The sequence below is a fragment of the Sorex araneus genome, chromosome 7 (assembly GCF_027595985.1).
Source record: "Sorex araneus isolate mSorAra2 chromosome 7, mSorAra2.pri, whole genome shotgun sequence".
NCBI classification, from domain to species: Eukaryota; Metazoa; Chordata; class Mammalia; order Eulipotyphla; family Soricidae; genus Sorex; species Sorex araneus.
Window position 1 is genome coordinate 1,625,266 of NC_073308.1, and position 69,443 is coordinate 1,694,708.

Sequence of the window (69,443 nt, forward strand, 5' to 3'; positions counted from 1 at the left end):
ATTTATTGGCTCCCGCCAATCACCCCATATGAGGTCACTCTGTCAAGGCCGCCACGCATGCGCAATGCGCTCTGGCCACCACGAATGCGCAATGCGCTCTGGCCACCACGCATGCGCAGTGCGCTCTGGCTGCCACGCATGCGCGGTGCGCTCTGGCCACCACGCATGCGCAGTGTGATCTGGCCGCCACGCATGCGAGGTGCGCTCCTGCCGCCACGCATGCGCAGTGCGCTCTGGCAGCCACGGATGCGCAATGCGCTCTGGCCGCCACGCATGCGCGGTGCGCTTTAGCCCCCACGCATGCGCAGTGCGCTCTGGCCACCACGATTGCGCAATGCGCTCTCGCCGCAACACATGCGCAATGCGATCTGGCCTCCACGCATGAGAAAGAACAACAACCCGGGTAATGGCAGTCCTTATATAGCCTGGTTGCCCTGCCTCTGACGTGGTCTATTGGCTGTCGCCATTCACCCCATATGAGGTGGTGCTCATCTATTGGCTCTCGCCAATCACCCCATATGAGGTGACGCTCATCTGTTGGCTCCCGCCAATCACCCCATATGAGGTCGTGCTCATCTATTGGCTCTCGCCAATCACCCCGTATGAGGTCGCGCTCATCTATGGGCTCCCGCGAATCACCCCATATGAGGTCACTCTCTTATGGACGCCACGAATGTGCAATGCGCTCTGGTCCACCATGCATGCGCAATGTGCTCTGGCCGCCACGCATGCGCAATGGGCTCTGTGAGCCACAACGGCGCAGTGCGCTCTGGCCGCCACGCATGCGCAGTGTGCTCCAGCCACCACGCATGCACAATGCGCTCTGGCCGCCACGCTTGCGCAGAGCGCTATGGCCGCCACGCATGCGCAGTGCGCTCTGGCCGCCACGCATGCGCAGTTCGGTCTGGCCGCCACGCATGCGCAGTGCGCTCTGGCCGCCAAGCATGCGCAGTGCGCTCTGGCCGCCACGCATGCGCAATGCGCTCTGGCCGCCACGCATGAGAAAGAACAACAACCCAGGTAATGGCAGTCTTTATATAGCCTGGTTGTCCCGCCTCTGACGTGGTCTATTGGCTCTCGCCAATCACCCATATGAGGTGGCGCTCATCTATTGGCTCTCGCCAATCACCCCATATGAGGTCGTGCTCATCTATTGGCTCTCGCCAATCACCGCGCATGAGGTGACGCTCATCTATTGGCTCCCGCCAATCACCCCATATGAGGTCACTCTGTCATGGCCGCCACGCTTGCGCAATTCGCTCTGGTGCCACGAATGCGCAATGCGCTCTGGCCGCCACACATGCGCAGTGCGCTCTAGCCGCCACACCGGCGCAGTGCGCTCTGGCCGCCACGCATGCGCAGTGCGCTCTGGCCGCCACGCATGCGCAGTGCGCTTTGGCCGCCACGCATGAGAAAGAACAACAACCCGGGTAATGGCAGTCCTTATATAGCCTGGTTGCCCCGCCTCTGACGTGGTCTATTGGCTCTCGCCAATCACCCCATATGAGGTGACGCTCATCTATTGGCTCCCGCCAATCACCCCATAAGAGGTCACTCTCTCATGGCCGCCACGCATGCGCAATGCGCTTTGACCGACACGAATGCGCAATGCGCTCTGGCCGCCACGCATGCGCAGTGCGCTCTGGCCGCCACGCATGTGCAGTGCGTTCTGGCCGCCACGCATGCGCAATGCGCTCTGGCCGCCATGCATGCGCAGTGCGCTCTGGCCGCCACGCATGCGAAATGCGCTCTGGCCGCCACGCATGCGCAGTGCGCTCTGGCCGCCACGCATGTGCAGTGGGCTCTGGCCGCCATGCATGCGCAGTGCGCTCTGGCCGCCACGCATGCGAAATGCGCTCTGGCCGCCACGCATGAGAAAGAACAACAACCCGGGTAATGGCAGTCCTTATATAGCCTGGTTGCCCCGCCTTTGATGTGGTCTATTGGCTGTCGCCAATCACCCCATATGAGGTGGTGCTCATCTATTGGCTCTCGCCAATCACCCGATATGAGGTGACGCTCATCTGTTGGCTCCCGCCAATCACCCCATATGAGGTCACTCTGTCATGGCCGCCACGCATGCGCAAAGCGCTCTGGCCGCCACGCATGCGCAGTGCGCTCTGGCCGCCATGCCTGCGCAGTGCGCTCTGGCCGCCACGCATGCGCAATTCGCTCTGGCCAACACGCATGCGCAATGAGCTCTGGCCGCCACGCATGCGCAGTGCGCTCTGGCCGACACGCATGCGCAATGCGCTCTGGCTGCATCCCATGCGCAATGCGCTGTGACCGCCACGCCTACGCAGTGCGCTCTGGCCGCCACGCATGCGCAGTGCGCTCTGGCCGCCACGCCTGCGCAGTGCGCTCTGGCCGCCACGCATGCGCAGTGCGCTCTGGCCGCCACGCATGCGCAGTGCGCTCTGGGGCCATGCATGCGCAGTGCGCTGTGGCCGCCACGCATGCGCAATGCCCGCTGGCCGCCACGCATGCGCTGTGCTCTCTGGCCGCCACGATTGCGCAATGCGCTCTCGCCGCCACACATGCGCAATGTGCTCTGGCCGCCACGCATGAGAAAGTACAACCCGGGTAATGGCAGTCCTTATATAGACTGGTTGCCCCGCCTCTGACGTGTTCTATTGGCTCTCGCCAATCACCCCATATGACGTGGCGCTCATCGATTGGCTCTCGCCAATCACCCCATATGAGGTCGCGCTCATCTATTGGCTCCCGCCAAACACCCCATATGAGGTCACTCTGTCATGGCCGCCACGCATGCGCAATGCGCTCTGGTCCACCACGCATGCGCAATGCGCTCTGGCCGCCACGCATGCGCAGTGCGCTCTGGCCGCCACGCATGCGCAGTGCGCTCTGGCCGCCACGCATGCGCAATGCGCTCTGGCCGCCATGCATGAGAAAGAACAACAACCCGGGTAATGGCAGTCCTTATATAGCCTTGTAGCCCCCCCTCTGACGTGTTCTATTGGCTCTCGCCAATCACCCCATATGAGGTGGCGCTCATCTATTGGCTCTCGCCAATCACCCCATATGAGGTGACGCTCATTTATTGGCTCCCGCCAATCACCCCATATGAGGTCACTCTGTCATGGCCGCCACGCTTGCGCAATGCGCTCTGGCAGCCACGAATGCGCAATGCGCTCTGGCCGCCACGCATGCGCCGTGCGCTCTGGCCGCCACGCATGCGCAGTGCGCTCTGGCCGCCACGCATGCGCAGTGTGCTCTGGCCACCACGCATGCGCAGTGCGCTCTGGCCTCTACGCATGCGCAATGCGCTCTTGCCGCCACGCATGCGCAATGCGCTCTGGCCGCCAAGGATGCGCAATGCGCTCTGGCCGCCACGTATGCGCAGTGCGCTCTGGCCGCCACGCATGCGCCGTGCACTCTGGGGCCATGCATGCGCAGTGCGCTGTGGCCGCCACGCATGCGCAATGCCCGCTGGCCGCCACGCATGCGCAGTGTGCTCTGGCTGCCACGATTGCGCAATGCGCTCTCGCCGCCACACATGCGCAATGTGCTCTGGCCGCCACGCATGAGAAAGTACAACCCGGGTAATGGCAGTCCTTATATAGACTGGTTGCCCCACCTCTGACGTGTTCTATTGGCTCTCGCCAATCACCCCATATGACGTGGCGCTCATCGATTGGCTCTCGCCAATCACCCCATATGAGGTCGCGCTCATCTATTGGCTCCCGCCAAACACCCCATATGAGGTCACTCTGTCATGGCCGCCACGCATGCGCAATGCGCTCTGGTCCACCACGCATGCGCAGTGCGCTCTGGCCGCCACGCATGCGCAGTGCGCTCTGGCCGCCACGCATGTGCAGTGCGCACTGGCCGCCACGCATGTGCAATGCGCTCTGGCCACCACGCATGCGCAGTGCGCTCTGGCCGCCACGTATGCGCAGTGCGCTCTGGCCGCCACGCATGCGCAGTGCGCTCTTGCCGCCACGCATGAGAAAGAACAACAACCCGGGTAATGGCAGTCCTTATATAGCCTGGTTGCCCCGCCTCTGACGTGGTCTATTGGCTCTTGCCAATCACCCCATATGAGGTGGCGCTCATCTATTGGCTCTCGCCAATCACCCCATATGAGGTGACGCTCATTTATTGGCTCCCGCCAATCACCCCATATGAGGTCACTCTGTCATGGCCGCCACGCTTGCGCAATGCGCTCTGGCAGCCACGAATGCGCAATGCGCTCTGGCCGCCACGCATGCGCTGTGCGCTCTGGCCGCCACGCATGCGCAGTGCGCTCTGGCCGCCACGCATGCGCAGTGTGCTCTGGCCACTACGCATGCGCAGTGCGCTCTGTTCTCTACGCATGCGCAATGCGCTCTTGCCGCCACGCATGCGCAATGCGCTCTGGCCGCCAAGGATGCGCAATGCGCTCTGGCCGCCACACATGCGCAGTGCGCCCTGACCACCATGCAAGCGCAATGCGCTCTGGCCGCCACGCATGCTCAATGCGCTCTGGCCGCCACGCATGAGAAAGAACAACAACCCGGGTAATGGCAGTCTTTATATAGCCTGCTACCGAGCTCGGGTGGCGGGAGAGACAGCTGCTGCCCTAGGCCCTGTGCCTGGCTCGGTGCGGTGAGGCGTCCCTTCCCTCGCCCACGCCATTTCTTTTTATTTTTACATACTTGGCATCAGGACAGCCTGAGCCTGGAGACCATTATTACCATTAGTATTATGACCATAAGCTATTTGATCATTTCCTTCTCGTTAGAAATGCAGGCTGTTTCTGATTCATCTTTAAATACTTCTGGAAGAATTTTTTTTTGCACACTAGGCTTTACTTGCATTTAAGAGCGTTTCTTTAGGAGACGGCATCTCTCAATGAGGAACATGCATGTTCTATAATCAGGCCTGTTTTGCTAAATACTGACAGGGCTGGTGACTTGAAGTGGCGACAGGGCCCTAGGGGACCTCTCCAGGGACAACAGCTTGGTGGTCTCTGTCTCGGCTTTGAGATGGCGCCTGAGTGGCCCAGCACCCATAAAACACGACTTCCGGTACATATGCTTGTGTTCTTTCTTTTAAGTTTTATAGAATTATGGTGTTTGGGCCACACCCAGTAGTGCTCAGAGTTTACTCCTGGCTCTGTGCTCAGGGGTCACTTCTGGCAGGGCTCTGGGTCATATGGGGTGCAGGATGGTACCTGTGTTGGCTGAGTACTGCCCACTGCACTGTCACCTTTCTCTTCCTTCCTTCCTTCCTTCCTTCCTTCCTTCCTTCCTTCCTTCCTTCCTTCCTTCCTTCCTTCCTTCCTTCCTTCCTTCCTTCCTTCCTTCCATCCTTCCTTCCTTCCTTCCTTCCTTCCTTCCTTCCTTCCTTCCCCTTTCTTCGCTTTCTTCCTTTCTTCCTTTTTCTTTCTTTCTTCCTCTCCCTCCTCCCCTCCCAGTTAAGAACCCCTTGTCCCCTCCACTGCTTGCAGGGGTTCTGAGGCCCCCCACATACTAGTGTCTTCTGTAGCCTTCCTGCCTTTCTTCCTTGAACCTATAAATAGTTATCATTTCCTCCCGTCTCCAGAGAACCTGCTCCCACCCTCACCACCTGGCTGTCCCCCACCTTGCCCTGCCCCAGAAGGCCCACCTAGAAGCTTCTAGGCAAACGTGTACAAAGCCTTCCAGATGCTGCCTAAATGTGCCTCCTTGGGGGTGCATCCCCCAGCCCCGAGCTGCTGGGGGCTGCATTTTCCTCTCTATAAACTCCAGTACCTGGAGTACTATTGGGGGCCCAATCAACAGGGGAGCCGGGAGACCCCCCATGTGGGCACAGGGAGCATTCGGCTTCCCGCCCACTGAGGGCAGGCGTCCGTTTCCTGCTAGAACACGACGGTGTTGTCTTTGCTGGAGACGCATGTCTGTGTGCTGGGGTCACTCAGAGAGTCCACATACCTCTGCTCCTGAGTCCCCCTTCTCCCCGGGCTCTCCTTTCTCTCCCTGTGGGCACAAAACACCAGGGGTGGGTGCCCGCACTCAGGCCTGGGCACGTCTCCTCACTTCCGTGGCCAGGCTGGCCTCAGTCACCCAGAAATGTGTAGAGGCTGTTGCGGTCAGCGCAGAGAACAGAGCACCAAGGCTCCAGGTCTGGGGTTCCGGCACACAGGGCAGCTCCTGTGTGTGGAGCTGGCAGCACGGTCCTCTGTCCCCCAGGGACCCCATAACCAACATCCTGTGTCAGACAGGATGGACTCTGACACTCATGATTACGGGATAACTTGTATGACAGGATGGCAGCAGATTGATCAGCAGCATGTTGACATTATGTTTAAAATATATCACATGGGGCTGCAGGGACAATACAGCAGGTAGGGTGCTACACCCGGGTTCAACCCCCACCACCCCATATGGTCCCCGAGTACTGCCAGGAGTGATTCCTGAGTGCAGAGCCAGGAAGCCAGGAGTAACCCATGAGCATTGCTGGGTGTGACCCCCAAACAAACAAACTCCCAAACAAAAATATATTACACACAGACATACTTACAGAATACTCAGAAATATGCACACACACACACACACATGCACACACTTGCCCCATACATACATACATACATACACACACATACATACAGACATGCACATATATACACACCCATGGAGATAGACACACACCTCCACTCATACACAGACATACAATATACACACCCAAAGGCACATGCACACTCACACACATGTATACATGTGCACAGACTCAGACCCAGAGATACACTGGCATACACAAACACAACGTTGTCACCCTCATCTGCAGACACACGAACACACACTCATAGACACAGTCACACACGTACACAGGCACAAAGCGACACACGTGGCCACATTCCCACCCAGACACACAGGCACACAAACAACCGGTTGTGCTGGCCCATGTGGACACTCCCTCTGGCCCTGGCCTAGAAGGACAGGCAGGCTGCTGGCCAGGGTCAGTCATGTGGGGCTGTTGGGAGATGGGGCGGCCTCTCACACATGCAGGGGGGTAGCCCGTGTGGGAAGCAAGAGGGTCATGCTGCTCTCGGTGCTGAGGCTTCCCCAGTGCTCGGAACAGTACAGCCCATGATGCTGATGGCTCTGGCAGAGCCCCGGGTCGGGGGATGGCTGAAACCCCAGCCCCCAGCACCTGTGGGGGAATGCGTGAGGAGCAGAGGTGGCTCCGCTGAGGGGCCAGCACAGCTGGGCACTGGCAGGAGCTGCCCGGCCGTGCAGGGGGCGCTGAGGGGGCACCCTGGGTAGCCCAGAGTTGCAGAGGCAGTGTTGGTCAGCGGTGTGAGGCATGCCCACCTGCCCAGTGCCTGTCGGGGCGGCAGCCATCCAGGGACCCCCAGGTCTGTGTCGGGCTCTGGTGCTCGTTGGAGCTGCAGCCCTGGTTGACACTCAGACGCCCGCGCCCTGGGCAGGTCTGGGGGTCCCCCGCCCCTGGGCTGGGCTGAGCACAGCCCTCGCTCGGCCTTACCGTGAATCCTGGCAGCCCGATGGGGCCGGGCAGCCCTGTGGCCCCTGGTCTGCCTGGGCTGCCTGGTTCTCCTTTCTCCCCAGTTGGGCCATCCAGACCCTGCGGTGGGCAAAGGTCTCAGTGAGCAGGTGTGCGATTCACGGGGGCGTGTGCGGGGCCCGGTGGCATGGCTGGAGGGGACCCCTTGCATACCCGGGAGCCCCGAGGCAGGGGCAGTGGGTGTCCAGCAGGACTTGGTGAAGGCTTCTGTTCTGTGCATGCATTGAAGACCCCCCCGCTCCCCCCACCCTGCCCCCAGCAGCCCAGCGAGGAATCCTGGAAGCCGGGCTTGTGCCATCTCAGAGATGGGCCTGGGCACCCTCCGAGATGGCAGAAAAGGCCCAAGAGCTCCTGAGGGCTGCCTGTGGGGGGCCCTGGGGAAGCCCCCACCCAGCCCCCGGCCCTGGCTGTCCCCCCAGCACTGTGCTCAGGCAGCTTGCTGCCGTGGGGGCCCCTGCGACACTCACCGGAGAGCCCGCCTGGCCTGGCTCCCCCTTGGCCCCCTTCTCTCCTGGGCTCCCCGTCTCTCCGCCTTCTCCCTTGGTGCCTGCAGGCCCGGCCTTTCCCGGGGGGCCTTGGGGACCGGGCGGGCCCATGTCTCCGGGTTTGCCTCGAGGCCCCTTTGGAAAGCAACAACACTCGTTGGAAACGCTGATGGAGAGAGGTGAGAGAGACAGAGGGACAGACAGTGACAGAGGGACGGACAGAGACACAGAGACACAGAGAGATAGACAAAGATAAAGATAGACAGATGGACAAGAGAGACAGAGGTAGACAGAGAGAGAGGAAGAGAGAGAGATGGGGGGGAGAGAACACTGAAAGGAGGAGCACAGAGACCTGCTCTCGGGGTCGGCTGGACCAGGTGAATACGCGGGTCTCCGGCCACCATGAGGGCCATCAGCACCCTCTGGGCAGCAGGGTGGCACCCCCTTCCCTGGCCCTCCCTGCAGAGCTCACAGCAGAGCCGGGTGCTCTGCTGCCCTCCCTGGGCAGGGGCCCTCGATGCTTTGGCAAGTGTCCATCTGTCCTTACCTTTTCCCCGTCATGGCCTGGAGGCCCCGGCAGCCCGATCTCCCCCTGTGGTGGAGCAACACAGGTCACACTTGGGTCACGGGACACGCATGTCCCCTCAGTGCTCATGTCTCAGCACGCACCCAGCAGCAGCTGCACCTTGTCCCAATGGCAGGGGCCAGTGCTCGGGGCCAGACAGCCTGGCCACGGGTGGTGTGGGTGCCACAATCCTTGTTTGCACCACAGTGTCCACGGCCCCTTCGAGCTCGGCCCTCCCTCCTTGGGCTCCCCCAAACCTGCCCTCCAGGCCCCCTTCATCCTCACAGCTCAGGAGGGTGAGGAAGGAGAGAAGTCTGTCCTCAGAAGGCAAAATGATGCAAGTGCGGACAACAGAAAGAGAGTGGGTGTGTTGTCTGGACAGACTGTGTGTGTATGTGTGTGAGAGAGAGAGGAGAGAGAGAGAGAGAGAGAGAGAGAGAGAGAGAAGGTGTGCAAGTATGTGAGTGTTCGAGTGTGTTTGTCTGAATGTGAGTGTATAGTGTGTGAGTGAGAATGTGTGATTGTGTGGTTGTGTGTGGACTGTCAGTGTGTGGGGCAGGGTGTATGTTTGTGAGCATGTGGGTGAGTCTATGTAAGCATGTGTGAGAGGATGTGTGTAAGCGTGTGTGAATGTATGTGGGTGTGTGTGAGGGTGTCAGTGTGAGTATGTGTGAGAGGGTGTGAATGTGTGTTAGTGAGGATGTGAGTATATGTGAGAGGGTTGTGTGAGTGTGTGAAAGGGTGTGTGAGTGTATGTGTTTGTATGTATGTGTGAGAGGGTATGTATGAGAGAAGGTATCTATGAGGGAATGTGTGAGGGTGTGTGTGAGGTGTGAGGGTATGTGTGAGGGTGTATGTGTGTGAGAGGGTATGTGTGAGTGTGGTGTGTGTGTGTGTGAGAGAGGGTATGTGTGAGGGTGTGTGTGAGTGTGGTGTGTGTGAGAGAGTGTGTGTGAGGGCAGGTGTGAGGGTGTGTGTGTGTGTGTGAGAGAGAGAGAGAGGGTGTGAGTGTATGTGTGTGTGTGAGTTGTGAGGGTGTGTGGAGACAAGCGTTACCTGCCTGGGGTCCCTGGAGCACCAGGTGGGCCGATTTGCCCGGGAAGACCAGGTGGGCCCTAGAAAAACAGAAATGGAAGTGGAGGCGCGGTCTGGTGAGGAGGGGCCCGGGCGCATCTGAGGCTGCTCCTGGGAGCTGCCTCTGGCGTCTCCCGCTGGGCAAACACTGCAGAGGCAGCGCCAGGAGCTGCAGAAGCGAGCAGAGATGCCCCAGTGAGTCTGGGTTAGAGGGGGCAGGCGGGGGGTGCTAGACCCCTGGCTGTGCTGCTATGCCAACGTTTCTGACCTGGGGGGCTCATTGCCCTCTGGGGCCCACAGGATATATTCCCAGGGGCCACAGGTGAGAAGTGCATACGTGGGGGGCCACAGCACAAGATCAGGGGGGCAGCCGATAGGAGGGGGTCACAGGAAGGAAATAGGTGGGGCCAGGCGAGATAAAGGGCCCTGGCCCCCAGGGGCTCCAGGAAGACACAGTCATTGGAAGGGCCCCAGGAAGCAGCCTGCAGGGGCCGCAGTGGGCAGCTCCTGGGAGGAGCCAGGAGGAGGTGATGAGTGCAGGGAGAGGCAGGCAGGAGCTCAGCGGGAGACCCCAACACCCTCTGCCCCTGTTCCCCCCCTCCCCCCAGGCCTCTGCCGCCCCCAGCCGGGGAGGCTCACCATCAGGGCCAGCGTGCAGATCTCCTGGAAATGAACAGCACAGGGTCAGTCAGAGGGGGCAGAGTGGGCACGCCAGCCGAGGGACCTCCGTCCAGTCTTGGGGCACACAGACCCTCTCGGCAGGCTCAGTACCTCCCAGCCCCGCCCCACCCCACACCTGGCCCAGAGGTTTGCAGCCACATCTCACAAATGCTGCTCCGGGGTCTGTGCCCACCGGCCTCCCTGGCCCCCACACCTGCTGCTCCACTGAGGGAGGGGAGAGACCCCCTCATTCTTGTTTGCACACAGGGACCCTCCGTTTGGGAAATGGGAGGGGGGTCGGGGCCACACCTGGGGGTGTTCAGGGCTTACACCTGGCTCTGTGCTCAGGAGTCACTCCTGGCGGGGCTCAGGGACCCTACGGGTGCCGGGGATTTGCACCGGGGTCAGCCATGAGCAAGACAAGCGCCCCGCCCGCCGGCCGTTCTCTCTCCTGCTTCATGGCGGCCCGCCTTTGCTTTTTGCTCTTTCTCTGAGCTCTGGCATTTCCCAGACAAACACAATATAGCAAAATAGGAGCCCCCTCAAAAATCAACCCCCGGGACCACTGTTGGCCTCCGCCAGACCTTCTGCTCTGGAAACACAGGCACAAAGATTCCTTCGAACCCAAAACTGAGAGGCCGCAAAGTGTGGTCACTCGACCTCATACCTCTTCATCCTCAGCAATGGAAAACAAATTATCTAATGCTTCCTTTTCAGCAGGTCTGACTTTAGGGGAGAGACTCTCCAAACAGTAATAGTGAGTTTTGTTGAAATATTGTATGCAATTAAAATGAAAGTAAAGTGAAATTTATTAGTTACACAGGCGGGGGGGCTTAGGGTGGAGGGGCTAGGGGCGTGGGGAGGTTTGGGGTGTGAGGGGGCAGGGTGGAGCTATACTGGGATTCTTGGTGGTGGAATATGAGCACTGGTGAAGGGATGGGTATTCGAGCATTGTATAACTGAGATTTAAACCTGAAAACTTTGTAACTTTCCACATGGTGACTCAATAAAAAATTTAAAAAAAAAAAAGATTCCTTCGAATGAGGGGTCTCGAGCCCCAGAGTCGCTCGGGGCTCTGGGGGACACCAGGCGATATCTGGGGACACGTTTAGGTGGCTCTAAGGAGGGGTGGACACGGCTGGTCTTTGGGGCTAATGAGTCAGGCCCGCCCTCCGGACACCTGCCCCCAACAATGTCCTCACAATGGCCGGAAGACCACCAGGTCCGAATGGGAACCGTGCAGGATGAGGGACCCCTGCGAAGGTCATCCAGCTCCTGGGTGCCCTCCTGGGCAGGAGACCTGGCCAGCTGGGCTGAGAGACGGAGCCGGTGCACCCTGGGGTGCTGATCCCTCCCGCGCACCTGGAGCGCCTCGCTGATGTTGCCGTTGTAGCCCACCATCTCGCCTTTGCCCGGTTCCCCCTTGGCGCCCTGCAAGACAGAGGAGGGGGCGGGCCCGGGTCAGCGGGTGGCCCCAGCACAGGTGCAGGGGACAGAGTGGCAGGGGTAGAAACGTGCCAGCCTGTCCCGGGGTCCAGAACCCCCCGAGCAGACCCCGCATGGGCAGCTGGACCTCGGTGGGTGGACCAGCCCCCGGATTCTGCGATCCTGTGATCCTGGCCTGGTCGCAGCCTTCCCCTGGCCCCTCCCAGGCCCGGCCACGCCCCTGTGACTCCGGGGAGGCCCCTCCTGTGCAGTGCCGCTGGGTGGGACGCCACGTACCGGGGGGCCAGCGGGTCCCTGCACTCCAGCTGCTCCGGGATCCCCCTGTGGACGGAACACGGGGGTAAGGAAGGGACAAGGGGACAGGTCACTCAGGTGGCCCTGTATTTGCAGCCGGGCAGGCGGCCCGGGCACTCTGCTCCCTCCCTGGGCAGGCACAGACGCCAGGGGTCACTCATCCCTCACCCTGCATGAACCATCTCCCTTTCCAGAACCTTCCGTCCCTTCCCTGTGGGGCTCTGTGGCCCCTCTGTCCCCTCCACCCTGGACAGTCCTCTGGGGCCATGGAGGGCCTGGCCGGCTCTCCTTTTTGAGGTCCCTCTGCTTATGAAAGGCCCCATCTGTGCGGGGCGGGGGGCAGTGCGGAGCACTAGCAGGGGTCAGGCACGTGGCGCCCCCCCCCCGGCTCGGAGCTGGGGTGTCCGTCATGGAGACCCCGATAGCGGGGAGTTCCAGCCCCAGAGGGACACAGCCTTCCACCATTCCCCGCCGCCCCCCCCCCTCGCTCAGCATCGGAGAGGAGGGGAGGAGCCGGGCCCTGGTCTCTCCCCAGCCCACATCTCTACCCCTCAGCACGTCTGCTGTCTCCAGAAGGTTCTCTAAGGACGGCCCAGCGCCAACCCTGCACCCGACTCCTGTGGGGGCCTGGCTGTGGGGGGTCCGGTTCCAGGACACTGACACGGCCGTGCTCATGGCCGGGCCTCCGTACCTTGCTTCCTTGCTGTCCAGGGGCCCCGGCCTGGCCCTCAGCGCCAGCTTCTCCCTGGGGAAGGAGGGCAGGGCTGAGGCGTGGAGTGCGGCAGGTCAGGCCTCTTCCACTGCATGGGCTCCTCGCTCCCCCTCCCTTGGGCCCCGCCCAGGGCTCCCCCCATATCCCGACACCCTCCTCCTCCTGCTTCTGCCCCAGTCACTAGCACCTCCCGGCCCCCTCAGGACACCAGCCCAGGAGGGTCTCAGCCCCCCACAGAAGCACTGATCCCCGCAGAGATGCTGCCCCCAATAGAGATGCTGACCCCCACAGAAACGCTGACCCCCCCAGAGATGCTGCCCCCAGCGATTCTGACCCCCATAGAGATGTTGGCCCCCCAGAGACACTGACCCCCTCACAGAGACGCTGACCCCCCCCAGAGATGCCGACCCCTCACAGAGGTGCCGACCCCTCCTTAGAAGCCCAGCCCACACCTCCCAGGGCTGCTCAAATCCAGCGGCCCCTGCTCTGGGGGTCCCAGCCAGGTCTGCAGGCCCCTCAGTGCAGGGAAGTGGCGGGCGGTTCATTACAGGGGGGGCCCTGCTGCACCTGGCTGACTGCTCAGAGTCTGGGGCCGGGTGTGGGGGGGTCTCTCTGACTTGGTTATGTCACCGCCACTGGGATAGGGGCTACCTGGGTGCAGCCCCCCGGCCTGCTGACCCTCCTGAGCCAGCGCGGGCAGTAGCAGGGGTCTGGGACACAGAGGATGCACGTCGAGGTGCCGTTCCCCAGGAGAGACTCACCTTTGGCCCCGGGGGCCCCGGGAGTCCTGGGGGTCCCGGCTCCCCTCTGCCTCCTCCAATGGCGTTTCCTGCGTCGCCCTTCTCTCCCTGAGGGCGAGCGAGTGAGTGAGCGAGCGTCACCACCGCGGGTCCCCTGGCTGCCAACCCCAGGGCTCGGCAGTATCCCCGCACCCGACACCCTGGGGGGGCTAGTGAGGGCTGGTGGGCCCAGGGGCTCGTCAGGGCAGCCCGGAGCATGCTCAGTGATGCTCCGGGCTGCCCCCGCCCTCAGCGTGTGGGGAACCTCTGCACAGACCCTGACCGGAGACCAACTAAAACGGGGCGGAAGTGACAGTAAGTACAGCAGCGGGGGCATTTGCCTGACACACGACAGACCCGGGTTCGATCCCTGGCATCCCATATGCTCTCCCGAGCACTGCCGGAAGCAATCACTGAGCGCAGCTGGTTGTGGCCTCCAAACAAAATAAAGCGTAGCCACTTTCTGGCTACTCAGGCCCTCCCCTGTGGCCCCCATGATCTCCCCTCCCGGAGAATCTGGCTGTGTTCCAGTGCTGCTCCGTGCCCGGTCCGGAAGGGACGGGGTGGGCATGTGAGTGCAGTGGGCAGTGGGCATGGGCCCGCGGCCAGACTCACCTTCTGCCCCAGGAGTCCAAGGAGCCCGGGAGCGCCCGCAGCCCCCTTCTCGCCCTGCCGAGGAAACACACAGCACGGCGCTGGGATACCTCCGGAATGCTCTAGAAGGACCCAGAAGCCAGGCCTTCCTCTCCTTCCTCCCTGGCCCTCTGAGAGCAACCTCCAGGAGGCCTCTGCTTCCTGGGGCCACCCCTCGGTCCCTGCTCCTTCCCCAGACCCTTTCACACGGGTGACAGGGTGATGGCCTGTGTCACTGTCTCATGCCAAAGGCCAAGACTGTCCCTTCAGGGCTGTGCTGGGGCGTCCAGAGGGCCTTATCCAGGGAACCTCTGGGCCCTACTCTGCCCTTGCACTGCGGGTGGCCTGGAGGCCCTCCTAGCCACTTCCTCCCTAGGGAGAGAAAAGGCCCCAAACTTCTCAGAAAGGAGCACTGTAAGAAGCTCGCCTCCTTGTTTTCCCGGGGGCTGGAGTGATAGTCCAGCAGGGAGGGCGTTTGCCTTGCATTCAGCTGACCCGGGTTCGATCCCCGGCATCCCATAGGGTCCTCCAAACACTGCCAGGGGTAATTCCTGAGTGCAGAGTCAGGGGAGACCCTCGAGCATTGCCAGTGTGATTCAAAAAGAAAAACAAACAGAATCTCGTTTTCCCCAGAGCTGCCGCTGAAGGCCCTAACCCCCCCCGGCCCTCCAAGTGTGGCTCCTCAGACAGAGCGGGCTGGGCTAGGAGGCGGCTGGTCAGCCTGGGCCCCTGACTCAGCAGGCCCCGTGTGCTTGTCTAAGGGGGAATCAGGACACGAACAAGTCGGGTGGGCAGAGCTGGGGCTGGGGCGCTGTGGACAGGGGCCCCGGGAAAGCCGGAGAGAGGCCGGCCCGGCTTCCCGCAGCCGGTCTCATCCGCCCACTGCCTGGCGGGAAGGCATGCCGGGGCCGGCCACCCAGTCTGCGCCCTCGGTCCGGGCAGCTGGGGCACACTTGGCGTCTCTCTGCCATGCCTTCTTCCTCAACCCCAGCCACGGAGCCTTCTCGACGCGGGCCGGCATGCCCCCCCGCTAGACTAAGATGCTCCTTCACTGCACAGCTGGGCCCCATGGCTGACCCCCTTAAAGAAAAGCCAGGGAGCTCTGTGGTCAGGAGACGGCTTCTCCGGCCCCCGAAGGTCGGCACTGGCTCTCAGGGGTGGCAGCTGCTGCTCTGAATCTCGTATTTCCCAGATGTATCTGACCGAAGAAACATTTTTCTTTTTTAAAATTAGCAGGTTTTTGTTTTTGTTTTGTTTTGGGGTCACACCTGGCCATGCTCAGGGCTGACTCTTGTCTCTGCTCTCAGGAATTACTTCTGGCGGGGCTCGGGGGACCCTATTGGATGCCGGAGATCAAACTCGGGTCCAACATGTGAAAGGCAAGCGCCCTCCCCACTGTGCTATCTCTCCAGCCCCTGGAAAAGTTTTCAAGTCTCCCTCCCTCCCTCCCTCCCTCCCTCCCTCCCTCCCTCCCTCCCTCCCTCCCTCCCTCCCTCTTCCTCTCTGCCTCTCTCAGGGGCCACACCCAGCAGTACTCAGAGCTGTTCCGGTCCCAAGCTCAGGAGTAACCCTTGGCCCTGCTTGGGGCCGTACGTTTTGCTGGGCCTAGAGTGGGCGTGTCTGCACACAAAGCAAATGCCTTGACCCTTTTATTTACTTTTTTTTTCTTTTTGGGTCACACCTGGTGATGCACAGGGGTTACTCCTGACTCTGCACTCAGGAATTACTCCTGGTGGTGCTTGGGGGACCATATGAGATGCTGGGAATTGAACCCGGGTAGCTGCATGCAAGGCAAATGCCCTCCCCGCTGTGCTATCCCTCCAGCTCCGTGCCTTGACCCTTGTACTATCTCTCCGGCCCAAGTTACATCTTTTTAATGTGGCGTTCAGGTGGGTCCCCCATGTTCAGGGGCCTGAGGGCCGCTTCCATGGATTTGGTCACCTGAGTTGATGATTCAACGCCAGGATGCAGAGGTACAAGGGCCCAAGCGGGCACAGGCATCTGTGCCTGGAGGTGCCCAGGGGCCCTGTGTGTGGCTGGAGGTAGAGCCAGGCTCGGCCCTGAGGAAGGCCTGTGTCCTGACCCGTGTACCGTGTCCCTGACCCTGTCAAGTTCCATCTGTTATCATCCCGGATCAGGGTCCTTCTACCCTCCGACACCAGCCTGGCATTCAAACACGCTGTCCGAGGGCAAGAGAGAGAGGACAGGGGTTAGGGACTCGCCTGGCACGCTGCTGACTCAGGTTCCATCCCTGGCACCCAGGTGGTCTTGCCAGAGTCAGCCTTGAGCACTGCCAGGTGTGTTCCCCCAACCAAAGCAGAAACCCACCAACCCCGCAATGGTGCAGTGTCCTAGACAGGCCCGTGACGTTGTCGCTGGGGTCCACACTGCTGTCCGTGGGGACTGGCCAGGTCAGGGGCAGAGGAAGGCAGCACCATCCTGGCCACAGACAGGCCTGAGCTCAGCTCAGGAAGGCCCCACTCCCGGGCTGGCCTCAGGGGGCCCAGAGCAAAGCCCCAGGAGTCCGGCCCGCCTCCAGCCCGCCCTGCTCCATGCAGCCCAGAATGTTCCCTGGGGTTCGGTACCTTGGCTCCTGGGGTCCCAGGCTCACCCTGAAGGGGGAGAAATAAAGGAAAATGGGTGAGAAAATGGGAGCACAAGGCAGGAGGAGCTTGAGCGGCTCCAGGGGCCACGGCTCCAGCTGGGCGCTGCCCACCTGCCTTCCCTGAGGAAGATCCCCCCAACTTCGGCAGAAGGGGCGGGAGGCCTGAGGGGGCGTTTGGCTGTACGCAGACGCCCAGACGCCCAGGCGTGGCACTCAGTACAGTGGCGGGCCTGTACTGTCCCCTCAGTACAGGGGAACCTGCTGGGGCCAGCCGAGAGGCGCCCGGGATGCAGGGGCTGATGGGCTCACTGCCCAGTGCTCCTCAGGCCACACCCCAGTGTAAGCCAGAGGGCCACGTGCCAGCGTCAGGGTGTTCAAAAGTGAGAGCCTCGTCCACTCCCAAGGAGCCTCGAAGCCCGAGCTGTCCAGCTTCCCTCTGCACCCCCAGCTCTCCACCCAGCCCCTCACAAGGCGCCACTGACCTTCATCCCGGCCACCGCGATTCCTGGCGCCCCCTGGAAGAGAGAAAAGTCAGGTGTGGGGAGGAGGGGGCGCCCCCACCCCCGCCCAAACAGCGCCCCGGGTGAGGAGCGGGATGGAGACCCAGTGGGAGGTATGCCTGCGTGGGCCTGGCACCCACCCGGAGGGGGCTGCCGAGCTCGGGGGGACGTCCTAAGAGGCCCCGGGAACACCACTGGGGTCTCCTGTGGGGCCCCCCAGCTCCTGGGGGCATGACAGGCACTGTGTCCGGGGAGCTGGGCAGGGGGGTAGTGGCGTCACTGGGGGAGGGGAGGAGGGCGGGCGAGGCTAGTGGGCTGGGACGGCCCCTCTCCAGCACCCCAGGTGTGCGTGCAGGGCCCAGGGCTGGGAGAGCGCAGGGGCTGAGTGCAGTTTGCTCCTGAGCCCTCCCCGCACCTGCTCCCGGGCGGGCGAGCAGGCTGCTCACTCAGGAAACCCAGCGAGGGGCCCTGGTGGGCCTCGGGATGGCCTGACTGGGGCTGCTGAGGGCCTCGGGGTCTAGGGCAGCTGGGGGCAGGCAGGGAGGGGTCGGCTTCTCTGGCGTCCCCCGATGGGGTGCCCCGGGGCGGTGGGCACTGTGGAAGTACCTTGGCGCCGTGCTTGCCGGGCATCCCTGGCATGCCCCTTTCTCCCTGGGGGGAAGAGACGAGAAGCAGCGTGAGGGGAGCTGGGGGCGCGGGGCTGGCCCTGTTTCCAGGCTAGAGCAGGCGGCCATCTTCTGGCCACTCCCGCCAACACCCTCTCTCGCCTCAGAGAGGGCTCCCAGCCAGTCCCAGAGGGGGTCAGGGAGATGGGATGTGTGTGTGGGTCTTTAACTTTTTTTTCTTTTTGGGTCACACTCGGCGATGCACAGGGGTTACTCCTGGCTCTGCACTCAGGAATCACCTCTGGCGGTGCTCAGGGGACCCTATGGGATGCTGGGAATCGAACCCGGGTCGGCCGCGTGTAAGGCAAATGCCCTAACTGCTGTGCTATCACTCCAGCCCCGGGGGTCTTTAACTTTAACACCAGGGGCATGGCAGGGCCCTGACTGAGCGCGCAGGTCCGCACCATGGCCAGCAGAGGGCGCCACAGGACCTCCCTGACACCGGGCAACCTTGACAAGCGGTCTCACGCCATGAAGGGTCCCATCACTCTCTTCTCAGAGGCCCGGGTCCCCTGCTAATATGCCAAAGAGCACAGTCATGTTGACTCAGAAAGAGACACTTCCTGAGTTGGGGGGACAGGTGGGAGGTCAGCTCGGGCACCCTCTCCCCGCCCCCTGCTCCAGCCTCTCCGGAGGACGGCTGTTAGTCCACCCTCTTCCTCTCAGCCCCCTCCCGCGCCCCTGCCCTCCTCGGCCTGCCTCTATTTCGGGGGGCTGGGCTGAGAGTCAGGAAAGGCTGTGCGTGTGACCCCAGATAAGCCACATTCACTTGGGCAGGACCCTTGTCTGCAGAATGAGATTAGGCCGACACTTCCTACTCAGCCAGGCTCCCTGGCCCCCTCCACCCCCCACAGCCGCCTGTGCGTCCTCAGCAGGGACTGAGGGCCGGGGAGGGAGAGGGAGGGAGAGTTCCTTCAGGAGCCCCGGGCGTGCTCAGCCCTGTGGGTCTGGAGCCCATTCACAGGAATGCCCCCTGGACCGCTCTGAGGCACCGCCCTTCTTGCAGAGATGGAGACCATTGCCCCCTCCCTCCCGTGTGCCCAGGCTCCTGGCTCCTTGCACCCCCACCCGGGGGCAGCTAGCCTGCCTGCCTGACCACACACAGCCACACGCACTCATGCGCACACATATGTAGGCACATACACCACATGCACACATGGGCACACATACCCGTGCACAGACAGATGTACACACATGCATGCACACACTTGTAGGCACATACAACGCATGGACACACACACCCATGCAATGCACACCATGCTCAGACATACGCACACACAGATGCAGACCCACACACGTAGGCCCAGACATAGCACACACATGAATGTCTGTGCATGCACATAACTGCTCCCTGCAGGCAGGCGGCAGGGTGTCCCAGTGACTTTTGTCCCCTAGGCTCACCCACTCTCATTCATCTTTCTTCAGGGTGCGTCCCAGCAGGCCGCCCCACCTGACCTCAGAACCCACCGATGGGTGCATCTGTCTGTAGCAAGCACCCTTCCTGGGCGGGGCGAGTGCAAGCAGGGGAGGGCACATGGGCGTGGGGACCCAGGCTGTGTGGAGGGGTGACTTGGGCTGCTAATGGACTTGCCACACTGCAGAGCTTCCCGGGAGCCTGTCTTTGTCACAGACCTTCCTTCCTATTTCCCTGCTACAGTGATTCTGCCAGGAAGAGAGAGGGCGATTCTGCCAGGAAGAAACTGATTCTACCTGGAAGTAGAGGGAGTGATTCTGCCAGAAAAAGAGAAAGTGATTCTGTTAGGAAAAGAGAAAATGATTCTCTTGGGAAAAGAGAGATTGATTCTGGTAGGAAAAGAGAAGGTGATTTTGTCAGAAAGAGAGAAAGCGACTCTGTTTGGGGCGGGGGTGAGGCTCAGTGGCTGAGTACCCAGCATACATGTGTGAAGTCCTGGGTTCCAGCACCCCCGCCCTCTCTCCCACTGGGATGCTATTTAAGGTTTCTAGTGTGGCTGCATTTGGATCCACTCACCGGCTCTCGCTAACGCCACCCTCCTGTTTGTTCGTTCCTAGCCTCGGTCTCAGTTTATTCCTCTTTAGCCTATTTGCTTCCTCGGGACCCCCAGAAGCCCCCCTAGTGAGTGCTCAGCCTGTTTTGTCCTGCAGTGGGTAAGTGACCTGGAGCCGGAGGTGTGGACGCAGGGAAGCCAGTCTCTCCCTGTGGGAGACCATCTCTCAGCACCCCTGCTGGACAATGGCCCACAGGGGGACGGCCCCTCCCTGAGTCACGGGGAGCACAGGAGGGGGAGCGCGGCGGCCTGGAGCCCCGCACACCGGCCCGCTCTCCTGCAGGGCCCTGCAGCCCATCCCAGCATCAATAGGGTCTCTATTCTGCCCCCCACTTCCAGGTGGGGGATCCATCCGTCATGGCAGACAGGCGGGGCAGCGGGCCCTGCGGTCGGCCGGGGCCTCTTAATTTGGTGATTTATTGTTTGTTGAACCAGCGGGGCCGGCTCTTGGCTAGAAGCTGGCAGTCTGGGGGAGCCGGGGGGCTTCAAGGTCAGCTCCCAGCGAGGCAGGGTGAGGTCAGAGCAGCCGGGGTAGATGAAGGAGGACAGGCTCTGGGGGGCGGGGGGTGGGAGGCAAGGCAGACACAGACCCTTTGTTCTCTGCAGGGGGGGAGGAAGCCTGGCTGAGCAGGGGGGAGGCTGGGGGGAGCAGGAGGCTCAGGCCCCGAGCCTAGACCGGGGCCCTTTTACAGGACCAGCTCTCCCCACAGGGTTCCCAGGGCTTCTTTCCGGGAAAAGGGTGGAAACGACAGCGCCTCCTGCAGCCCAACCGGGGCAGCTGTACCTGAGCCAGGGCCTTTGGGGTCCCGCGGCCCATGGGGCTAAGGCAAGCGACAGGCTCGACCTGGGAGAGGGGGACTCTGTAATGAGCTCCCAAAAGAAAAAGTCAGTGCTCATTCATCTTTGGCCTTTGGAGGGGAGAGGGAGAGAGAGGGGGGGGGAGAGAGGGGGGGAGGGAGGGAGGGAGAGAGAGAGGGAGGGAGGGAGGAAGGGAAAGAGAGAGAGAGGGAAAGAGGGGGGGAAGAGAGAGAGCATGGGCTGGGGCCAGAGTGTCCTCAGCGGCCCCGTGACACCTCAGATAGATCTGGGGGCCAAACGGTGTCTCAGCCCCCTCCACCTGCGTTGCATGACATGCTGTGGGTGTGCCGTGGGATTTCACAGCCTGGAGAGAAAGTGTCTAGGGTGGAGGGTTCCTGCTTCTCTGTCCTGTACGGAGAGTCCAGTGCTCGAGGGACCCTGAGGGCTGGGGGCACTAGGTGGGGGCATGGACTGCTGCAGGAAGTCCTGGGGAGAGCAGAGAAAGCAGCTCTCTGGAAGCCCTGTCCCCCTCTCCAATCTGGGGGAGAGTCCCCCAGGAGCCCAGGGGCCACAGAGGAAGCGCCCACTTCTCACCTTCAGGGACTCAGCTTCCCCCTTTCCTTCTCCTGGAAAGGAGGGGCAGGCCCAGCAGGATTCCTGGGGCTTGGCGGGGTTCCCCAGACTCCAGAAGCCAGATAGTTTTGAGCCAGGTTTGGGGGTTCAGATAGACCCAACTTCACTGCCTCCAGCCTATGATCCTTTGGGGATTCACCTTTGGGAGCCCTAGTTTGCCCATCTGTAAACTGGGGCTGAAGCCCAAACTCACCTCCCAGGGAGGTGCCGAGGCTCTGAGAAGCTGATGCAGGCAGTGCCTGAGATGGGGCCTGGCACGGACCACAACCGAATCCTGCCAGAGCCCCTTCTTGGCTTGGCATCACGTGGTCCTTTTGATTGTGGGACAGAGAAGGGGGACGCAGGGCGGGATGGGGGAGGGCCACAGCCCCGAAGCTTAACTTCCAGACTCCTATGGGAGTCAGCCTCAGCCCTGCGTGAGACAGACCAGCGCTGCCCAGCTCCCCGCGCCTCCTTCTACGCTCGCCCTGGCCAGTCCCCGGGGTGGGGGGGGGGGCAGCCCGGCCTCGCATCAGGAGGCAGATAGCGTCACGCCCCTGGGTCTAATGGTGTCCACATGGGCCTGCCACGGTTCGTGCAGAGTCTGGTGTCCCCGTGAGGGGCGGGGGCAGCTCGGGGCCTGCTGGCCGTGCCGGGCTTTGATCTCCGGGAGCTGGTGGGAAAGTGGCCCGCTGGCCCCAGAGGCGGCGCATGGAACTAATCACTAGCAAATTGCACTGGCCGAGAACAGGCTCTGCCGAGGTTCCCATCCACCCCCCGCCCCCCGTCCTGCGCGCGTGTCAAGTCACAAGTGACGCAGACACGAGGGTCTCTCTGTGGCCCTCACAGCCCCCCGTGACACTCCGGACACAGGGGCCAGCCCCGTGGCCCCTCTCTGCTCATCCTGGCCCTGGCGCCTGCTCTCTCCTGAGCAGAGACCAATCGCCTTAATGTTGGTGTCCCGAGATGCCTCAGCCACAGCAGGCAGACAGAGGGAAGGGGAGGAGGGGGGGCTTGGGGAAGGAGCCAGAGGGGCAGGGCGTCAGCGACCCGGTGGCTCAGCAGGGCGTGAGACCCTCGGAGCAGACGTTTTGCACCACGGGAGAAGATAGGCTTCCGGGCTGAACTCGTGAGCTGGAGCTTCTAATGCCAGCGGCGATGGCGCACCTGCTGTGCAGCCTCAGACAGAGCCTGTGCCTCTCTGGGCTTCTCATCTGACAGCAGGGATTTGGCCCCCAGCCCTGGCCCCTGGGAGCCAGGGACTGCGCGGAATGCAGCTAACCCGAGCTAGGAAGGATTGCCGTGTTTCAGAGGCCCCGAGGGGCGCAAAGGTCTGCGGGCACAGCAGTCCTGGGGGCTAAGCCGCCCACCGAGCCCAGGGGCGGGGCCTGGGGATGCGTGCAGTCCTCGAGGAGTGGTCCCGAGAGGCCTTTGCTGAGGGTTGCCCAGTGCACCCTCTGACCTCTGTGGACGGGCAGGGGGGTTGAGATGCTGGAGGCGGGTGGGGGCAGCACAGCGACCTCCCGTGGGCCCAGAACTCGAGAATAACAAGCTGGAGCCTGGAGGCAGAGGGAATCTTCCAGAAACCAGAGGGAGGCAGTGGGACAGGCCTCCAGATTCCACGAGGAGCAGGCCAGTTGTGAAGGGGAGCGGGGGTGGGAGCTGGCGGAGGAAGAAAGGGTGGGGGAGGGGGGCCGAGAAGGACCCAGCTAACTCCCCAGAGACCTGGAAGCCACCGCTCTGACCCGACCCGGAGGTGGACGAAGTCTGACGAGGGCAAAGACTCAAGATGCCCCCAAAGCGGCAGTTCCCCCGAGTTGGAAGGAATTTTTCTTTTTCTTTTGTCTTCTGGGTTTTTCCTTCTTTTTTTTGGGCCCACACCCAGCTATGCTGAGGGCTGCCTCCTGGCTCTGCGCTCTGGCATCACTCCTGGCAGGGATCAGAGGCCATCTGGGGTGCTGGGGACGGACTCTGGGCTGGCTGTGTGCGAGGCAAGCATCCTACCCACTGAGCATGCGCCAAGCCCTGTGTTGCCTCATTCGCTGGGGAGAGGAGCAGCGTCCTGGGGGCTGGGAGTCGGACAGACACGAGCCAGAGGAAGCACAGTCTTGGCCGGCAGTAAGTGGTGGCCGCGACCGAGATGACTTGAACGGGGGCCAGAGAGATAGTACAATGTGCAGGGCACCTGCCTTGCATGCGGCTGGCCCAAGCTCGATTCCCAGCATCACATAGGGTTCCCTGAGCCCCGAGCACAGGAGTAAGCCCTGAGTGGTACAGGACTCGAACCCTTGGAACTAAAATAACTGGAATGTTATTACTGTTAAAGGTAACGCCCACCGCTGGGCCACTGGTCGGGTCATTCTCCTGAAATGCCTCTGACTGGCTGAAGGGCTGGGTGGGAGATCTCTGCCTCGCCCGGGAAGGCTCTGGGAATGACCCCCAGCATGAAGAAGACTGGGGGAGGCCTCAAAGGCTTTGCTAGTCTGAAAGGTGTGAGGAGCAGAAGTCGCAGGAGGGGCTGCTGAATGCTCCTCAAGGGGGCCCAGGGGACATGCCAAGTGACCTGGTTTTTTGTTTTGTTTTGTTTGGGGGCCAGCCCTGACCATGCTCAGGGGCTACTCCTGGCTCTGCACTCAGGAGTCACTCTGGGCGGTGCTCAGAGGGCCAGAAGGGATGCAGGGAGATCAAGCCCAGGTTGGCCGTGTGCAAGGCAAGCGCCCTACCCTTTGCACTAGCGTTCCTGCCCCTGGCCTGTTTGGAAAGGCCACGAAGAGACCCCCAGCCCCCAGCCCACGTCAACCACCAGACATGAGGCAGCTTTTCCATCCCTCACCAAATGTGGCCGTAAGTGAGAGTGTGGGGGACCCACACCCCCAGCACCTCCAGGTGCCCCCCATGTAGTGGTCTGAAGCTGGGCATTTAGGATGTTCCTTTTCTTGCAGGAGGCAGGGCTAGGCCAACGCACTGCCCAGGGCGCCCTCCCGTCTGCCTTCTCCCTGGACCCTCCAAACTGCCCCCTTGGGGCCCCCATGCAGTCAGCCCAGCGCTCACCCCCTCGACTCGCCCTCTAGGGGGACCCCGGCCTGCCTCCGCCAGACACTGACACCAGGTGGGCAGTGGACACCCTCCTGGGCCTGAGGCCCATCTGGACCCCGCGTTGCCCAGGCCACCGCCCACTTCGTGTGCCAACCGGGTGGAGACTCAAGCCTCTATTTTGGCAGCTTCACAAACACGCCACAGCGGCAGGCGGGGGCTGAGCATGTGGCAAGGTGGTGCACAGCCAAGGCCCGCCCGGCGTGCATGGGGTCACCCCTCGAGCCCCCAGGCTCCGCTTCTTACCTTCCGGCCGTGGTAGCCCTGGACTCCAGGGTCTCCCTGGGGGAACAGACAGAGACTGCTAAGGGCAGACCCAGTGCAGACCCCCTCAACCAGTGCTTGCCCCCAACCCCGGTCCCTGCCACCATCACAGACTGTCCCACTCTCCAGCGAAGGGAGGACATGGCAGGAGCACGGGAGAATGTGCACCAAGGGTTTGGGTTCCACACACCACCCGCCGAGGGGCCCATGAGACCTTCTCCCTTGGGGACTCCCCACGCATGCAATGTTTCGGCAGGATTGGTGCCTTGCAGCATCTCGTGCCCAGAGCCTGGGCGGTGGGTAGGGGGTCCCCAGCCTCTGCAGGCGAGTCCCTTTGACCTGTCCATCCCATCTGGTCTCCCCAGGGGCCAGGACCCCTCCCACTTCCAGCTCTCGTAGGGGGGAGGTGGTGGCAGGGGCCTGGCAGCCACCTTCCCTCCCCGACGAGCCCAGAACCAGACGGTTCTTAGGGAGCTCTGAACGTTTCTAAGAGGACAGAGCACTGGGAAGAGAGCCAGCAGGAAGCGTCTCACCGTCTGTCCTTTCTCAGTGAGTGGGGGGCAGCGTTCCCACACTCCCCGCCTCACCCAGAGGCACCCTCACCTTGGGTCCAGGAGGTCCAGGTAAGCCCTGTGGAAGTGAGAAGAAAGCGTGTGACCCGGGCTCCCAGGTGGGCGGCCGAGGTTGTCAGGTCCATGGTGGCGGCTGGCTGGCCCCGGGGGCCGTGAAGGAACTGTGTGTGCTGGAAAGAAGAGGCTCCCGGATTCCCACCCGGGTCTGAGGCCTGCTGAGGGCATGTGGGGACAGTCGGCCCTCTCCCTCCCTGCGGGCCTGTGGGCTCTGTGGGCACCCCTGTGCCTGCCCGCTGGAAAATAAGTCAGTGGTGGCATGTGGAAGGGACAGTGTGGCTTGGTGCACTGGGCCGCCACCACCTGCTAATTGGAGCTGTCCCTGCGGAAAGCCAGCCTTGCTCGGGGCCCGGGCGGCCGCAGCCGCTGTGGGGGCGGTGTGGGCGCCCTGGGCGGGGGGAGGAACCGCCCCAGCCGGGCTGGAGACAGGGCAAGGATGGGGTCTGTTTCTGCTAAGCCCAGGCCTTCTGGTTGCTCCCTTTATACACAAGACCCCAGAGAAAGCCACCTGGCGGAGGTCGGCACTGTGAATCTCCAGCCCTGTTTTTGGGGGATCCTTCACCATTTGCTTTGGTTCAATTTCCCTCGCCCTCTTCCTTTTGGGGTTTCTATTTTGTCGTCTAGAAATCCCCGGGAGTCGAATGCCCCTGCCGGGGGTTAGGAGAAGTCACAGACACACACGTCTGGGGGTTTAGAGAAGCTGATGTGAGCCCTCTCGGCAAGGGAGGGGGTGCCCTGCTCCGGGGACCCTCCGTCAGCCAACACCGACGTCACAAACACGGCACCTCAGCCAGGGGCAGCCAAGGGCCCCAGGCAGGAAAGCCCGGTGATGTGAGTGGGTGCTGCTTCTCGGGGCCATGGGGGACGGACGGCCCTGGCCAGGTGACGGCCCTTCTGGGACTCTCGTTACGTATTGGAATGAGCCAGAAGCACAAGCATTTCTGCCCGAGCGACTACCTGTTGTCCAAGGGAGCTCATTCGCGTCCTTGGGAGTGGGTCCAGCAGCCAGGAATAGATGTCAGGGGAAGGCCTGCCTCAGCCATGGCCGGGCGTATGCAGAGGGGCGATCTAACAGGGATCTAATGTTCCCACAGCACCAGTGTGGGAACACGGCCACGTGCAGACCCGTCTAGGGAGGGAGACCGGCTGGAGAGGGGCTTTGTCGAGACGCTGAGCTACAGGCTCACACAGCGGCTAGGATGCTTCGGCCTCAGAAGGAAGGCTGTGGTTCATTTTTGGTGGTCGGTTGGTTGGTTGAATTTCTTTGTGGGTCACAGCCGGCAGTGCTCAGGGGCCAAGGCTGGCAGTGCTCTCTATGTGGTGCCCAGATTGGACACGGGATCGCAGCCATGGCCACATGCTAGGCAAGACCCTTGACTCTCAAGAAAGGGACAGTCTTTTTGTTTGTCTGGGGGCCACACTCGGCAGTGCTCAGGGCTTGCTCCTGGCTCTGAGCTCAGGGGTGCCTCCTGGTGGTGCTCGGGAGACCATAAGCTATGCAGTGCTAGGCTGGGCTGTAGCTGTGTGCAAGCCTTAGCCCCTGTCCCACCTCCCTGGACCCCCACACCTTCTTAAATGCTTTGTCCTTTTCTGCTGCCCCCTATGACTCCTGGCCTGGGTCGTAGCTCTGGGGGGGAGAGGCGTTTTCTCTGTGGAAGACCAGGAGCCTGCAAGAGACGCCCAGCCCTTTCCACACTCATTTGGGTACATTTTTGAGTCTTAGCCAGGGCTTGATACAAGGGACTTGGCGGCCGCTGGCCTCGCCCTGTCACCTGTGTGTGACAGGAGCCTGGGTCCCTCCCTGCAGTGTTTGGTTCCCACGGTCTGCAGGCTGCATCCCCCCCACCAATGTACCAGCACAGGCACTTTATTTCGGGGTGCCTTGCTATGTCTGCTGCCTTGCCCTCTGCTTCAGAACTGGCTGGCCCTAAGTCTGGTTTCCTCGCGCCCAGAGGGAAGGGCACAGCCTCCGAGGGAAGCAGGGGCTCTGCCCCCCGCCCAGCTGGGAGGGGCTGCCAGCAATGCGTTTTCCCCTGGATGGCGATCCTGAAGTTGGGGGTCCTGCCCGGGGGGATGTATTTGCAGAACCCGGAAGCAAGCGGTGAGCGTGAGGCCCCTCCTCACATCTAGGGCCAGGTGTTCTGCTGTCTGGCGGAAACTCGGGGGGTTCTCGAGGCTCGTGGGAGGATCCCGAGATAAGCGTGAAGAGAGGAAGGGTACTTACAGGCGGTCCCATGGGGCCGGGCAGTCCTGGAGGCCCCAGAAGGCCACTTGGTCCAGGGGGCCCCGGGGGGCCTGGGGGGCCTTGGATGCCTGTCTGGCCCTGTTCGCCCTGTGATCCGAGGAGACAAGTGTCAGGGAGTGCCCAGTGCACCGGGTGCCCGCCCCGCCCCCAGCCGTGCTCTGGTGGCAGGCGGTGCACGTGGCGAGGCTCCATGCAGGGTTGGTGGCGAGGCAGTGCCCCTGGGGCGAGGCAGAGGAGAGGGAGCTGAGCCCCACCGCCCGGCCCCAGGCCTGCTCCCTGCGCCCCCCGCTGCCTCCCCCTGCCCTCTCAGGCTCCAGGTGAAGCTCGAGCTGAGATCAGAGCCCACCCAGTTCTGCCGGGGCCCCTGGCGTGGGGCTGCGGGGTCCTGTGCAAACTGGGTGGAGGCTTCTGATGGGAAAACCCCAGTGACGCTCCCACCCGGCTCCTCGCTGCCCGGAGCCCCTGCTTCTGTGGGGGTCTGGCTCTGCCACCACCACAGAGCACAGGCCAGCCCAGAGGCCCCCGGCGCAGGTCTGGGCGCTCCAAGGGCTGTGTGCCCTGGCGGTGACCTCAGCCCTCCTCAGACAGCTCTGAGGGTACAGCCTGCGCCACCCGGGGCCCCTGACAGACAGAGGGCCCAGGAGGGAGGGACGGCCTAGAGGGCCCTCGGGAGGAGGCGGGGCCTGTCCCATGGGGCTCTTCTGTGACCTTCTCCAGGGCCATCGCTCCTGAGGGGGCGCCTCAGACTGGGGTCACAGAGCACCTAGCCAGTGGGAGCTCCAGGCCGGTCTCCCCTCACAGTGCTCCAGGCTGGCCTCCCCTCACAGTGCTCCAGACTGGCCTCCCCTCACAGTGCTCTAGGCTGGCCCTCACCCCTCATGACCTCCTTCCTGAGAATGCTCCAGGCAGGCCTCCCCTCAGAGAGCTCCAAGCCGGCCTCCCCTCAGAGTGCTCTCTGACTCCCGTGCAGAAAGGGACTGGGTGGTCCCCTGACAACTGAGGGGCAGGTGTCAGGCGTGTCCAGCCCCAGGAGGCCCACTGGAGATTCTTGCAGTGCCTGCTGACGCCTTCTCCTCACAGGGGCCTCCATGGGGACAAAACCGGGGGCTTGGTCCTGTCCTGCTCTGAGAGGCAGCTGAGGGCTCAGAGGGCAGAGGCCAAGGACGTGGGAACGGGCCTCTAGTCCAGGAAAGAGGACTGAGGCTGACCAGTGGGGCTCCCTGCCCTGCCCCAGGAGGAGTGGGGGCGGGTGCCCAGCCGCCAAGTCAGGTTCAGACTCCATCCCGTTAGTTCCCATCCTGCCCCAGCCAGCACACGGAAACATCCCGGGAACACAAGGGCGGGGCTTGTAAAATCCATGTGGTGATTGACAGGGAGTGGCCGGGGGCCCTCCTGCGCTCGTGCTGGCTGAGCGGCTGGTCACTCTGTGAGGTGGCTGGGAAGGTGGCATTCCACGGGCAGGAGATGGCGTGGAGCTACATGAGATGGTCCAGAGAATCTGGAGCTCAGTGCCCGAAACCCAGAGAGGCCTGGACAAGGGCAAGCGAACGCAGTGCAGGCTGCCCCTTTTCATCTTACCTAATTTTTTTTTGGGGGGGGGAGTTGGGGTTTAAGCCACGCCTGATGGTGCTCAGGGATCACTCCTGGTGGCATCAGAGGGGCTATCTGTGGTGCTGGGATCAAACCCAAGTCAGACACCTGCAAGGCAAAAGCCCTACCCACTGTACTATCTCTCTGGCCTCCAATTCTGCCTTCTGCTGTTTTGGGACCGTTGGACATACAGTCAATTGTCCAAGCCTCCATTTAAAAATCCTGAAGGCGGAAGCCTTCCCAGCAGGGAGGTGACGTCACTTGCCTCAGGCCCCGGGCGGCTAGCGGGGAGCCCTGGCGCTCAGCAGCTGAACCAGCTGTGTGCCCTGAGCCGACCCACTCACCCAGCTTGGCCGCCTCAGCTGGGAAGTGAGGACTCACACGTCAGGCCTGTCTTGGCATACGCAGGGGCTGAAGGCGGGGGCGAGTGAGGGGGGGTCTTGGGGCACCCAGGCGCCGTGCAGACCCTGCCACTGTGTGCTCCGTCTGCTTTTGTCTGAATTCACTGGACTGGAGTGGACTGGCAGTCTGGCTCCTTCCACAGCCCCCGCCGGCCTGGCAGGGCCCAGAGCCGTGCCGACCCCCTTGGCAGAACCCTGGGGGGGGCCTGTGCAAGGGAGGGTGTCTACCTGGAAGGTGCGCCTCTTAATGACCGGGGGCGGAGCCAGGCGCACGGAGTTGAGGAGAGGCAGCAGCCGAGGAGGGAGATGGAGGTGGAAGGCCAAAGGGCAGAGGTCAAAGATCACAGGTGTGCAGCAGGATGCCGAAAGTCACCAGGAGGACAGGTGGCCGAGAGAGAGGAAGGGCAGAGGAGAGGAGAGAAGAGAGATATTAGCGAGCATGAGGAAGAGGAGGGTCGGGGGAGCTCTCGCTGCTGGGTGGAAGCGTGTCCCTGGGGAGGAGGACCGGACGCGGGGTGCTGGTCAGCAGCGTCCCCTTCACGGACCGAGTGTGATCCCCCCCCCCGCTGCCCAGGCCTTCCCCCACATGGCCCTAACGCTGCCCCACCAGCCACCCTTCCCCACCCCTACCCCCGTGGGTCGGAGCCTCAGGAGCGGCTAAATTGGTACTTGAGGCCGGCGGTGTGCAGCAACCCCTGGGTTCTCTTTTGGGGTTGGACGAGAAAGCCCATGTTAGCGAATCTGGGGAGGCCGGGCAGGGGCAGTGCCAAGCTGGGTGTGGTCGGTGTGGGCACCAGCTAAATGCTACCCAGGTCTCACCCTGGGGCCAGAGGGCCTGGAACGCAGACGGCGGGGGAAGATAGCCCAGCATGTGCAACCGCTTTTTCGGGGGGCCGTGGAGGGCGGGGCGTGGGGAAGGGAGCAATTTGCAATCTCCAAATTATCTAACGTAATTTTCTTTTCTGGAAACTCCTGCTGTTCCCAGTCCTGCCGCCCACTGGGGCCGAGCTCCCCGTGGTGGCAGGAAGTGGCCCCGTGAAGATGATGTTGGCACCCGATCAACCTCCTGTTTCTGAAAGACACCCCCAAACCTGTGGAGTGTGTTCAGGCCCCGGGATGCTCTCGAAGGCCTGGGGTGGGGGCAGCCTGCGCTGCGCTTAGGGCAGGGGCTGGGCGGGCGGCAGCTGTGGGGGCAGGAGTGCGGCTCGGGCAGTGGGGGGCAGCTGTGTGCAGGCGGCCTCTGAGCAGAGCGCAGCCTTGGGGCCTCCCGGGACCCACAAACCTTCACGGTCACTATCTGGCTGGCCCGCAGAGCTGCTAGCGAGCCACTCCAGCTCGGGGGTTCCTGGTGCGGGGGGATGAAGGAGTTGTTAAAGATGGGGTGGGGGGCGGCGAGTGGTGAGGGGGCTGTGCTGGCTCCCCGAGTCCCGGGCTTCCTGGGGGGAGGCTGCAGGCTGCAAAGACCAGCAGCTCGGGAACCCCCTGCCCGCAAGGGGCCCCCCATGAAGCCAGAGCCCGCACCAGATCCCATTGCTCCTCTCACCCCCGCCCCACAACTCATCAAATGTCTGCCCTCACCCACTGTGCTCCATCACACCTGTCCCCAAGGTGCTTCTAAAACCTTCTGTCCCCACCCTCTTCCTCTTCCTCTTCTTGTGCGGGGTGGGGGGGTGGGGGGGTGGGGGGGTGGGTGGGTGGGCGGGGATTAGTGAGCCTGCCTGCTCATCCCCTCCCCTCCCCACCACATCCTCTCAGGCTGACACACTGCTGAAGTGTGTGCAGTTGTGTTGTCTTTGGTGCGGATGACATAACAATCCTGTGAGCCCATCTTTGCGAATAAACACAGCTGACCTTCTATTATTGTGTCAGGATCAGGCTGGCCGGAACTCCGGGGCCCCTGTGTCCCCGGCGCACATGCCACTGGTGGCCGCCTCTGCTCAGGACGCCACAGCCACCCGCTGCGTCCCTGTTCCAGGCCCAGCTCAGCTTCTCTGGGGTCCAGGAACTCAGGGTTCAGCATGGACAGGGCCCAAGTTCACTTCGGACCGGGGAAGGTGGGTTTTGGGGTCAGGCCCGGTAGTGCTCAGAGCTTCCTGCTGGCAGTGCTCAGGGCCCTTAAAGTGTCAGGGATCCGGCCTGGGTCGGCTGCATACACGGCAAGAGCCTCACTCCTGAATGATCTCTCAGGCCCTGTTTTGAGTTTCTGTTTTGCTTTGTTTGTTTTATTTTCTGTTTCTTTCTCGTGTGTGTGTGTGTGTGTGTGTGTGTGTGTGTGTGTGTGTGTGTGTGTGTGTCTGTGCTCAAGGATAACTCATGTTCAGGGGACCGTTAGGTGGTGCCCATGTGCACAGGAAGTGTTTCCCCACTCTGCGTCCCTTCAGCCTAGACCCCAACCTTCTGATTGGCCTGACCCGCAGTGAGGTCCTTCATGGGTGGACTCTGTCACCAGGTCACCTCAGCCTCAACCTGACCCCCAGGACGTCCACTGCCCAAAGTCCACTGAGTGGACGTGCTCCTGGGCACACTGAGGGTGATGGTGGTCGGCGCCTGGATGTCCTTCCTCCCGCCACTGGACCTGAGAGGCGTTCCCTGGCCACAGCCTCGGGCTCGCTCTGGGGGCAGCAGGGTCACTCCACCCTGCCTGGCCTGGAAGGGACCCTGGGCTGGTCTAAGGGGCTTCCGGGCACAGCTTCCTGGGCTCCGACCAAGGCACAGGGCGGAGCTGGGGCTGTGGGCGACCGTCCAGCCCGAGTTCCTCCCCCTGCCCCAGGCCTTTCCTCTGCTGAAAGAGGCTGGTGGACTCGATGCTTCAGTGCAGCCGGTCAGAGGGCCACATCCCCCCACCCTGGGCTGGGTCCCCGGGCCCATGAATAGCCCGAGGTTCCCCCCGATGTGGCTGGGTGGGTGGCCAGACACGCACACACAGTCCCCCGCCCCTGCTGGGAGGGGTCAGGCCCCGGCTCTGCAAAGCTGCATGGCCTCACTGAAGGAGAAGGCCATGTGTGGCTGAGACTCAGGGCCACACGCCGCACAGAAGTTTCCAGGAACACGCTCTGGCTGGGCAGGCGTGGCAGCACAGCCACGTCAGGGCCCCCGCCTAGGCTCTGCTCACACCCTGGTGCCCTGGAAGGGACAGCTGGACTGCCCGATCACATACCAACCCACAACTAACCGCGGAGCAGAGGGGCTCTAGTCCTTGTCCTGAAGTCTGCATGTAGGGGCTGGGGTCCTGGAGGGGTGAGGCCGAGTTGGGGGCTGTGTGTGTGCGGGGAGCACTCAGGCTAGGGGGGTCACTTACCCGGTGCGGGTACTCTCCACACTGGCCCTCGGGATGGAGGGAGGGAGAGCAGATGGTTAGGCACTTGTGGGGGGCTGTCCCTAGGGGCCACTTCAGATGCGTAGATGAAACACACACACACACACTCACGCATACACACACATACACATGCACATACACATGCACACACAGAGACACACATATACACATAGACATGCACGCACACACACAGACACAGAAACACAGACATACAGGCACACACAGACACACATGCACACACAGACACATAGACACAGTGTGCACACATGCACGCACACACAAACACAGATACAGACACATACATGCACGCACACACAGACAAACACAGATACAGACACATACATGCACGCACACAGACAAACACACACACAGACACACACATGCACATGTACAGACAGACACATGTATACATGTAGGCGCGCACACAGACACACACATACATGCACACACAGAAACACACATGCACACAGACACACACAAGATACATGCACACACATAGACAAATAGATACATGCACACTCACACTCGCACACACACACATACACTATTCACGCACATGCACACACACACACATACACACGCACACTGCTGGGCCTTTTGTGCACACTCTGAGGCCAGAACGAAATGCCTCTCTCCAGTCCCCCAGAGCCTCAGGCCCGTCATCCCTCCCCAGAGAATGACTGTTCATTCTCTGTTCACAGGCAGCTGGCGGGGAGCAGACAGCGAGGCGGAGGCCGGTGTCTCTGAGCCGAGGGCCCTGGATGGGTGGGTAAAGCAGGTGGCCGGGCTGGGGGGCAGGCCCACTGTCTCGAGACACACCAGTCCTAGGGGCTCAGGAGGGGATCAGGAAACAGGGAGGGAGCAGGGGGGAGGCCAAGGAGGCCGCTGGGCGCCCAGCCCCAAGACAGACCCCAGGGTGGCCCTGGGGGTGGGGCGCCCCCAGGGCTCTCCCGGCTGTTCCCTGACCATCAGGGTCCCCTCAGACTTACCTTTTCTCCTTTCTGTCCCTGAGGACCCTGAGGAGAAACGGGAGAGCCGTTAGAGAGCAAGTGACCTCAGGAGGTGCTGCCCGGGGCAGGCCCTATGGGGAGGGGCAGAGGAGGGCTGAGCAGCACCTGGGGGGACTTCTGGTGACCCTCCCACCTGCCCCTTGTCAGGGCCCCACCCTGCCCTGCCCCCGAAAGGTCACACCTGGGACCCTGACCAGGTGCCAGCCCTGGCCCAGTGGGCGGGGGCACTCCCAGGGGTGCAGAGCAGGAGGAAGTACTGGGGGTGCACTCTGCTCCTGGGGGTCCTCACACCAGCTCTGCACGCAGCTCATCCGGAGGAGGGCGGAAGCTTCCAGAAGAGACTGTCTGTCCTGTCTCCTGCCCTCCGCAACCTCAGCCTGGAACCCCGTCCCAGAGCCTGCAGGACAGCTGAGGGGTCAGTGGACGGGGACCAGGCCACAGACTTGGGGGACTTTGGGGCGAGAAGCCAGCACTTGGCAGCCGACGCCATCCCGGAGCCCCCAGGAAGAATATCGGGTCTCAGGGCTCTTTCCTGCCTTGTCCTGTTCCCAGGCCCACCAAAGACGCCGGGTTCGAGGGGGACCTTTGTCCCCGGGGAACGGGCAGCACACAGCTGGCTGTCTGCAGAGCCAGAGCTGAAGAGGTGCGAAGGACACCTCTCGGCTGGCTGGACTGGCGGGGGAGGGAGGGGCTCGGCCAGCTCGGGCCAGCTCGGGGCACTCCCAGGGGTGCTGAGCTTGCAGCCGCAGCCAGGGGGAGGATGCGAGCGTCAGCCTCACCTCCCGAAGGAGGTGACAGAGACAAGACCCCTCGGCTCAGGAGTGCTGGCCCAGCTGCTCTGACGGGCCCTGCCGGCTGCTTCCCCTCGGCCGCACCCTGAGAATGGGGCCTCTGGGTGGCGGGGCTCCCGGAATGAACTAGAACCTCGGGCCAGGGGCCTTCCAGCCAGCAGCAGAGGCCTGGGACAGATTTGCGGCCTGCAGGCCTCAGGCTCTGGGTGGCTGGGGAGGGGTCTGTCTCGGCCCCCACGTGCCACCAGGACGAGCGTCCATTCCGGGAAGTCCTCTGGGTGTGTGTGGGTGCGGACAGTGGCTTTGGGACAGTAGATGTGCTCCTCACCACCCACTCAGCTCCCCCCCACCCCCCTTTCACGTGGCTGTCCAGGTGTTCAGAGCCAGGTACCATGGGATACAGTGTCCAGTGGAGGCCGGGCTGTGGGGAACAGAGGCCATGTGGGGGCATGTGGGAGATGGAGGGACGTGGGGGATGGAGGTCAGAGACCCCAGTTGTGGATCCATGAAATTCCAAGTTCCCCTGGAGTGGTTCAAGGTCCACCCAGGCAAGGTGGCGCTGGCCGTCACAGAGGCCGCTGTCCCGTTAAGAAGGTCAAGGCAGGTGTACTCTGGGTGCTGGATGCTAGCTACTATTCGGTGGGTTGGGGGACAGCCCTGTGAAGGAGTGGGGGGCAAGCTCAGTTGGGGGTCTCCTTCCTGGCACCAGGGCCCCTCACCCGCCCACACTTCCTTCCGGCTCTCGGGGTGACTGTGGGGTGCCGGGCCGAGGGAGGGGATACTTTTCTGACACCCAAGAGAGCAAGTGCCAGGGCTGACATCTGCTTCAGCTGCCCTCCTTCAGGGGGGCTCTGGCCCCCAGCTCCGGCTGAGCCCCCAGGAGGGGAGAGGGCCCCACCTTTGGAGCGGGCCTCAGACACAGGCAGGACGGAGAGCCGAGGGCTCTTGGACCCCACAGAGGCTGGGCCAGAGGGCCAGGACGCGCCCCTCCCAGAGTGGACGAGGACACAAGAATGGGGCAGTCTCAGGGCATGCCGCCCACTCCTAATACCAACCATCTGGCCGAGAACTGGCCGGCACATTGCCATGGGAGGAAGGGGGAGCCTGGGAGATGGGAGAGAGGGGGGAGGGGGGGAGGGGGAGGAGGTAAGAGGCATTCAACAGCCTTTGCAGGAAAAGGAGAGGCCGGAGGAGGGATGGGGGCACCAGGTGCTTCACGGGGTGTGCCCGGGCCAGTGGGTGCTGCTCTGGCAGATCTCCTCATGGCCTGCTGCCAGCTTCATGTCCCCTGGGTGTGTGCTGAGGGCAAGGGGTCCCGGGCAGCACGCGAGGCTTTCTCTGCCTTCTGCTGGACCACTCTGTGCCTGCCCCGCCTCCCTGCGTGGGGGTGAGGACTGAGCTGGGTCGGCCGTGGGGGCAGCGCCCACCCTCCCGGGGACAGGCGAGCCGGGTCTTACCATCTCTCCTTTGGGTCCGGAGTAACCCTGGAAAAAGGGGATGAACCAGGTCCACCTTTGGCCATCCCAATCCCACCCCCAGCCCGGCCACGTGTGGTCCCCACATCCCTGATGGCTTCACTGGCACATTTCTTTTTTTGTGTGTGGGGGGGTCACACCCAGTAGTGCTCAGGACCCACTCCTGGCTCTGTGTTCAAGTCACCAGATGGGATCGAACCCGGGTTGGCCGTGTGCAAGGCAAACACCCTCCCCGCTGTGCTATGGCTCCAGCCTCTGCTTTTGCACATTTCTTCCCTGTTCCCTCGCTCACTCCCCACCCCGCTCAGGAAAGACTGAGTGGGTGGGACAGGCCGTGGGATCTCTGCCCTCACATGTGGGGCACCCCTGAGGGCAACGGAGGGGCCCAGTCACCCCCAGCTCACTCCTTCCTAAGTGTGGAGGGGCCTCTCCTCTCCCCCTCGAGCCTGACACCAAGCCAGAGGGTTGGAGTGCACAGAGAGAGGCACCGGACTGGGGCAGGGACCCTCAGCATCCCAGCGGTGTCAGGCCAGACCCAGGAGGGCCAGACACTCCTGCAAAGACAGAGGCTGAGGGCCTTTGAGGAAGAGGGGTGCGGCGCCCCCCACCCACGGATGCACTCACCGGCCTGCCGTCCAGTCCAATGGGGCCCTGAAAGCAGAAGGAGACGGATATCAGCCCCGGGCAGCCCCTGGCCCTGCCCAGGGGGTTACAACCCAATACGTGAGGGCTCAGGCCTGCTCGCCACTTACGGGCCATGTGACCCTGGGATAGGCCAGGCCTCAGTTTCCCCTCCTAACAGGGCATGAGAACAGCAGACCTTCCCCGGGTCCTAGTGAGGGAAGGAGGTGTTGCAGATGTGCAGGTGTCGGGTTCGAGGGAGACCCCCGTGGACAGCAGAGACTCAAGCCCGCTGTGGGTCCCCAGTGGGGAGGGGGTGGTGGGTTTCCAGGCCGCCAGGGGCTGCCCAGCATTGAGGGCTGCAGAAACAGGGGCAGATCCCTCCTCCCCTCCCCTCAGAGCCTCTCTTGGGGCAGGAGCCTCCTCATGCGTGACCTGACACCAAATGGAGGGGGCGGCCCACATCCCAGTGTCCTTCGGGGCCCCTGCCCTTCCCAGCTGGCCCTGATTGCTCTGCCGGGGGCCCTGTCCTCCCGAGTGCCCGGCTCTGCTCCTCAGCGGCTCTCCGGGCAAGGCTGCGGGAGCAGGTGCAGGGGCCGGCCAGGCTGGCTCCCCCCACTCACCGGGAATCCGGGGAAGCCTCGGGTGCCCGGCTGGCCCTGGAAAGAGAGAGAGGCGAGGGTGACGAGGAGGAACAGGAGCAACCCCCGAGTCCCTGCCCGACTCCCCCGGGCCCAGAGAGGTGCCCCTCACTCAGCACCGTGAGCAGGCTGGGAGGGGAGAGAAGGGCATGGAATGTTCTAGGTCTCCAGGCACTGAGGGTGGGGCCGGGTAACAGCCAGCCAGTATCCCTGGGTCTTCTGGAATGCTCCCTCGGCCTCAGAAGCTCTACACCTGAGCTTACGTGTAAACAAGGGATGGGGCGTGTGGGGCGCGTGGAAGGTGGGGACCTCGGGGACAGCGGGGGCTCGGCCCTACCCCCCCTGTCCTCGCTAGCCACACAATCACAGCCCAGGGCCACTTATCTGGAGATGGTCTGGATGTCAGCGACTCGCGGGACTTTGACCTTCAGCAAGCATTTGCGGCCCACTTGGCTCACTTTCCCCTGCCCGGGCTAGCAGGCAGGACCCCGGCTGCCCCCCACCCCCCGGTCCTTGGGGGAGGCTCGGCAGTTCCCGCTGCTTCCCCTGATGAGTCAGGCCGTTGCACAGATGGATTTCCAGGTGGGAGATCTGGAGGAGGGTCACCGGCCACAGCTCTTGGTTTTGTGGTCATGTTTCATGACGAGAGACTCGGGGCCCCTCAGGGTTGTGCACCCAGGCGGGAAGGACTAAGAAACAGGATCGTCACCTCCTTCCCGCCAGCTGGGGTCTGTCCCTGTGGCCTGTGTCAAGGTCTACCAGAGCTATCGTGGCGGCTCCTTTGCTACCTCGATGTTTGGGTACCGTGGCTCACCCCTTCTCCTGGAGTCCCCAAGTTGGCACGTGCCTGGCAGAGTCACCGCCTTGACCGGGAGAGGTGCAGTCCCTCCCTGAGCTTCACTGGCTGAGACCACGTGACTCTATTCCCTGTGCCTCAGTTGATAGAATGGGGACACGAGGACCCCTGTAGGAGCCACAGAATCACAGGCAGGCCGTAAAGTCTCCTGAAACCTGCGGCTGTCCTTGGCCATGTGTGCTGGCTTGCGTTGAGCCCGGCACACGGAACAGAGCAGGGGAGCGTGTGACCCCACCCAGCTCAGGAGTGCTGGCTCGCCAAGCCCCGGCTGCTCTCAGAGCCAGATCCGAGCCAGAGGAACGTCTCTGCAGACATCAGCTGTGACCTGGCCACCTGGATAGAACATGTGGGTCCTCTCTGAAGCCGCGGGTGTGAGGCATGTGGGGGACACTCAGGCGAGCTGCTGGGAGAGCAGGCGGGCATACTGGAGGGGCAGGGACTCAGCTGGACTGAGCCGAAGGTTCAGGAGGGCCCGTGGCTGGCACCCGAACGCTCAGGAAGGAGGAGATGCCACAGAGATCAGAAGCGCCCCGGCCGTGCTCCTCTCGAGGGAGAGTTATGCTAAGAATAGGGCCAAGGAGAAAACCCGGAAACTGTGCAGGGTAACCCCTGAGACCTCTGAGTGTAAACTTTCAACTTGGGCCCGACACGAGAGGCCCGAGGGAAAGGTCAGCAGGACGGGGTTCCAAGGAACAGCTCCCAGCCCCATCCCAAGAATGTTTACATGGGAGGGATAATCACGGTTTGCTAATGACAGAGCCGACCCTGGTCAGGGGCACGCATCCCTGTGGCCAGAACCACATGCAGGGGCTAACCAAGGCTTTTTTGGGGATGTTGGGAAGAATGCTGTCATAGACCAAGTGGAAACTGGTACTTCACTTCCTGGAGAGGAGGGGCCGGGGTGGTCCTAGCCCACATCTGCAGGGCGAGATGCTGCGGTCGGACATCCCTTCCCGTGTTTACTGGCCTGTCTGATTTATTTGTGAATGGCCTGTTTGTATTCTTTACTGATCTCTTCCACTGGGCTGTTTGTCTTTTTCTGATTGATTTGAGCAAAGCGATTAGTCAAGCATAGGAACCCGTTGGGACTGCTCTGTGCTGCAAATGCGGCGTTTATCTTTGCTCTTGTTTACAGTACAGTTTCGGCCATATGGAAGCCTGACATGTATATCCACAGCTTATCAAGTTTTCCTTCTGGCTCTGGGTTTGGGGTCATGTTCCAAAGGGCCTTTTCTGAAGAATAATGCCTGCCATAGAGGGGGTGCGGTGGGGGTAGGGCAGAGGGAAACTGGGGACATTGGTGATGGGAAATGTGTGCGGGTGAAGGGATGGGTGTTGGAACATTGTATGACTGAAACCCAATCAAGAACAAATTTGTAACTTTATCTCACTGTGATTCACTGTCATAACTGTCATCACTGTCATCCTGTTGCTCATCAATTTGCTTCAGCTGGCACCAGTAACATCTCCATTGTGAGACTTGTTACTGCTTTTGGCATATCGAATACGCCATGGGTAGCTTGCCAGGCTCTTCCAGGCGGGCGGGATACTCTCGGTAGTTTGCCGGGCTCTCCAAGAGGGGCGGAGGAATCAAACCCGGGTCGGCTGCATGCAAAGCAAACGCCCTACCCACTGTGCTATCGCTCCAGCCCCTCACTGTGATTAAATTTAAAAATAAGTAATTTTAAAAAGCATACTCTATCAATAAAAAGTTTTAATAGTACTTACTATTCTATGTGAAGCACATTTTGGGCCTATAGGCCCTCATCTAAAATCTTTCAAAGAAAAAGGGCCTTCCTATTCTGAATTATAAAACATGCATGTATGCCTTTATTCTGGTTTATTTCAACTTCATGGTTTATATCAAAGTTTTACTTCATTGGAATGGAGCCTCATAGGTGCTAAACAAGTAGAGACTCACATATATTTTTTTAAATGTTTGCTTTTGTTTTATCTTTTTTATTTTTTTAATGGCAGTAGTCCGAGTTTGATTTCCTGAACAATTTATTTTTCTCTTCCTATTGTGAAATAAAGCCTTTGTCACGGACCAAATTCCCAGATGTCAAGTTCCCCGGGTGCCTTCGCTTCATTTCTGGCCTCTCCATTTCTTCTCTAGTTGTTTTTCTTTTTTTTTTTTTTTTTGTTTGCTTTTTGGCTCACACCCAGCGATGCACAGGGGTTACTCCTGGCTCATGCACTCAGGAATTACTCCTGGCAGTGCTCAGGGGACCATATGGGATGCTGGGAATCGAACCCGGGTCGGCCTCGTGCAAGGCAAACGCCCTACCCGCTGTGCTATCATCACTCCAGCTCCCCCCCCGCCCGCTTACTCTATTTTTTTTTAGAACTTCTCTGACTTCCATGCAAGCTCATTTTCCCCACAAATAAAATGGAACGTTATTTTGATGGACTCCAAGGCCAAAAATATAATCACTAGGATTAGACCATTTTATGTTTATAGGTTGATCAGGAGACAGTTCACTGACTGATAGTAACCAGGAAATCTGAGAACCAGGGAAATAAGCTTTACTGATGCCCTGAAATTACCTCCCTTGGTCCCGTGGCAAGGTGAAGAGAGTCCTGTGGCTCCTGGTTTTATCTGCTCCTGCCTCCCACCTGCCCCTGGTGTGGTGTAAAGCCACACATCCAGGCTGACGATTCTAGCTGGGAAGGTTGACCAATGTCCCCCTTCTCTCTGTCTGCCCCTGGAGGTCCCCTCCAGATCTGCCCGGACCTAGCCTAGTCTTCTCCCCACTTCTGGTCAGTGCTGTCTTCCCCAGGGAGCTGCCTCTGGAAATGAACCTCTGTGGCTGGGGAAGGGGAGCATGCAGCAGAGGGCATGGGCCTGGGCAACAGCCACCATTCTCTGTGGCTCCAACACTGCCACCAGGGCGGATGCCCAGATTTCCAACACAACGGCACCTGTTCCCGGCTGTCAGACACCTCCGTGGAGGCTCCAAACATTCTGAACATTCCACATTCAACGTGCCACACTTTCTACTGCCCGAACCTGCCACCCCACAGATACACACCCACTCAGCCCGCAGTCAGGAGTACTGCAATTCCTCTTTCTCTCTTCAGCACCACCCTTGACAGCTCCCCAATATCTCTCCAGGGCCAGAGAGATAGTGCAGCACCGAGGGCTCTCTTGCTTGGCACTTGGTCTACCTAAGTTTGATCCCTGGCACTCCATATGGTCCCCTGAGCACTTCTAGGAGTGATTCCTGTGTGCAGGGTTGGGAGAGAGCCTTGAGCATCATTGGGTCTGGCTCCAAAACCAAACAAAAGCCCATCATCTCACCCGTCTCGTCTACATGTAGCCAGGGCCAGAGTCTGTGCAGGGCCAGAGTCTGCCCTCCGGGAGCCCACGCATACTCCACACACACGCATGCACACACTTTCACGCACACCCCACACACATGCCACACACGCTCCTTGACACAACAGCAGCACTGGCTGCTCCTTCTGGCTTCCCGTGCCCCCGTGGCTGTGTTCCCCACACTCTCAGGAGGGAGGGCCGACTCACAACCTCCCGTCGTGGGCCTTTGTGCATAGACCTTCCTCACAGCTCACCGCCTCGCCCTCGCTTTCTTCCAGAAGGAACGGCCCATTTCTCCCACAGCATGGCCTGGGATCCTCCTTGTCGCCAGCTCGGGAGGGCTGGGCAGTAGCAGCCACATGAAGATTTCAAAGTCCTCACAGACGAGGAGACCCGACTCGGACCGCCTCCACGTGCAGGGGGTCTGGAGGGCCAGACAGCTCCTCCTGGCCCCTGCGGCGACTATGGAGGTGTTCAGGGAGTGGACACAGTCCCCTTGAGGTGGGGGACGCGCCTGAGGCCCTACTTGTGCCTGCCGAGCCAGCCTCTGCAGCCCCGGGCACCCCTGACTTAACCGGGCACAGCACTCTAGACTCCCCTCTGTAACGGGAGCCACCCTCTGGGTGGCTTCTCCTCTGCACAGACCCTTAGCCAGCTCCAGAGTGGGGGCAGGTGCGTCCTGAGAGTGGCATGGCGGGTTCTGCCAGTGGCATTTATTCTGGGATCTTCCTGGAAAGGTGCGTAACTCCTGGCCAACACTAGCCACCGAGAATTTGCCCGCGAGAGCCAAAGGCCCTATGTCCAGGGGCTCCGCGAGGAAAGCACAGTGGCCCCAGTCCTCTAGGTGGTGGGCACAGACACGGGCCCCGGCAGAGGACACTGGGCTTTGGGAAGCTCCCGGTGCCATAAACAGTCTCTGAGCACCCGCAGGGAAGACGGGCCTTTCCTTCGGGTGAACGGCCTTGGCAGGGTAGAGCTTAGCAGGGACGGAAGGAGAAGGCAGCAGGAACACTGGTTTTGTGATGACTGCCAGCCGGGCCCAAAGACTCCAGCCCTGTCTATGGGGTGACCACATGCCCAGTGTTCCTCTGCAAAACAGGCCGGTGGGTGGGTCAGAGAGAACAAGGCCCAAGTGGGCAAGGTGCCTGTCTCCTTGGTCTAGGCCATGACAGCTGCCCAGCCTGGGATGCCGCTAGTGCTCAGTGAGTCACCCCAGGCAGGAGGTGGGTCCTGGTTAGGTTTCTATGTGTCCAGCTGTGGGGCCATGCCACATTTAGGGGTACTGGCAGGCTTCTGCTGGCAATGCGTCCAGCAGGGGCTGAGCCCTGGGGTGCCCAGCATGGCGAGAGCTGATGGTCAGAGATGGCGCCCAGGGCCGCCTGCATTGGGCATCACTCTCCCGTCCCACCTCCCAGTGGCACCCTGGGACTCTCTCCTTCCTCTGTGGCCTTGCGTGACACCCCTGGCCCCCTGCTAAACCTCACTTTTATCAAAAGCAAGTGACCTCGGGACACTCATGCCACGGTGCCCCCATCCAGCTCACAGGGGCGGTGGCCAGGGGCAAGGGGGTCAGCTATGGCAATGGGGTTAAGCCTGCATGAGCCGTCAAGCCACTGGCTCGCACTTTCTGGGTATCTGAACCGCCCAGAGGACCTTAGCCTCTGCCCAGCACAGCCGCCTGGGGTGCAAGCCTGGGGGCTGGCCTGGGTGACGTGCCAGGGTGGGGCCAGTAAGCCAGACTCAGGGCTACCGTGTCTATGCTGGGCCCAAACCCCATCTCTGATGCTAAGTGGGGCTCCGCCCGCACCACTGCTCCTCTGGCCCTTGGCTTCCCCTTCTCAGGGGGCCTGGGGTGCTCCCACTCGGTTTGCTAGGAGTGGCTGGTGCTGTGTCTTTGAGAAAAGCTGCCCGTCCACTCAGTCACTCACGTTGGGTCCCCTCCAGCTGTCCTGGCCAAAGAGAGGGTCTCTGTTTCCCAAACCCCTAGCCACGGGCCAGGCCCAGGGCGTCCCCAAGATGGGGGCTGGGGGCTGCCGAGACCGGGAGGAGGTGCCAGGCCAGTGACTCTGGGTTCTGGGTACCTGCTCCCGGGGCTTCCCGAAACAAGACTCATTCCCGGGACAGCTGGAGTGCCCACCCCGCACCCCTGCACCCCCAGGAGGAGCCGGCTCCTTCCTCCACGTGTAAACAGCGGGGCCGCCTCGCAGCTGCTGCTGTGTCAGGGCTGGCTCGGGGGGGGGGGGGGGGGGCGGAGAGGCTGTAATTTAGGGACATCTCGGCAGGCCACTTTCTGTAACATCAACAGAAGCCCGGCCCAGGGATCACATCACATGGGGGCGGCCGGCCCTCCCCGTCCCCCCTCCTCCCCACCCCCAGACCCTTTACATTAACTCACCACCTCCAAGAAGAGCAAAACCACTTACAGGGGGGCCGCGAGGGCCGATGATGGACATCCCAGCGTCGCCTGGGGCCCCCTGTGGGAGAGAGGGGTGCAGAGAAGGGGGGCAGGGCAGTAAGGAGAGGAGGAGTGGGGGAGGCGGTAGGTAGGGAAATGGACCAGGAGGACGCGGGGAGGCCAGGGAAGGAGGAAGTGTTTGCAGGGGTGAGGAGGGGGCCCAGGAGAAGTGGCTGGGGAGAGGAGAGGAACTGTGCGGGACGGGAAGGGAGAGGGCAGGGGGCCGAAGGAGGAGGGCACGGAACCCAGGGAGGGGGCAGGCGCATGGCAAGGGGACTGGGGGACACTCAGCTCAGCGGTGGCCTGCCCCCGTGGCCGCCCACCTGCTCCCACTCATCACGTCCATCCCAAAGCCCCCAAGGTTCGTTCGTCCCAGGACAGCCCTGTAGGTGGAGGCCGAGGGACACACCATGGTGCTAGCAGCCCATCCCGCACAGCGTCGGCCCGAGGGACCCTCTGTGCCCAGTCGTGGGGCCGGGAGGGACCCACAGCCTCCGGGGCGGGGGGTTCTGGGAGCAACAAGTGCAGGTGGAAGTGGAGCAGGAGCTAAATGCGCGTGTGCAGGGGGGGCAGGGCTGGGGTGACGGGAGAAGGACAAATGGGCTGTGCTGAGAGTGGGTGAGACTATGGACTGTGCCCAGCCCGGGGAGTCAGGGTCCCCTCCCCCACCCCAGCGGGGGCGCCAGGGCAGCCCTCTGACCAAGGGTCCCAGGGCATGAAAATGTCCAGGACCCTGATTCTGCTGTGCCAGGCGCTGCCTGTGGTCCTCAGGGCACCCAGGGGCCAGGGCTGACTTACGGGCCTTTGCACATACTCTGTCACTTTCCCACAAGCTACTGGGTATGGGCTCCAGAGCACCCTGCAGGGAGAGGTGCTGTGCTTCCTCTCCTTCTCCCTCTCTCTCCCTCTCCCTCTCTCACTCCTTCTCTTTCCCCCCCTCCCTCTTTCCCTCCTCTCCCTCTTTCCCTCCCTCTCTCTCCCTCCCCCTCCCAACAAGGCACCTGCCTCACAGGAACATGGGGAACATCCGAAAGAGCCTGGGGGTGCTTTCAGGGTCACCCGGCCCAAGCAGACCTGGACTCTGGTCCTCACACAGCTGTGGGGTCTTGGGCCTCAGCAGAGGGGCCTGGCCAGTCATTCGTTTGGGGGGCCCCAGTCTGGAGTTGGGTCCACGAGGGCTTGTCTCTGCCTCTGCCTCTTTCTGCTGTGTGATTCTGGGTATGTGAATCTGCCTCTCTGTGCCTCAGTTTCCTTATAGGACAGGGAGCAGCCGGGCGTTCCTGGGCGGCCAGTGTCAGGCATGGGTCACGGGGAGAAAGGGGCAATGCTCTGGAGATGTGGAGTGACAAGCTGGGGGCAGCTGAGGTGACCGTGGGGCTACTCGTATTTCAGATCTGGGGGTCTCTGTGGGGTCCTCAGCGCAGGGCACATACGGGGGCCCTGAGCGGGCACAGGAGGCCTCCAGGCCTTGCTCAGCCCCTCTGGAGAACCCAGAAGAACCCTGGAGAACCCAGAACCAACGTCCCAGCCCTGCGACCTGGGGCTCCGGCTTCCCAACAGGCTCCAGCCCTGCAGCCCTGAGGCAGCCCCAAGGGAGTCTGTCAGCCCGGAGCACCCGGGGTGGCAGGGATGACGCCAGCCAAGCAGCTCTGGGCTTCTGCCTCGTGCAGGGCGATGCCTTTGGGCAGGAACCAGGCCTGTGCAGCCCCGGCCAGAGACAGTTCCACTGGGACAGGGGAGCTGGGACGGCGGCCCAGGAGTCCTGAGACTCGTGTGGAAGCTGTTAGGAAACTGGGTCACAGGAGGCTGCTCGGGAGGCTGGGGGCAGTGCAGGCCGGGGGGGCCAGGAGAGTCCACTGGGAGGGGGGAGGCCGGGGCGGAGGGCAGGAGGACCCATGTGGACTTGTGGACTCACCTTCTCGCCTGGTTGGCCCTTTACTCCCTGGGGCGGCCACATGCAACGCGGGGTACGGGGAGCAGAGCGGGGAGAAAGAAAAGAGGATGAGAGAGGCACGCACACGGCATCTGGGCCCGGCACAAGGACCAACCACAGAGCTCCACCGTGAAACAGGAGACCAAACGAAGCACAGATGCCGACACAGGGTCCCACCCCGGCCGGCAGAGCCGCAGGCAGCTAAGGCCTCCCCCGCCAGCCCTGCAGGGCACTCTGGGGAGAGAAACGGGCCGGAGACACAGAGAACATGTGCGCATGCGTGGGTGTGCATGCATGTGTTTGCACGTACATGTGTGTATGCGCGTGTGTGCGTGCATGTGTGTGTGTGCATGTGTCTTGTATCTACAAAGGCTAGAAAGAGAGCCTGTGAGAGAATAGGAGAGTGAGAGACAGAGAGGGACAGAGATCAAGAGAGTGAGAGAAGAGAGAAAGCAGGAGAGAACAAGGGAGAGACAGAGAGCAAGAGTGACAGGAAAAGAGTGAGAGAGACTGAGAGTGAGAGAGACAGAATGAGAGAGAGAGAAAGACAGAGTAAGAGATACAGAGATTGAGAGAGAAACACAGAGAGTGAGAGAAACAGAGAGAGAGAGAGAGAGAGAGAGAGAGAGAGAATGGCAGGCCTTCCCAGGTCTGGAAACCTGCTGAAGCCCTGGCCACAGGGCCTGTAGGTGAGTTGGGCCCATAGTTGGCTGGTCAGCTGGGCATCAGCTAAGGCCTTGGTGGGGACATGAGGGCCTGGGGCCACAGGGCAGCACACAGGAGGACAGAGCATGGGGCTGAAAGGAAACTGGGGGTTCCCTCGGGTCCCGATGTCCACCGACACTAGTGGCTAGAGAGCCTTTCTCCACCTTGTCCAGAGACGGTGGCCACTGGGGACCACAGAAGGGCCCACTGGCCACCCCAGGCCTTCTCAGGTCAGGCCTCCCCCCAGGCCGCCAAATGGGCCCATTGTCACATTCTCAAGGGCACAGCAGTAGGAAAGGCCCAAAGCAGCTTGGGAATATTTTCCTGGAGGGAGAGGGGGCCCTGCCACGGCAGGCCAGAACCGGGCAGTGACAGAACCAGGGACAGAGCCCAGCAATGCCCCAGCCCCGGGCCAGCTGAGTGCCCAGACAGGCTGGCGGGACCCAGGGCAGCGGGGCAGTCAGGGATGGGCCAGGGTGGGTGGGAGCTCCCGTGTGGCAAGTGGGGAGAGGGTCTCCCGGCAAGGGGCTTGCTCGGGGCCCCTGGCCTCGGGTTCGGACCCACAGCTGCCGTGAGGACCTCAGAGCTCTGGGACAGGGGTCACTTTTCAACTCGGAAAGGTCCTGGCTTCTAGAACTTAGCCCTGCAGGCTGCATCCTCCTGAGAACAGGCCAAGGTCAGGGCCAAGAGCACAGGGCTGGGGTCTGGCTGCCGCCTGGGTTCAAGTCCTCGGCAGCCACTTCCTGCCAGGAAAGGACTTCGGGGTAGACCTAATACCTCAGTTTCCCCATGTGAAAAATAAGCGCGTGCTCTGCACCCGCCTCCTGCTGCTCTTAGGGTGACCCACAGGCCGAGCGGGTCAGACTCCTCCATGCCAGGCCCAGCGGGCAGCCACCCTGTCATGTGTTTGCTGAGACTCAGACACCTTTTGCTGCTCTCGGCAGCAGGCCAGCAAACTCACAAAAGAATGCCAGGGCCAGGGCAGAGCAATAATACAGCACACAGGGCGCTTGTTTGCCTTGTTCACGATGGACCGGGGTTCCACCCCTGAAGCCCCCCAACCACTGCCATGAGTGATCCCTGAGTAGAGAGCAAGGAGAAAGCCCTGAACATTGCCTGGTGTGCCACAAAACCCAAATTCATTAAAAAATCTGGGCTGCAGTGATAGGACCATGGGTAGAGCTCCGCCTTGCATGTGGCTGACCCAGGTTCAACCCCCTCAATATCCCATATAGTCCCCCGAGCACTGCCAGGAGTAAGCCCTGAGCATTGCTGGGTGTGGCCCCCAAACAAAGCCAAACAAGAATATCAGAGCAGGGGTAGGGCCAACACAGTTCAGAAACGGGGTTCGGGGTAGGGGGTGGGGGTTCTAAGCAAAGCACGTGGAGAAGCACAGGGGGAGGTTCATCGTCCCTGAGCCAGTGTGGCCACGACCACCTCAGGCCACTGGGAGGCCTGCACTGCCCTTCCTAGGCTGCTGAGACCATCGCCCGGAGGCTTCCAGGGAAAACTGGGGTGCAGGGAGCACCTCCTAGGCCGCACTTCTCACCTCTGGGGCATCTTTGCTTTTCTGCCAGAACCTGGCACGTTGGACCACTCATCTAGCCTGGAGGCTGGCTCTAGGGCAGGGGCCCCGAGGCAGTGCCTGTTCACTGAGACTGAGACTAGGCTGCAGTTTCGGGGGCAGGGACAGAGCGGTGGGAGTCCTCGCCCGGTCCAGGGGGGCTCCTACCTCTCTCCCCCTGGGATTGGCCCTTTGCCCCGTAAGCAGGTGGGAACACAGTGGTAGACGAGGTCTGAAATGTCCTTCCAAGCCTGGCTCTCTCTAGGGGGAAGGAGGGTCTGGGTGTCCCCTGCCATGGTGTGGAGGACAGGCCAGTGTGGGCAAGCAAGCGGTTAAGTGCCGAACAGCAGAGCATGCACGAACTCACCACACGTCCTGGCATCCCAATGGCACCTTTGTCACCCTGATGAAGGAGGCAGAAACAATTAGATTTAGTGGTTTGGGCCACGTGCAAAGACCCCAGGCACCCCTCCTCACCCCACATAGCAAAGAGGATGCCCAGGGGTTGTGTGGGCGAGCTTGCCCACAGCTTCAACCAGCCACCATCCCGCTCATTTTCTGCTCTGCCCTCCTGGCATAGGGGGGTGCCAGGGAAAGAACCCCCGAAGATGGGTCTGGTCCTCAGCTTGGACCTCAGTTTCCCTGTGCATTTCATCAAGGACCCCAGGCCCTTTCTTCCTTTCATTTTTGTGTCCACAAACATCCCAGTGCTGGCCTGGACACTCACCTTCTGGGCCCAGAGCTGGGCTGAGTGGCACTGCCACAAGACCGGTGGGGGGATCACTGCTCCAGGGCTGATCCTGCCAGAGCGAGGGAGCTGTGCCCACACTTCCTAGACCCCTTCCGGGTCCCAGCTGAGGAAGCATCAGGGACAGTTCAGCCCTACAGTCCTTTCTCACGGCCACTCGGGGCACAGGAGGGACAAAGAACCAGGGGACGAAGCCCACCGATGTCGTGTTCGGGGGTACTGAGGGAACGGCTGGGCTTCGTGGCCAGGACTGACCTCTTCTTGCTCTGGAAATCTGCTTACTACGTTTTGTCCCTCCCCCTGGGTAGAAAAATCTTTTTTTGCAATCATGTGTGCGGACATCATCAAGTCTCCGGTGGAGCCTGGGTTTCACTAAGAGCCTGGAAGGACAGACACTGAAGACGGCCAAACAATCAGAGGATTTGTGAGGGGCCGGGGGTGTAGGAGAGATCTGGGGGCACGTGTCCCAAGGCTTCGGACGCTCCTGGGGCGATCCTGTGCGTGTTGACCCTGCTGAGGCAAGATGCCTCCAAGGACAATTAGCACCCCGAGATACAGGTAGACACATCAGAGCCAGCAGTGGGTTCTGAGATGCGGATCTGGTTAACTGGGTCTGGGTGACGGGATCAGACTTTCCCAAAGGGAGGCTGAAGGCAGCACTGACCAGTGTCTCCTGAGCTTCTGTGACCAACTGGGTCTTGCAGGGGCTGCTGGGATATCCCGTGGACGCTGTCGGCAAGCTAACCCCAGTGCCTGGCTCCTGCGCTACTGACCTTCATAGCAAGTCTGCTTGTGGCACTCCCTGGGCTGACAGGGGCCAGAACCAGTGACTCTTCTCTGGGTCCGTCCCCCCCATCCCTTCCTGTGGGGGAAGAGACCCCACCTCACTGCTGAGGCTGCCAGGCCCACGGGCCATTGACTGGGACATTCCATGGCCCACTCACTCTGGGGCTTGTGAATGCTATTTCAGAGTATGTGTTTTGGTATCTTTGAAATACTAATGTTCTTTGCAGTCGGGGGCTGTAAACCATGGGTGAGGGGCAGGCGTGGAAGGGCCGGCGGCTGGAAACTGCACACTCTCTGATCTGGGAATTGCCCCAAATGCTTTTTCAAGGTGGCTGTTGTCAGCAGCAGCCTGGTCTGGCCTGCCCACGTGCCCCCCAGTCACCTGGTTTCCCCTCCCTGGATTCTGAGACCAATTTCCCCATCCTCCTTTGCTCCGGGGCTCCTGCATCAGGGGAGATTTTTTCCTTGTCTGGCCAAACATCCTCCCACACGCATTTTATGGAGAAAGTCACTGCTGGGCATGCATTCTAGAAGCTGCTGGGCTACTCAAGAGGTGACTGTATGAATCGTGCCTAAAGGAGCGACGGGGCTGGAGGGGTGCTGAGGAGGGCCTGGGAGCTTTGGAAGGGGACTTAGGTGGAGGGAGGCAAAGACTGTTTTGCCTCACGCTCTCTGTGCCTCGCATCGGCCCTCTGACTGACCGTGGGATTTTACCCAAGTCGCCCCCCATGAACGGGCCCCTGGTACCCAGTACTAAGGCCCCTGCTCAGAGCCGCCGTCCAAGGGTCTCAGAAGATCTCCCCCAGGCTGGCTCTTGAGCACAGGAACTGGCCCTTTGGCCCGGGACCAGGCCCCAGCATCTTACAGCGGCCGCCTGGACAGTCAGACAAGGTATCTCTACCCATGGGTCTTGTCCTCATCCATAAAGCGGGAAGAACAAAGCCCATTTCACTGAGTGCTCGGAGAGTCACACGAATGGGGACGGCAGAGGCCGGTGGGGCCGGGAGCCAGAGCCTCCCACTCAGCGTCTGCTTCTGAACCACAGTCTCTGATTTCCGACCAGCTTTCCCAGCTCCTTGGCAGAGCTCAGGGATGATGACGGGAGGGGCACCGAATTCTCGGGGTTCCTCTCACCGGGGAGGACAGGCTGAGGGGCGGTGGGGGGCGGGTGCTTCGCAGGAGGCCCCTGGCTGCCCTTGTCTACCCATGCTAAGGTCGACAGCCCGCTAGGGGTGGCCCCGGAGGGGCTGAAGGAACTGAAGTGACCGGTGCAGACTCCTGGCTCAGAGGAGGCGGCACCCTCAGTCTCAGCAATTCCAGAGGATGGTCTCTCACCCAGGGACCCCTGCAGGCAGCAGCCCCCCAGCATGGCCACCCGCACAGGGGAAAGCCAAGTAAAAGGAAGGGAGAAATGAGAGGAGCTTACCGGGAGGCCGGGCTTCCCAGCTGGGCCCTGAAAGAAACGGGGAAGAAAGAGAAGCTGACAAAGGCCAGTGACTGGAATCTCAGGGGGTCTGCGCGAGGCCCCACGAGTCTCTGCGACTTAGGACCCGTGTGAAGAGAAGGTCTTGGACACTAAGCTTCCCTTCTGGCACTCACTGATTCACTCACTTGCTCATTCATTCATTCATTCATTCACTGACCCATTTAATCATTCACTTATTCATGCACTGACGCAACCATTCATTTATTCACTCATTCATTCACTCACCTATTTAATCATTCACTCATTCATGCATTGACGCAATTGTTCACTTATTCACTCAACCATTCATTTATTCACTCACTCACCTCACTCATTCATTCATTCATTTCACTCAGTCACAAATTTATTTATTCACAAAATAAATAACATGGGGGATCCTCTCCAGGCCAGGCACAGGGGAGGTACAGGGTACAGAGAGATGAGCATGACCCCTCTCTGAGTTTTTCTGTCTCAGCACCTCTATTCTGGGCACCCCCATGCATGCCTGTGCTAGCCTGAGAGAGGGCCCAGAGGGAGAAGGGGGCAGGCGCCCTGCCCTGTCACCCAGGAGCCAGTTGTGGTGAAGCAGGTCTGTGAGGTGGCGGCCGTGGAACCTGCCACGTCAGAACTAATGACAGAGGAGCCAGGTCAGAGGGCAGGGGGCCCAGGGAGCCTCCCCTCTTGGTGGGGACAGTGAGGGCAAGCCTCTACTCACTTTGGACGTCTCTCTGCAGGATGGGTCAGTGTTGGGTGGGAAGCTGGGCTGGCCCCAGCCTCTCTGGGGTCCCAGGAAACAGGGGGAGCCTGACCCCACCGACCACATGTTCATCCCAAATCCCTTCTGTGGGACCCCCATCCTCCTGCTTAGCACAATTCTGGGCACAGTCTAAAGACTCCACAGAATGATGTGACATCTCCCCCCATAGAAGAAAAGAGCAAAACCTATGCCTGAAGCCAATTCTTACTGGCATGCTAAGAGCCAAAGGACACAGCTTGGGACCCCGGAACACTGTGTGTTTGGACCAGAGAATGGCTGAGAAGCTGCCCCTGGAGCTGTCTCAGCGGGGCACCAGGTCGCGCCTGGCATTGGCAGAGAGCCCCGGGAAGGGTTTCTGGCCGGAGCAGGGTTGGTTGGTAGAGGCGGGGGGTCTGGCTCTGGGGCACAGCAGGGCTGACCCGCATCGGTTGCCCCTCTGCAAATTCTGGCTTTGCCGCTCAGTGACCTTTTGAGCAAGTTGCTTGGCCTTCCCGTGCCTCGGTTTCCTCATCTCATAAAAGGGAGAGCAATCACATCCACATGTGCTGCAAGGAGTGAAGAATGTGAGTGGCTGAGGAGAGGCCTGGAGGGCAGAAGGACCGACGGGGGCTGGCTGGGACATCTCCCCCTCCCACGCTCCAGCCCCACTTTGCCCACTGACAGCAGGGGGCGGCTGGGGTGCTGGGGGCCTCGAGATCGGCCCCTCACAGCAGGCGAAGTGGGCTCAGACACACTCACTCTGGACCGAGAGCCAAGCTCAGGGGGCCCTGGGGGAGACTGGACAGCGCCCTCCTGGACACGACCCATTTCCATCCCCCTCCCTCTGCTGGATTTCACTGAAAATTCTGCTGGAAGATTCTGGTAGCTCCCATGCAGGGGATTGTGTCCCGTGCTTTGAGCTCAGTTCAGACTGGCAGGCGACAGGGCCCGAGGGCAGACACAGGAAGCACAGGGACCAGCCTCTTGCCGCCCCAGACCCCCACCAAGCCAGCCCGGCACCAGCATCCTCCTTAACCAGAGTCTGGGCACAGACCCAAGCCCGAGGCTGCCAGAGAAGAGGAGTGGCTGGGGCCTGGGATAGCCCCTCCTGCCTCCGTGTCCGGGGAAGGGCTCCGTCTTCCAGAGCAGGGCCGTGAGTGCCCTACCTTGTCCGGACAGGACCTTCCCCTCGGGACTGACCCAGATGGGGCCCGGGGTGCGACCCTAGAGGCCAGGCCGCTCTGAGCTCCCTGCAGCTCTGTGCCCGCACCTCTGCTTCCCCCTCCTCTGTCCCTCATGGGGCATGGGAGCCCCTGAGTCCCTCAGTGCAGCGTTTCCTGACTTCCACCCACCCCACCGACTCAATTTTCTGTTCGTGAACCACCCCAAAATGTTTCTTGATATAAAGTGGGCTAGAAACACATGAGGTACTTAGTACTAAAGACACTGGGAATAAAACAAAAAAAGCATGAAAGGACTGTTCAGGGACACCTAGGCAAGCCTCCATTCCTAGGAATAATTTGTTTTAAGTAGAAAAAAACCCCCTATATATATATGGGAGCAGGTAGGGCACTTGCCTTGCATGCAACCAACCTGGATTCGATTCCCAGCACCCCTCAGAGGGGTGGTCCTCCAAGCACTGCCAGGAGTAATTCCTGAGTACCGAGCCAGGAGTAACCCCTGAGCATCACTGGGTGTGGTCCCCAAACAAAAACAAACCCCAAAAACCCTACATGCAAATAAATGTGTATACACACACACAGGCACACAACTATATGCCTTGATTAGGCACATGAGATTGTTATCCCATTTCTCAGATGAGAAAAGTTAAGCACAGAGGCGGGTAAATAACTCAAGGTCACACAGCTAGAGACGGCAGAGCTCTAGTGCCCAGTGGCTACACCGCATCCTGGGACACTCAGGAGTGCCTGGCACAGCGAGAATCCCACTCAACCAAGTCTGACAGCTCCTGTTTCTCTCCGGAGAAAGAAATAGCTGATTCCTGGGCTCGAGCCCCGCCCTCCCCCCCCCCTCGGCCAGATCCCATCCCTAAGACATTCTCTGCAAATGTCAGCCTGAGTGCAGCTTTCCCATGGGGTGAAGAAGTACAGGGTAACATTAGCATGTCGGTGACCAGCTACATCTGCACTGCAGACACCTAAGCATACCCTCCTCGGGGCACTGGCCCCGATTTGGTTTCCACCTGGATTGCAGCAGCCCCTGTCAGGGCCCCTGAGAAGCCCTCAGAGGGGAGCAGCCAGCCACGGCCCCAGCGCTACCTTGCCAGGTTGTCCTGCCTCTGGCCTCAGACTGTCTTTGCCGCAAAGGGACAACAAAATGAGGGGGACCGTTTCTGCCTGGCCGGATGCCCCTGCCTCCTCGGCTAGAGTGGGTCAAGTCAGGAGTCCCGCGGACGCCAGGTTGAGTGTGGACATATGGGCATGGCCTTGCTGTGGACACTTCCCCCTCATTTGCTCACCCTGGACAGGCAGCTTGGGACTTCTTTGAAGAGGCCACCTCAAGCTCTCAGAAGGACGGGCACTTGGCCCAGAGGTGTGGGGCAGCCCCAGCCACATGGGAGGTAAGGACTCATCCCCAAGAGAGGCGAGGGGTTAGCCCATGGGCAGAGAAGATTCTAGAAGGTGGATGGCGACTCTGGGGTGGACATGAGGCCCCACTTCCATTTGTCATTGCCTCCTTTCGGGCCCTGAGGTGGGGGCACGCCCTCCCTCAGCCTGGCTCTCAGGTGGCCGGGCTGGGCCGCCCGCGTGGGCTCCTTGGCAGATTTCTCAGGGCCCAGACAGGCATTCAACTCTGGGCTTATCTCAGGGAAATATGGAAATGGCTGCTTTCAGGCTCCTGAGATCTGATGCCGGGCTCCGCACTCTTGCTCCAACCGGCCTGCCCACAGCGGCCTCGAGGCCTTTTGTTGGAGTATCAAATGCTGTCCTCATGGAGACGCTCCCATTCTCGGCACAGCCATTCTCTGGCCTCTCTTCCCTAGCCTTTGAGGAAGCGGCTCCTTGGGCCTGTCTCAGGTTCTCTGGAAGGGGCCCCCGTCACCCTGGGCTTTACTCTGCTCCATGCCACCTATAATTTCTGTGTTTCCCTCCCCACAGCCAGGCTACCGCCCTCTCACAGAAAAACCACCAGTTCCACCCACCCCTGCCAGGGCGCCTCAGCCAGGAGGCGCTGCCTGAGCCCCAAAGATGAGCTCTTTCTTCTTTGACTCCAGAGTGGGGGGATAGGGGAGCCCCAGGGGCTGTGCTCACAGGGAGTCCAGTCTGTCTGTCATACTGAAGTTGGGGACCTGCTCTGCCTGCGGGGGAGGGGTTGGTAACAGAAAGGAGGCACCATCTGAGGGACCCTCTGAGTGGGGCAGAGGGGGTCAGGGTGCCTCTGGAGGACAGTGGGGGCCAGTATCGGTGTCCCCACCAGGGGCCCGGTTACCACAAGGTGGGGGATCTCCGCAGTGGCGCCCAGGTGCAACCGGTACTTACAGGCGGTCCTGAAAGAGAGAGAGAAGGGCAGTGAATTCTTCTGTTAGGAGTCAGGGACTGTCCAGTGAGCTCCTGTCAGGAGTGGGGGACTATCCAGTGAGTTCCTTTCTGTCAGGAGTGGGGGGCTGTTCAGTAAATTCCAATCAGGAGTGGGGTCTGTCCAGAGAGCTCCTGTCAGGAGTGTGGGGCTACCCAGTGAATTCCTTCCTGTCAGGAGAGGGGGGCTCTCCAGGGAGTTCCTGTCAGGAGTGGGGAGCTGTTTAGTGAGTCCTTTTGGTCAGGAAATGGGGGCTGTCCAGTGAGTTCCTATCAGATGTGCGGGGAAGGGTACTGTCCACTGATTCCCTATGCCAGGAGTTGGGGTCTGTCCAGTGAGTTCCTGTCAGGAGTGAGGAGCTATCCAGTGAGTTCCTTCCTATCAACAGTGGGGGCTGTCCAGTGAGTTCCTATCAGGAGTGGGGGACTATCTAGTGAGTTCCTATCAGGACTCGGGCGGGGGTGAAGGTGCTACCCAGTGAATTCCTTCCTGTCAGGAGAGGGGAGCTCTCTAGGGAGTTCCTGTCAGGAGCGGGGGGCTGTCCAGTGAGTCCTTTAGTTCAGGAAGTGTCCAGTGAGTTCCTGTCAGGACTGGGGAGGGGAGGTGCTATCCAGTGAGTTCCTTTCTGTCCGGAGTAGGGGACTGTCCAGTGAGTTCCTGAGAGGAACTGGGGGATATCCAGCGAGTTCTTCTATCAGGAGAGGGGGTCTATCCAATGAGTTGCTTCCTGTCAGAAGCAGTGGGCTATCCAGTGAGTTCCTGTCAGGAGAAGGGACTATTTTCCAGGGGCTGCCAGGAAGGGGTTTCCCACTGCTCTAGGAAGTAAGTGTGTTGGCTTCCCTGACAGCCCCTTCTCCAACTCGGGCTTCAAAGGGCATTGCAGAGATGGGGGGCCCCCTCTGGGCTGCATGGGGCTCCTCATGCCCCAGGCTCTCAGCTCTTTTGCTGTCAGGCCTGGGGCTGTCCAGCTTCCTGAGGTAGTGAGTCAGCATTTCTGCCCTCCTGGGGCAGCTGCCCGACCCTGCGCTCCTCCCGCTGAGCTTCTTTCTTTGCTCCTGGTGGTTGTTGCTCGCTCTCCCTCCTCCTGCCCCCACAATAGCGCTGGCTATCTCCTTTCTGCCACATTCAAACGTTCCCCACTTGGAGCAGGAGGCTGAGTGGGGGGTTGGGGCGCTAGAGCAGAAGCAGAAGGAAGATGGGAACTCTGAGAACTGACCAAAACCTTCAGGGTCCGACTGACCTGAGCACCCCCACCCCCCACGCCCGCCCCCTTTGCTCCTTTCAAGCTCAGCCAGATTTTTCAGGCCTCCTTTGCCCCCCTGTCCCGCAAGTTGGCCTCTGTTCCCCTCCATCTGCCAGCTTCCACGTCCTGGTTCCCATCCAGGAGGAAACAGCTTCCTTCAGACTGACCTCTGTGAGGCCACTGAGGTGAGACGAAGACGGTAAATCCAAGCGGTATAGTGACCAGAAGGAAGGTCCCAGGGGCCTGTCTGCAGGATGGGAACCGGGGGAGGGAGGCAAGGGGCCATCTGGGACCCATTAGGCTGAGGGGCAGTGGGAATGTCACCCTGAATCGGAAAAAATCCCCCTTACACTGGAGAAGCCAGCCCCCCCTGCTGGGTCAGTGCTTCCTGGCTGGCGGGCGTGTCCTCCTTGTGGTGACAGGTCAGTCATATGCAGGCAGAACTCAGCCCTGGGTCCCAGGGTGGGGCCCCCAGGGGGGCTCTGTGCATAGTCTCCCCCATGGAGCTGGGAAGCTGGGTTGGGGTTGGCCCCTCAACCAGGGCCCCTTGAGTTCTGACATGCACGGTTCTGGGTGGTTTTTGATTTTGTTTGGTTTTGGTTTTTTGGTAACTAAATTCAGGGCTGTTTTATTAGGTGGGTCAGAGTTTCATGGAAAACATTGCGATCCTGGGTGTTTTTAATGACAGAGTCTGTTCTGTTCTCCCCATCTTGCTGACAGGAGCCGAGGCACAGATTGAACTCCTCCTTATAGCCCCTCTCTCTACACCTCTCATTCGAAGGGGACCCCCAAACTGCCTGCAGGCCTGATCCTGCTCCAAACCTCCAGTTCAGATATTTGCCCTGCTTGACCGGTGGCTTCTTCCTTCAGACCCGGTGTCTCCAGTTATGCCGTCCCCTGCCCCACCACACCAGATCACTTGTTTTTTTGATGGGGGAGGTTAGTAACACCCGGTAGTGCTCAGGTAGCAATGCCAGGGATGGAACCAGGGTTGGCTGCATGCAAGGCCAGTGCTTGGCATTCTGGCCTTATAACTTCTGAAGCCAAGACAAAGCACCGTAAGTTCGGCATTCTCTGGGGGCCCTCCACTTCCCTTTGTTGTGTCCCCTCCCTTTGAAGGGGATTTTGGCCCCGTCAGGCTCCTCCAGGTGGGCTCCCCCACCACACCACTTCAGGAACGAGAAACCCCTATTTGTTAGCTGACTCTATAACTCAGGAAAGGGAAGAGACGTGGGGGCAGATATTTGGAAAGAAGGCTTCCTGCCCCAAACATTTCTCCCCCATAGAAATGGTTGATATCTGTGACACCATTTTAAAACTGGAGCCAGGAGCCATCACGAAAAACTTGCTTTAGCTCTCTCTCTGAACAGTGCCGAAGACCTTTGCGCAGAACCCAAGACCTTTACTCTGTGCTAGACAATTGCTGTAAAAAAAACAGCAAACAAACGATTGTTTGAAAAGCCTGCCTGATCAGAGAACTGATAATTAGGGGCATTTTCTGCCCAAGCACAGAATCAATCAAGTTCCCCTTAAATCCTCACCATAAGGAATTAGTAACCAATTATGTACAGTTAAGAATAGTTTAAGCTCGTTAACAGGAATCAGCTGTTTTATTCAACTGCTTATCTCTACTTTCTTTTTCTCTTCCCACCAGTTGTCCACTGGGTTGGGGGGGGGGGCGGTTAGGGCAGGCACACAGGCTTTTAGGTTTTCTCCCTGAATCAGGGGACCTCAACAGTGTAAATCTTTGAGCCCAAATAAACATCCGCTGCTTTAAAAAAAAAAAAAAAGCCTCCTGAAATTTTCAGGTCCTTATCTGTCAATGATGATTCCCAAGGGCCCCTCTGTAAAATTTAACTGCCACCCACCCCAGCCAGCTTTTACCAGGCCAGAGGCTCTGTGACACCCAGCTCTGCCTGAGGTCTCTGCAGGGTGACAGGCTCCCTCAGTAACACAGCTGCTGACTGATGGGTCACCCTGATCAGACACCGAGGGACAGAGTCATCCAGAAGGGTCTACATCCAGATAACTGAGGTCTCGGGAGTCTAGTGATCATTCAGGTGATGGGGTGGGGTCGCACCAGGCCGTCTGACCCCCCATTCAAGTGTCTTCCTAATAAGCTTCTTCTTCTTCTACTAGGGGGATGACACCCGACTTGACCCCCGAGGCCTACTGCAGAGGGAGAGAAGAAGCCTATCCTGATCCCTAGAGCCTGCTGGGCAGTCTTAAGCAGGGCTCCCCGGAAGGGGGACACCCCGTGTGCTGAAGTCAGCCCCTCCTGCCTTCACAAGACCCCGGCACCTCCCTCCAGGAAGCTCTGTCCATGGTTCAGCTGACTGCAACTGAGCAGCCTGTCCCTCCGTGAAGGGACATTTAGGAAAGGACTCCCAGAAAAGATCCTGGGAGGGGTCTTGCCGTTCATTCATTCATTCATTCATCAAACAGGAACAAAGGCTGCCCGCAGTGTGCCGTGCTGAGCCATGTCCACACAAAACATGAATCGGGCACCGGTCTTGGCCCATGCGGAAGGAGAACTTCATTCTGCAAACACCCAAATAGCCACCAGCTCCATGCTAACTAAGCTCGAGGGTATTGAGATGAATAACTCATTTCCTCCCCTTGAGAAGTCAACAGTTTCCTGTGTCAGAAAGCTGGAGAGATTCCAGAGGGGAAAAAAAGCAAAGTCAAGAATTTAAGGAGCAAGAGTGACTTGGGGGGTGGGGTGGAGGGCTGGGCATGAATTCCTTCATCCGACTGACATGACCCTCCATAAACCAACGGTTCATTCAGCACGGTCCCGTGAAACACTGGTGAGGGGACAGCAGTCCTGACAACGGCGCAGAATGGCTTTACTCCTGCTCCCGTTACTCCTCATCTCATTCCAAGCCGTTGCTTTCAGGAACCCATCAATGATGCTGAAGGAGGCCCAACTGCACTTTGTGGCCCGAGTAAAGCTCAGGATGGTCATTCTCGTTGCACTTTGCCACACCAGGGGAGGTGGACATGATCACCCTATTTCACAGAGCAGCTGGCCTCGGGGTCTCCCTGGCCTTCAGAGGCGGCCTCTCGGTGCCCGTGTGTTTCTTAGGTTTGGTTTCTCCCGGGGCAGAGCCTGGAGGTGCACCAGGCTAGTCTGTGCTGGCCAGCCGGGATTCCTGAGAGTGAGTGAGGGGCAGCGGGGAGAGAGCACCCGGCCACACCCTTGGTCAGTCCAGGTCAGGCACAGCCCCAGCTGGGGGGGGGTGGTGCTGGCTTCAGTGTCACTGGGCAGGCAGCAGCTGGGGACCCAGTCCCGGCCCACGCTTCTCTGTCCACTGCCAGACTGCCTACAGCTGCCTAAAGCCACACACTCTGCCACGTGCCGCCCTGCCCAGCAGACGCCCGGCACAGGGCCCTCCTCAGACTTGGCAAGAGCAGCTTGTCATGCCCGGCCTGCTGGACGGGGGCTCTCAGACAGGGGGGCTCTTTGGCCGTTCAGGTGGCCAGAGAGATCTTCATTTCTATTGGCTTCTGGCCTCTAGTGCGTAACGCCAGCTGTTGTGGAATATCCCACAATGCATCACTTCCGATAGCAAACCCCCGGGGCCCACAAGGGGAAAAGCTCACCCGGGCTAGGGGACAAGCCTGCCTCTGGGGTCCTCGAGCAGCCATGACACAGCCTCAGTCCAGGTCTCTGTGCTACCCTGGGATTGGCCAACTCTGGGGTTCTCACTCTTCCGGATAGCTTAGCCTATTCTACTCCACTCAAGATCTTCTTGGGACAAATAATGGTTCATCGAGGGAACATTTAGCCATTCCTGCCCTGAGAGCACTCAGCCCAGCCCGCGACTGTTACTCGTTCCCATTCTGCGGCTGGGAGAGCTGAGGGCTTTGTCCTCCCCTGGAGCTGCTACTTGGGAGTCCGGGTGGCGGGATGCCACCCAGGTGCGAGCAACAGCCTCTGAGGACCCCCAAGGGTCCCTGCAGGAGGCACAGATGGGAGAAGAAACACAGAGGGCCGAGCCGGGCAGAGGGAAACGGGAGCAGCTCCCAAACCATCAAGACAAATTGGTCAGTGACAGGCCTGATGTGCTGGGAAAGAAAAAGGCAGGACTTTGAGGCGGATTCTGCGCTTTGAGATTGACATCAAAGAGAACAACCAGCCCTTCTCCCTTACAGCCCGGGGCAGGGACACTGCCTTCGTGGGGAGGACCGAGGCTGATTTCTGGGGCAGGCTGTCTGGATTCGGTGCCCCCACCCTGAGCCTGTCTAAGAAATCCAGCCCCGTGACGGACGGGGCCCTTCGCGCCCTGAGCCGCCCCACCGCCAGCCTGCCCGGCCCCAGCGAGGAAGCCGAGGCCTGGAGAGACCTGAGCGTGCCTGCAGTGCAGGGTTGCTCGGCGGTCCTGAATCCTGGCCCAGCGCTCCTTCCTGAGTGGCCTGACCCCGGGGAGCCTCGGGGCCGGCAGGAGGCTTTATGTTTCTTAGAAAACATCTCCAACTTTACTCGGCCCAGCCCGAGCTGGAGCCACTCCGCGCAGTGGCTGCTGGAGACCGGCCAGGGGGGAGCCTTCACACCAGGGAAATTGGCAAAAGCTACAAAGCCGGCCCGCCCCCACTCAGAGAGACAATTGTTAACTGTTTCTCAGCACATGGTGGCTCGGATCTGTCCCCTGTTGGTGTCTCTCAGCCGCAAGACATTGCCTGCCTTTCTGGCTCGGGCGAACGCGAGTTTCAGGCCCCCAGAGGAATGGATGGTAGTTAAAAAATCACACAGGCCATTCTTTCCCCCCGCCTGCACGCCCAGCAGACATGGCCAATTGATCACGGCTTCCTCCCCGTGAACCTCACGAGGCTTCCCAGCTTGAGGCGAGGCCCAGGGAAGCCAGCAGGAAAAGCACAAGGAACGGCTGCTGCCTTAGCAGACCAGGACAGGGATGCAGTGGCAGGGATGGAGACAGAGGCTAGGTGCCCTGAGGGCATCGTGGCAGTCTTGTCCTGTTCCCACTCAGAGGGCCAGGCTGGCAGAGGGGCTGTGGGCGAGGCCGGGGCCAGCGAGGGCCCTTCTCCCTCAGCTCACGCCCAGAGACCCCAGATGCTCCAACAGTGTTGCTCAACCTTCTGACCAGGGCCTCTGTCTGAGCTTGTGCCCACCCCATCCCCCCAGCTGCCCCCATCTCATTCTGTGGCCCCTCATCTATGCGAATCATCTAGGCCCCTCATCTCTAGCCCTCACCCACGGCTCCTGTGGGATATCACTGGGCGCCCAGGAAGTCCTCTGCCCCCAGCTGGACACGCTGCTCCAGAAAGCTTCAGACCCCCCCTGGGTGATGGGACATGTGCAGCCTCCCTCCCCGCCAACCCCTGCGACCAGCTCCCGTAGACTTGGAGGATGAAAATGACCCTCTAGGTCCCATCCCAGGGGCTCCTGACTGCTGTGCCCTTGCCAAAACCCCCGGTCACTCAGGAGTTTGTCCCTTTTCATGTTCTCGCTCTCTGTCTGGGTTGGCACATGACAGGACAGTGAGGCTCTTGCTGGAAGCAGGAAGGGCAGGAGGCCCCCCGGGCAGGAACTGGGTGTCTGAGCATGGAGGGGGAGTTGGCGGCTGCCCAGCTTCTGGGCAGGGCACTTGGGCAGGGCCATGTGCAGCATGGCGAGGGGCATGGAGGGAGAAGAGGCTCTCACGCGGGGCCGGCCCACTTTGCCCCCTCCCCAGGGCTGGCTTCTTGCCTTCCCTAGCCTGCTGTGCCCTCCCCGTGTGCCCTGGGTGCTGGCCTGTTCCTGGGATTGCTTCTCTAACTCAGGGCTCCGTGACACAGCCAGCCAGGGCCCCCGCCCGGCCCCCCGCTTCTGGCTAGCCCTGCCCACTAGTGGGGGGTCCTCTGTGTCTTCTCCTCATCAGAGTCCCACAAAACCTCCCCGAGTGAGCCCGGGAACCCTTGAGTGCCGGTGCCCTCCAAAACGCTCCCATTCTGAGTGGAGGCCCCAATCCTGAGAGCTGCTCCCTTCTCCTCATCCCTCCCTCCAGCCCCTGTGAGCTCGAGGCAGGACTGAGCCACCCACTCGCTGCCCCACGCCTGCTCAGGCCAGGGGAACTTTCCCCCACGGGCCCACAGAGCACCCCGGAAAGCAGCAGTGGGAACCCCACTTTAAGAGAGGTGCTGCCTGAGCTTCCTGAGAGACCAGGGATGGCCCCCACCTGGAGCCCCCGCCTGGAGCCCCCGGCCTCCCTGCAGGCGGGCTGACCTCCCGGACACCCGCCTCTGACCCAGGAGCACTCCTGACTCCGGATATTGCATCACCGAGATGTTCCTGTGAAAAGTTTTGGGGGGCTGCCCCCCTCATCTGGGGGGAGGGGGCATCTGCTGCCGCTGCCAGAGGGGCCGGTCAGGGGTCTTGGCTCTGTCCCAGCCGCATGGCCAGGCTGGGCTGCAGGATTCTGAGGGTGGAGTTTTACAAACTGCCTGAACATGCCTCTGGGCCTCACTGTGTCCCCATTCCTTTGAAGTCACGGAACAGAAACTCCACTTGACTACGGGGCTACTTTTGCTTATCTAAAGGGCTCCCGCCCAGAGTCCGCCCAGAGGTTTGGTTGGTGGGAAGGGGGGGGGGGCGGACATTATTGGAGAAATAATACAGCAGATAAGAGATAAAGGTGCCCACCTCAAACACAGCCCACCCCCACTTAATTCCCAGCACCACTGATGACCCTCTGGGCTCCGCGGGAGTGACTCTTGGGCACTGCCAGCCATGGCCTCAAAATAAAATTAAGAAAACAGGAGTTTGGATTATGGAGTCAATCAGGGCTTCAAATCCCCACTTCTTTTTTTTTTCTCTTTTTCCCTTTACTGCTTCTTTGTCCCAACAAAGAAGCAGTAAAGGGAAAGCAGTAAAGACTCAGTACATAGTAGTCTTCTTTCTCAAAAAGTAGTTTCTATTCTTCCTCAGTTCCTCAAGATAATTTAATTACACGAACTTCTTTTTCCACTGCCCCCAGAATAAGTCTGAACTACTCAGTCAAAAGGATATGTTGCATAGTAATGGGGTAACCACCAGGAACTAATATGACAGAGGAATTTTCTACTTAGCTAAGATTTCAGGGTAATTTATACTTGAGTGGAAGCTCTCTAGAGGATAAGAACCACTCCAACACTATCTAAAACTGAGATGTAGGGGGAAAGAATTGGTTACAGCACTTTATACAGAAAATTTGCTAGTGCTGAGACCTAAAGGCTTAGCATGAGTTTTGATTTATGTATATAGCAGGTCAGATTGCCAGATATTTTAAACAACAATTCACTCCTACACTGGAAGTGGTAGAAATCTAGATTGGCTCTCTCTATGAAGGCCATGACCTTAAAGTTTTATTTCTCCCTGATTAAACCCTTTTCTCTGCCATGGAGGACCTATGAGGAAGAGTTGAGAAGCCAGGCTTATAGAGTCTATCTCATTCTGGACCCAGCCTACCTCCCACTTAAATGGGTGTTCCCCAGTATAAGTGAAGCAGGATTCAGAAAGCCCAGACAACCCCTTTCTCTGCAACAAGCAGCAGAGCAGACTTGGACCTCGGCAGGACTGCAAGTGCCTAATCACATGAGCTTCAAATTACATGGCACAGAACCCAGTATCTGCCACATGAAGTTGGTTCTGAGTGACTCAATCCAAGCATCTGGACACTTTTCAGATTCAAGTAAAATGCTGGACTTAGCTTACATCATTATCACATCTGTGCAATATCACCCCCCTCTTTTATCTTTCCCTTAGCACTGGTTTTAACTGTTACAGATGAGTGTGAGAATTTCCAGGATTAGGAGCTTCATGGTCCTTGATTGTGGGATAAGTTACAGTTGAACACTCCGCACTGGGAGTGCAGTCAAGTAGCACCTATAGTCTGTGATAAGCTGAAGAACCCCTTTTACAACTTAGAGACTCAAGATTCTCTCTGTCCTGGAGTTTAAGTCTTTCATAAAAGGAAGCTAGTGACGTTTTGAATGAGCCTGCTCACTCTACTCCTGTAGCTCTGACAATGCTCAGTATGGTTCCTGAGTCAGTAATAGGAACTCCTATCAGGGGAAGAGGAACCAAGGATGAAGATTAGAGAACTTTTCAGGTTTTAGGGGACATGGAAAACTTGTGACCAGTGAGGCCTCACACATGGAAAAAAAGATCACGCTGAGAATCAATGAAACCATCATGTGGGACTGGGTCTGGGTGACACTATACCAGGCAGTATAAATGAGGACAACCTGTGAAGACCAATGGTACGTTTAGTCATCACAAACTTCTGCTTAAGATGGTGACTCAAATTAGCAGATTCCAAGATCTGAGCTTGGAGGGACCTACAGAAGTGCAAACACACAACCTCAGCACCACTGGTAACAGGTTGCTTGAAATAATTTCCATGTGAAGAAGCTCAGAATTGAGTCCTGAGAAATGACAGCTTCACTGCCAGAGCAGACTAGCTCCTAACTCAGTGTAAACTCAGACCCTCCCAGCTCTACTTCCATTTTGAATGGAAATAACAGGTCTTTAAGTGACCCTAGAGAAGCCTTCCTAGAAGTCTGCATTGACCTGTTCTGTTTGACCTGGAATTGGCCCACTGACTCCACCACCCTTGCTCTATTTCCAAGTGGTTGGCAGATGCCATTCACTATTCCAATTTGCCAGGTTATGCTTCCTACAGGTCTTGGTTTTCCTGCTTCTCATGCTGCCAGTTTCTCCTCACCCCATAAAGTCATTTGCTTCTCTAGAACATTCAGTGCACTTGAGTTTGCTTTAGACCTGAACTCTCAGGGGCATACTATAGCCCGGTCACACAATCAGCCCTTATTGAGTCAGCACTCAAACCTGTTCTCACACTGCTAAGGTCAGTTAATGGTTCTTGACTGAAAATGCTTATGGTGGAGGATGAAGAGAAATACTTATAGGTCAGGTTTGCTGTGAATTATAAGTGGTATGGGGTGGGATCCACCAGAAACCCCACTCTGAGGACTGTCTTGGATCTGACCTGCAGGGAGATTACAGGAGATGTTTGGCTATAATTCCATTAGAGAAAGTCTAGATCAATAAATTTTACCCAGGTTCCTTACTGGAACAAATATTAAGGAGATCTGAGCCACAGAATGTTTGTCTTCATTGGTGACACAAGCCACTATCTGCAATTCAGCTCCACCCACATTGTCTTCTTCAGTTGATACTAACTACTATCTGCTGTTCAATTCCACCCACATTGCTTCTTCTCAGCAGGAATGGAGAAAAGTGAGCATCTCAGAAATTCATAGAGAGGTTTTGCGAGGTGTACATCACATTTTCTGTTCCCTGCCTATAGCACACTTTTCTGTAGCAGCATATTGCTAGAGAACCGTTTTAAAAAGATTTGAAAGACCAGGAAAAGACAAGTAAGTGGGGTTGCTGTTTACAAGACCCCTTGAAAAGGCCAGGCCACAGATTTGTTGTTTTAACTGGTCAGAGAGACTCATTGAGCAGTTAGAGCAACTACCAGATTCAAACTATCCCCTCTCAGAGGTAGGAAGTTACTTCTGACTAGGAACTATGAGGTTTGGATTTGGGGAAGCAGCTAGCCATTCCCTCCTTTCACTCTCTAATGACGTGCCTAACCCATGGGTAAGGCTTAGTGGGCCGGTTAAGAGTTTACAATGGTGGAATAGAGTAAGCCATCCTCCACACCCCACCATTTCCCCTGGGGTCACAGATTCAGGAGACAGTAAATTCTCACAGAACACCTAAGGATAACAGAAAGCTTTTCTAGAGAGAGGTCAGAACTTTCCCTTAGAGGTCAGGATTGTTTAAGGGTTTTTGTTTCTTTGTTTGTTTGTTTTTATCTCAGAAGAGATTTCTCAAAATTAAAGAAGCAGAGTCTCCTGGGAAGAGAGAGGCAGGTGCCTGGTTCAGAGGTCCCACTCCTGAAAGGACCACCATGGGAACCCCAGTCCCAAGAGACTGTTTTCAAAGCCTTTCCACTTCTCAGAACTCTTGTCCTTTGTAAGAAAGAAAAGCTCCCAGGTTTTGCCCTTTTCCAAATTCTGACCCAGGTAATGAAACACCACCACCCTCTCAGCTTGAAGCACCTCCCACAGAACAGAATTAATTTTCCCAGATTAATTCTGGGATTTTAAAGCACAGAGGGAGACTAAATGGAGGGTCTCTTCTCCTCAGGTTTGTCATTGGCTCCCTATCTTTCAATCAGGAGTAAGCTGTTGGGGACTGCTCAGGACCCTGAACAAAAGAGGACCCCGAAACCTTTACCCTGGACAAACCGGAAAATTCCATTACCAGCTTTGCATAACCTGAGGCACAGGTGCCCTTGTGACAAAGGAAATAGCCAAACTCAAGAAGTAAAAGTATCCCAGGGCAGTTAACCACGAGACCCCAAAAAGCCCGTAAAGTAGAACGCCTTCCTCTACACTAAAAGCCTTGTGCATTCCTCCTGACAGATGCTCCTGCCAGATAAACCCTTGCCTTCCTCTCCCCACTATTTCTCAACCTACTCTTGGAGAATGTTGTAAGCCCACCAAAGTATGCCCCGAACCTTTCCTTATTTGGTCTGAGAAGACACTTCCCTGATGATTGACAACTTATGTACCAACCCCCTGCTAAGAAAAGTATAAAACCAGCATGGCTGTTAATAAAGTTGCTCTTGATCGGCATGTGTCGTCTTGAGCCCCCTATTTATTATCCTCACTAGTTTTATTTCAGATCGGGACCACTCTTAGAATCCACCCAATTAGGAGCGCTTTCCACTGTTGTCTCTCTGCGGGCCAGAGAGATCTCCGGGGGAACGCGCAGTAAGCTCCACCTCCTCATCGAATTTCATATTCTGGCAGTCACCAATAACAAAAGGAGGCAGGGGCTTTGTTTTGGTGATTGTGTTTGCTTTGGACTGAGGTAGGAACCCAGGATCTCATATATTCAATGCATGGACTCTGCCATTCTAGACCCATAAGTGCCCAAGACGTGTTAGTTTTCGCCTCTTCACAGAAAGTACCGGTTTATCATTCTTGTTCTCCCAACTGCCTTCTTAATAGGAATCACCGGAAATGTTTGCAAATTCTGACCCCACCCCTTATTAGGACTCTTCTCTGGAAATGATGTTTCATGTCTTGATGGAGGCTGAAGACTCTTCACAATACTTATCATGAGCATCCCCAGGATTTGTGTCTTCGAGGATGTTAGTGTGATGCTAAAATGTGATATTTCAAGTTTCTGCTTTTAGGAAATTTCTTCTATGTTATATGAATCACGATATAGTTAATTCCCCCTTTGGATTTGTGTTTCTCTAACAGTTGTGTGAAACAATTGTTAGGTCTGTGGGGGGTTGGGGATCATAAAAAGTTGACTTAAGAGGAGGTTATCTAGTCCTGATTTCATAGTCCAACTCTCTTTTCCCACAATTTTAAGGAACAAGCCACAGGTGGGAGCATCTTTTATAAATCAATAAAGCCATATATGTTTGGGTTTGACTGCAGGTTCTTCTGGCTCTAACTAAAGTAATGGAATAAATTAACATGTGGAATTAGTAGTTTAGGGGCCTTAGAGGCAGCCAAGAGAGCAAAAAGACAATGGGAGCAAATATATATATATATATATATGTATATATATACATATATATATTTATTAGTGAATCACCATGAGTTATAGTTACAAATTTGTGAACTTTCATGTTTGCATTTATTTATATCCCTCCACCAGTGCCCAGTCCCCTCCACCAATGTTCCCAGCATCCCTCCCTCCCATCGTCCCACCCCATCCCCCCACCCCACCTCTGTGGCAGGGCATTCCCCCTTCTCTCTCTCCTTTTGGGTGTTGTGGTTTGCAACAGAAGCACTACATGGCCATAGTGTTTGGTCTGTATTCTATTTTCAGAGTGCACCTCCCATCCCATGCGGGTCCTCAAACCACACTTTGTCTGGTGTTCCTTTTTCTATGCGAGCTGCCCCTTCCTCCAGCATGTGGGGCCAGCTTCCAAGCCTTGGAGCCAACCTCCTGGTACTTATCTCTATTATTATTGGCTGTTAGTCTCCTATTCTGTTATTTTACTTGATATTCCACAGATGAGTGCAATCTTTCTATATCTGTCTCTCTCTTTCTGACTCATTTCACTTAGCATGATACTTGGAATCTACAAGAAGAAAACTCCCAACCCCATCAAAAACACGGGGGATGGAAAAGAACAGAAACTTTCTCAAGGAAGAAATAAAAATGGCAAAAAGGCACATGAAAAAATGCTCCTCATCACTAATCACCAGAGAGATGCAGATCAAAACAACTATGAGATACCATCTCACACCACAGAGACTGGAACACATCCAAAAGAACAAAAACAACTGCTGTTGGCATGAATGTGGGGAAAAAGGGACCTTCCTACACTGCTGGTGGGAATGCCTAGTGGTTCAGCCCTTTTGGAAAACAGTATGGTCGCTTCTCAAAAAGTTAGAAATTGAGCTCCCATTTGACCCAGCAATACCACTTCTGGGAATATATCCCAGAGAGGCAAAAAGGTAGAGCCGAAATGACATCTGCACTTGAATGTTCATTGCAGCGCTGCTTACAATAGCCAAAATCTTGGAAAAAACCCAAGTGCCTGAGAATGGATGACTGGTTAAAGAAACTTTGGTATATCTACACAATGGAATACTATGCAGCTGTTAGAAAAGATGAA

General features: G+C 59.4%; 1 protein-coding gene across 1 annotated transcript; it reads right to left on the reverse strand.

Moving 5' to 3' along the window:
* Nucleotides 1–5,894: 5,894 nt before the first annotated feature.
* Nucleotides 5,895–44,479, reverse strand: LOC129406534 (collagen alpha-1(XIII) chain-like). Its single transcript, XM_055144694.1, has 26 exons — nt 44,408–44,479; nt 44,036–44,086; nt 37,420–37,455; nt 36,800–36,826; nt 36,140–36,184; nt 33,889–33,915; nt 32,882–32,908; nt 30,867–30,928; nt 29,812–29,878; nt 27,572–27,679; nt 25,322–25,348; nt 24,701–24,736; nt 17,866–17,910; nt 17,242–17,274; nt 16,740–16,766; nt 14,137–14,190; nt 13,504–13,590; nt 12,722–12,775; nt 12,013–12,057; nt 11,653–11,721; nt 10,270–10,293; nt 9,613–9,671; nt 8,539–8,608; nt 7,974–8,126; nt 7,468–7,566; nt 5,895–5,960 (listed from the first exon to the last, which is right to left on the reverse strand). The coding sequence occupies exons 1-26, from the start codon at nt 44,477–44,479 to the stop codon at nt 5,895–5,897; spliced, it is 1,470 nt and encodes a 489-aa protein (XP_055000669.1).
* Nucleotides 44,480–69,443: the final 24,964 nt, after the last annotated feature.

What these genes read in the sequence shown, in the direction of transcription:
- LOC129406534 (XM_055144694.1), bottom strand. Translation starts at nt 44,479, where the DNA reads ATGGTGTGTCCCTCGGCCTCCACCTACAGGGCTGTCCTGGGACGAACG. An exon ending in GAGGCTTCCCCGGATTCCCG is followed by an intron (nt 36,827 to 37,419) that starts GTGAGTGGGGGG and finishes TTCTGCTTTCAG; the next exon opens with GGCCCCATTGGACTGGACGG. An exon ending in TGGTAAGACCCGGCTCGCCT is followed by an intron (nt 33,916 to 36,139) that starts GTCCCCGGGAGG and finishes GTTTCTCCTCAG; the next exon opens with GGTCCTCAGGGACAGAAAGG.